The following is a 72,089-nucleotide window of genomic DNA, read 5'->3' as shown; positions in this document are numbered from 1 at the left end:
CATTCAGGTCTACAATGGAGAGCTTTATGCAGGCTGCTGTTCAATGTCCTACCATCCTATAGCTGTACAATTGGACTTTGGATGCTAATATCACACATTGCTCCTTTAATAGGAACCAATTATTCTAGTCTATGATCCAAGCTTTGAGTCATACTTCTATCACCCAAATTAGGCCAGTAAATTCAATGGCAGGTTCAGATAGACTTCAAATGTCTTCTGCACATCAACATCTGTAATCATTCACGTCACTGGTGGAAATGCTGCCTAGCTCAATTGATCATACTGTAGGATTTATCAGTGCATGGCTCTCTGCTGCACAAAGCCAGGTATTCACATGAGTCATTCATTCTGAAAAAGTCTCTAGGTTTTGTTTTCCAGATTTTAGAAGAGAAGGTGAAGCCGGGAAGGAGAGTACAAATACACTAACAATATTTCCTTTACTTCACAATCTACAACCATATTCTCTCTTGCATTTAGCTCACAACATCAACGAAAGCAGCATTTCAGGAAGTCTTACTATGAGCCAGAGCACGGAAGTGCCCAGTTGTGCATCAACAACACAGGGCATTCAATGTTTCCAACTCTCCTCCTTTCAGATACACATCAGGGTAGCTCTATCCCAACCCTTCCAAAGATAGGCACAGCCATGCGGCTTGCATTAGCCAAAGCCATACAGGTGGGAGGATCAGTATTATACCCTCACAGAATCTTCAGATGCCAGCAGTGGGGCTGGTCACACTTCCTCATCAGCATTGTTCTTATCAGGAAAGCAGGTGTCAAGGTGAAGTTTTCATTAGCCTAAATTGCTCCTCCCACAGAATCTTACTGAACATGCAATGTGAGTGGCAGATTATGTCCATGAGACTTTGGACACTCTGCTACTGCTACTTTAAAACTGTGCCCACCCTGTTACTCTGAAGACCAGAAAAATTTTTAAAAGGCATATTCTCTCATTTGTAAAGAGTTTATAACATGGATGAATAGAGAAACCACATTCACAAAATAAAAGCAAGGATTAAATTGGCAGGATGGAAAATATTAAACTGAACACAGATTACAGAGAGGTACTCAGTCAAAACAGTGCATCTTAAGGGAACTGAGAAACAGACATTTTGTCTAGTAGTGAAGGCATGCACACTCCCCATCAGAGTACCTGGTTCAGGTCCTTGACTCCAGTCTCCTGGGAGGCAACGCTGATGGCTCAAGAGACTGAGCTGCTGTCACCCACACAGGACACTCAGTTCCAGGGTCCGACTTCAGTGCATCTAAGCTCCCGCTATTGCAGGCATCTGGGGAGTAAATCAACATATGGGGAAAATCTCTTCCCACATTCACCCTGTCTCTCACATGATTTCATTTATAAAAATTTTCAAAAGAATTAGTACAGGTGGGCTCAGTAGGTTCGTAGGCTCAGTATGTAAGCTCAAAGTTTGAAGAAAAACTCATTTCTGTGAAGCAAAAGAAAACTAAAAATTGTGAAACTTTTTGAAAAATATTATAGGAAACAGTTCTACAAATGTGTTGGCTCTTCTCTTTTAAAATGGCAATGAAAGTCTGTGAAGTTACAGAGCCGTTTGACATGCGTTTGACTTTAGCCTTCTCAACAGCCAGCACTAATAAAGCACTGAGGTTTTCTAAATGGATATATTATAGGTCTCTGTACTCAGAAATCAAATGGTTTAGTACAGAAGGGTCACCTCTTCCAGGCATTTTACAAGAACCTTGGCAACTTGAGGAATGCAGATAAAATACAGCCTATCTTAGCACCCACTTAAAACACAATTTACTCTGTTTCACAGAAAGTTTGTCACGGGTATTGTAACTATAAAGTAAATACTGGCCTGTATACCCACTGTTGATTTGGCTGACCTAGCAAAAAGGTAGGTTTTTAAAAACCATGTATATTCAGACATTCATTCTAGTACTTTTATAAGGATGGAGAGTTTAGTATTTATTGGACTCATGACTCACTCATTCAGTAGACATTTTCCAAAAACCCAAGCTCTGTCAGAGGTTGTGCAGGAGGTTGGCTTCCCATCAATGAGCAGAATGGAGAAGAATCTGTCCTCAAGGAAGTTGGAAAACAGACTAGATGCAGTAGGGAGGAACAGAGAAAGACTTCCTTAGAAGAGGAAACCGCAAGTGGATCCCACCTTGAGGCAGAAATGGCCTTGAAGGTTCTAGAAAACAAAGTCCAGCATGAATCAAAGACTGTGATTGAGAAAGTAGCTTTAGGAAAGTTAGCACTGCAGAGCACAGAGGATATACAAGTCTTATTAAGGAGTTTCCTTTTTCCATTTCCCGGGTGCCATAGAGTTTTGCCCAGGTCTGTGTGGCATGATGTCATTTCCACATTAAGACATCCATTCCGGATACCATGTGAGGAAGGGATAGGTAGGGTTCAGCAGACAGATGGGGGATTAGCCCTGGATCAGTGGTAGCAGCAGCAATAGCAGGAAACAAAACATGGAAGCACATTTGCAAGTAAACAATTCAGGAATAGGTAATGGCATAACTGTGAGGGTGATGGATGTGTCCAGAAAGCCCTCAGTTTCTGGCTTGGGCGATTTCCCCATTCCATGCAATGCAGTAGAGAGGGCAAGGAGCCAGACTGGCGAGGCAGAGGAAGGCCCTATTGCAGCCTATTCACTTAAAGCTGTTGAGTGGCAACTGGATATATTGATGTAGAGCTCAGCAGCGTGGAGTAAGGAGAGATGAGAGGAGTCATGTTTCCCACCCTGGTGTTGGGTGTGGAAGGCAGCCCAGGGTTGTACCAATGACTGTGGTCTCCTACAAAGGAGGGCAGGTGTAGGGTCCAAGACGACTATGGGAATGTGAGCTAGGAAAACGCAAGCAAGATCAGAAGACTGGAGCCAATAGGAAGTTGAATCAGAGGCCTAATGAGCTTAAAAAAATCAATGAATTTTTGTGTCGCCTAGCTCAACACAGACCTACCTGAGAATATGAAAATGTCTGTGCCTGTTCCCGCCCTTCCCCCAAGTTATAGGTTCAAAAAAGTAATTTCTCTATAACTATTATGTCTACATTACACGTAAATTTCCTTTTCAACTTCTACTGACAGTTCCACTTCTCATTAGGAGACTAGCTTCCCAAAAGCATGGTATCCTTGTCAGATTATACGCAATCCTGGATAGAGGGATACTTTCCAAATACCACAATGTGACAGAGTGCTCACAGGTCTATGGTAAAATGAGAAAACCAGAAACATGGAAAAGGTCATCATGAGGTGTCCAACCCTTATTTCCCCAGAAAGCTTTCATGCAATTCCGAAATAATGTCACACCCACTCTGGTAGTACGAAATAGTCCTTTCTCCTACAAAACAATGGTGTGGGATAGTTTTTAACACTGACTCAATGACTTTTTTTTAAATCATCAATCCTAAATAGCACTTGGTTTATTTTAGTTGGATTCAGTCTGTGTCATATGAAATTGGGACAAACACAGAGAGACACCCAGAGCGCGTCAGGGAGCACCAGTTCTCACCTAGGTACCCTCTGGAGGAACAGATCCCTCCCAGACAGCCTCCCCAAGGCCTAGGGTTTACATTTTTGTCACAGCAGACTTTGCTAAAGGCCACTGACATCTGGTGTCATTTCCAGATGATCAAAACCACAAACGCCAGGGAGCACTTTATTGGCAGTGTTAAGCAAAGAAATTCCTGAACTCCAAGAGCTATGACCAATGCTCCAGATAGCTGGTTTCTCTCCCTTTTACTTCCCTTCATGTTGAGATCTACATTAGAATAATCAACAGGTAGTTGAAGCTTCTCGAATATCATCTGGATATTTCTTTACTGTTAAGTTATTGTAAGACGTATTACTGCAATTGTATTTAGAAAATGTTTTCTTAGAAATACATACTAAAGTGTTTGGAGTAAAATTTGCATTTGTGATTGCTTTAAATTACTTTAGCAAGGGTAGAGCACTGGGGACTACATCCCATATTGTAGTACATGGATTCTCATCTTGGTCTAGGATTGAGTTTTGATTCAGCTGATTCTAGCTTCCTGCTGATGTGCACCCTGGATGGCTGTAGGCGATGGCTTGGTACTTGTGTTCCTGCTACTAATGTGGGAAACCTGGACTGAATTCTAGTGTTGGCAGAATCCAACCTTTGCTTTTGTAGGGGGTGAACCAGATGCAACATCTGTCTCTATCTCTCATTTCAAATAACATTTTAAAATTAAATACATACTTTCAGTAAAATAAGACAACCAAACACATCAAGCTAGCAAGCATTGTTAAGTCTTGGTAAGATAGCAAAGGTACTGTTACTTTTACATGTGTGTGTAAAATTTTTCACAAAACAAGTTGGCAAGGAGGAAGAGAGAGGAAAAGAGGAGGAAGCAGGACTACCTTCCAATATCCTGAGCATCCTTTTGTAGTGACTTTGCAATGGAGGAAGGTGGACTCGGGGAGGAGAGCAGTTTGCACTAACATTTGTAACTCCAACTTAAGGCTAGCCTCCACGATAGTGGCTGCCACCAGGGAGGTGTAACTACCACAGCTGTACGCATGATGATTAAGCCCACAATTCCACATGGAAACCTGAAAGAGAACAAAGTGGGAAATTAGAGCTATTTTGGCAGCTAAGGAAATTCATCTCTCAGCACAAAAAAACAGAATCAATTACAGTAGCCTCACCTTATCCTACATTTCACTTTCTCTGATTTTAGTTACCCAAGGTCCAAAAAAAATTGGAATTAAAAGATAACTTTATTTTGGTGCAAAAAACCTTTGAAACCTGTGCATATTTTTCATTATATGCATTTTTCATAAATTTTTTCGATATTGCTCACAGGCATGGATTTTAAGTTTCTGCAACCAAAACAAATTTATATTTTAATTGCATCTTTCCACAAACTCTTTGAAGTACCCTTGTAAACTGTCAAGGCTGTTCCATTTTACTATTACTTATTGTTCATCTTTTATTGTACTTAATGTACAAATTAAACTTTGTCTCTGCTAGAAGGGGTACAGGAGAAACTATACATACAGTGCCTGGCACCATGTTTGGTCTCATAAACTCACTGGGGGCTTTCGAAGTATGTCCTTGCACAAGAGGGCACTACTCTAAGTTAATACCCACCAGCCTGGTCTAAAACCTACCATTACCCCTCAACCACTCAGCAAAGCAGGTTTTGCTAGGACCTGGGTAGCCACTTATTCCAGATCCTTCTGCAAACTGCTGCTACAAAAGGCAACCTGCAGCCACCCCAACATAGGTCTTTCCCTTTTCTCTGCCGCTCAAAAGATCAAGAAACCTGACCTGGAGCATCTGAAAGGGAGAGACACCGGCCACTGTTACCCCTGCTGAAGGGCAGGGCAAGAAGCTTGCTGCAACGATGCAGGAAGCACAGGGAGCTGCAGGTTCCATCTACTCTTCCCCACATACCTTCTGTCCTGCCCTCCTGTGCCCTCCCTTTACCACTCCCTTCTTTAGGATGAACCCTGTTTCACAACACTCAATGGCTTCTGGAAGTCTGGGCTTGAGCATAGAACTATGGGTCTAGGGGAAGATTGGGAGCCAGACCACAGAAGCTGAAGCCCTGGCCACTTAGCAGTCAGGTGGCCTAGGACTACTTCTCACCCTGTCTGTGACACAGATTTTGCTCCTTTTACAAACCATGGTTGCTGGGGCTGGTGTTCTGCTGAATCAGGAGAAGCCACAGCTAATATCCAATATTAGAGTGCCAAAGTCAGTCCCAGCCAACCCTCTTCTGATCAATTTCCTGTTCATGTGCTTCCAGGGAAGGCAGCAGGAAGGGTCCAAATTCTTGTGGGAGATCACAGTAGTATTCTGGCTCCTGGCTTGGGCCTGCCCCAGAACTGGCTGCCATGGCTATTTGGGGAGTGAACCAACAAACAGAACCCCTTTCTGCATTTCAAATAAAGAAAACTTTTAAATAAAAATAAATAAATGATGACAATCACAGGGCTATTGGGGATGGATTAAGGGAGTTCAGGAAGTGCACAGAGAACAGCACTAACTCCTGCATATGAGCTGCACTGTTCCCTCATGCCCTCTGATCTGCTTCCATCCCAGCAACCTATTTTACCACTGGTCCCCAATTACAGGCATATCCAAAAGGCCATGTGAACACCTGCCATTGCTGATGCTCTCTGGGCATGTTCTTGCCTCACGATCCCTTAGGTCTTACCCTGCTGACCAGACCAGCTGAAGCCCTAACTCCTCCTGAAGGCCTCCCTGTTGAGACCTCCCAGGGCTTCTCCTGCTGTCAGTCTGTCTTACCACTTGCACCTGCACAGGGTATAAACTGGTGAGTTGTGTTCTCAGGAAACAGGCAGCACCTCAAAGGCAACCCAAGAGACCTTGTACAGAGGAGTGGGCTGGGTCTGAGGAACCGTGAGGTATGGAGGGGACTGGCCTCAAGGAAGCAGGTATCACTCAAGCCTGAAAAGACAAGGGGAGGGAACTGTTACAAAAAAAGCAGAGAGAGCTATAAGAGAAGCCACCTGGCTTAGGGCTTCCAAGTAGACAGACAGCCATAGCTGCTTCCAATGGGGATGGCAGGTGAATAGCTACCTGACTTTTATGTCTTCCATAGACCATGGTCTCCTACAGGTGCCTCACCAGACCCAACTGGAAGCCAGAGCCCAGACAAGCGGCCAGGCCCTTGGGAGATACAGGAAAAGGTAGGAAGAGTGAAAACAAATTAGCATGCCTGGGTTTGCCATGACCTCATCACCCCCTCAACTGGGTGCTACCTGGTATTCATCCTTGTGGTTTCTCTCACATGTGGACCCACACAAGAGCCAGGCTGGTAAAATGGAAGAGATATGGACTTGGAAATCAGAGACCTAAACTCAACTCTAAACCTTGTCATGTACCAGCCATATGACCTTCAGAAGATAATGTGATCTTGCTGGACCTCTGCTTCTTGGTTTCCTTAAGCATAAGATGAGAACCATCAGCTTTCTAGGGTTGTTATGAGTAAGAACATCTCTTCCCTGGATCCCTCTTCCAAGTTATTTACAATCTCCTCAAGACTGAGGCTCTGGCTTCACAGTCAGGCAGCAGGAAGGCACAAATGTGTAGAGGAGTGAAATACTTTCATGAACTCAAAGTTGTTCTGCAGGTTGTCAATATGTCATCAGCTAACTTATCCAGTGGGAAAAGTAATAAGATACCTAAGGACCTGGTTGGGAGGTGAGGTGATGTGAGAGAAGAAAAAGGAAGAGAGATCTTACATCTGTTGATTTATTCCCCCAGATGCCCAGGATATCCGGGGATAGGCAAGGTTAGGCCAAAACCAGAAGTCAAGAATTCCACCTGGGTCTCCTATGTGGTTGGCAGGAAACCAAGCATTTAGGCCATCATCATTGTCTTTCAAGCCTATTGGTAGAAAGCTGGATAGGATATAGAGTAAACATGACTGAAATCAGACATTCCAATATGGAATACCTACATCCAACATGGAGGCTTAACTTGCTGCACTACAACACCCACCCCTACTCAACTCTTACAAGGGGAGACCATGGAGAGGAACGGGTAGAGAGCAGACAGGTCTTCATTTTGCCAAATGACCATCTGTGTACCATGCAAAACTTAACATACAGATTTTGTAAACGTTAGGTACAACTGCTAGATACACATTGCTATGGCCAAATGTCATTTTGATTTGTCAATGTCTAAGAATTGTATTAATATGGATTTACTGAGGAACCTTGCTGGCCTGGGGACGGCTGGCTGCCCCCCAGGGCTAGGGGCAGCCCTGGGGGAGCGGCCCAGCCAGGCCGGACCCGAGAACGAGAACCCAGCATGCCAAGACCACTGCCGCAAGGCAGTGAGGGCTTCCTGGCTATTTCCCAGGCCCAAGAGCTACCGCCTCCCTCTGGGTAGAATTCATCACGTGCTCATGAAGCAGACGATGACATTATTTTTCCCAAAAGACTTTTGTGTTTCCTTTTAATTAAGCATGTGTTGGTTACTCAGAGGCGCATTATTTTATCAGGGTGCTATACTCTGTTGTTGATGTTGTTGTTGTTGTTGTGATTGGTGTGGCTGTTATGAACTGATGTCAATCCAGAAAACAGTATTATTATTTCAACCCCAAACCGCCTGTATCTCATGCAATAAGACATCATGAAGTAACCAATGAACCAACAATCGATATGAGTCAGATTGCTTATGATCTACATTAAGAAATGTAAAACCTAATAAACTTGTAAGGCCCTATGATACTTGGAAATGGGGAGGGAGAACAGAGAAATCTTACACCACCCCAGTAGGTGTGAGGAAGACGGGAGAAGGATAACCTAGCAGGATCATAACTGGTAACTCATAGACAACACACTCGTATCAGCATTAGACAATAGCAAAACTACAAAGACAGGTGGGGGGAATCAGGAGCAATCCTAACAACCTCTTAACAGGAGGTCATATGCATAGAGCAGGGGGGGACCCCAGAGTGGAGCAGGGGGACAGGAGGAGGCTTGTATCCCAACCCTGAAGACTCCCGGAGCCTCACCAAGGACTTTCAGTACGACCACCGAGGACTACATCCCTACTGCCAAGGAGACCACGGGGGAAAAGGAGTGCCTTCAGAGGCCAAGAACTCTGAGGTCACCCATCCCCATTTGGACCTACAATGTGGGATGGAAGAAGCCCAATTCCTGCCTTGCAGGATCCAGGGTCATCAGAACGACAACCAGGATCCCTGAGCAGTCCGCAGAAACAGAAGAACAGTAAACTTCCTTCGGAACGAGGGAGAGGAGCTTTCTCTGGCCCTTGCCTGCTTCCAACTTTGGGTCCCCACCCTCTTTTGTAAGGACCATCAGGATTGCTCCAGAAACCCCTCATAACAAACAAACATATGAACAAACAAACTAAAATAGATAGACAGAGAACAACTAGGAATGCTTAGAATCAGATAGGAAGCGGCCAGCCGGGATGCACTTATAACTCACTGGGTGGGACACAAAGATCAGTTACTCCTCTCTGGGGTGTTGAGGATTTCTCTGCACACCCCTCCCAAAAATGTTCACCTAAATTGTTGACATTGGTCCTGTTAAAGTTATAGAGCTAGACTACCCGGAAAACAACCAGGTTTAGCAAAATCATGCTTCAATGCTATAAAATGCTAAATACTAACATTGAAATAGACAAGAGACAGCTGAATAGCAATCTATAGCCATTTTAAGGTATATGGAACATGGTTGAATATAAACCAAAATTGAAATGTCTATGAGGAAGTCACAGGTTTCAGTCAAGAACCTGCATCTCCCTAGTAACATATTGGTTAATCAATACCACGTCAATTAATGCCATAATGTTGTAAATGGTTGTAAATATTATGTTAGGTTTTTTACTTGATTGGGATGATACTCTGCTGGTTCTACCTTCAGACCAGAGATGGTCTCTCCAAGAAGCCATGGAACTTACCAGGACAATAAGATGCTGGACTTTATGATTGGTCAAAACCTCCAATGAAAGAATCTCAACTGAATTTGAACTACGGAAATGCAACAAGGTGGAGCAATCCGCCGTGGGGGGGGGGAGGGTTTGGGGAGGGATGGGGGGAATTCCAGGACATAAAAAAAAATGTATCACATAATGCAATGGAATTAATAAATAAATAAATTTAAAAAAATAAAAAAATATGGATTTACTGAGTTAGAAAAAAAATGCATGTTTGTCTAATCAAAGGTAACTGTTCCTAAACACTCTAAAACAACAACAAAACACATCAGCTAGAATTCCAAGTCAGAGAAATCACAGAAGTTGAAAGTAAAGGCACATCCAGAAACCAAAAGAGCTGCCCCTTCTAAAAGCTGAGAAGCCCACAGGAGGAAACACATGCCTCCTGAGCTCAGAGATGATGAACAGAGGGTTGGTGTAATGAGGCGGCCCCATCCCACTTTCCTGAACATAGAGCTTCTAGAAGAAGCTCCTGGTGCAGGCCCTGTGCAGACTCCTGTCTAAACCATCCTTTCACTTTTAAGTCGAATGAGTTGTCAGACACTGATAATAATGTTTGTGGAAACTGCTACATTTACAAAGCAATTTGTGAATTTTCTGGTAGCCTTGCCAGACTGGCTCTGTCTCCCATTTTACAGATGAGTGAGGAAACCTAAGATCAGATTCCACCAAGTGGGAAGGAAACAAGCACAAAAACCCATGCAGGATCCCACCCTGCTCCTCTCCGTTCACTGTGCCTCCCCTCTGAGGCTTGCTGGTGCCAGCTACCCTGACTGAGCCCCAACACACTTTTTTTTTTTTAAAGATTTATTCATTTTATTACAGCCAGATATACACAGAGGAGGAGAGACAGAGAGGAAGAGCTTCAGTCCGATGATTCACTCCCCAGGTGAGCCGCAACGGGCCGGTGCGCGCCGATCCGAAGCTGGGAACCTGGAACCTCTTCCGGGTCTCCCACGCGGGTGCAGTGTCCCAATGCATTGGGCCGTCCTCAACTGCCTTTCCAGGCCACAAGCAGGGAGCTGGATGGGAAGTGGAGCTGCCGGGATTAGAACCGGCGCCCATATGAGATCCCGGGGCTTTCAAGGCGAGGACTTTAGCCACTAGGCCACACCGCCGGGCCCCCAACACTTTTATCTCATCTCCATTCTTACCTCTTCTGGTCTCACTTTAAAAGTTTCTAGTTTAGGAAACAGCACCATGGTATAACAGTATAAGCCTCCATCTGTGGTGTCAGCATTCCATGTGGGTGTTGGTTCAAGCTCTAGCTGCTCCACTTTCAATACAGGTACCTGCTAACAGCCTGGAAAAGCAGTGGAGGTTGGCCAAGTTCTTGGACCCCTGTGCCCACCTGGGGAGACTCTAAAGCAGCTCCTGGGTTAGGACTGGTCTGGCTTCAGCCATTTGAGAAGTGAATCAGCAGATGTGTCTCTCCTCCTCTCTCTACAAGTCTGCCTTTCAAATAAAAATACATAAATAAATATTTTTAAGTTTCTCATTTAAAGGATCTTTGCCTCATGCCCTACTGCAGATAAGAAATCTTTTTATGAGCTCCTCTAAACACTTAAAATATATACATGGATTGGATTAGGTAACCACTTGTTTACTTCCTGACATTGGCACCAAGAGACACTGTCAGAGAGGGGAAGCACCCTGGCCCACCCAACAATCTGTGTCAGCTCTTCCTTCCCATGACACCCCAAAGAAACAATCACTTCCAAGACAACCTTGTGCGACTCTTTGTCTCGAAATACTAGATGGCAGTCACCAGCCATTGACATGCAGAAACTGCAGACCCTCTCACTGCTGTCTTGCTTACTCTTAAATCCCAGCCCCTCACCCAACGCTCAGGGAACTTGGTGATGCAGGACTCCCAGGCTAGTGCTTTTCAAGCCACCATATCATGGACATTCTCTTCTAGAGAGTTGGTGTACAGGCTTGGGGTTGGGGCTTCAATAAGCCACAACCACACAATTCTCAGCTATGGGATTAGTCTAAATGTCACACCCCTCCCTCTTGACCCATTCAGAGGATGTTTGTCCTGGCCTATAGAGAACTGCTGAATTGTTGGAGATGGAAGAGCCTGGCAGGAGGTGCTGATTCTGGAGGGCACCACAGCAGCAAGCCCCAGGTCATCCTGGTCCCTGCACCACATCTCAGGGGAGGTGGTGAGGCCTCTTGGGAAGAGACTCCAGGCCCAACAAAACTAACGCACGAAAGACAGGAGATTTGCAACCCTCCTGTCCTTCCTCTTATTCAAGCAGGCCCTTTGCAGGTCCTCTCTCATATGTACCTAGAGATGTTGGCTTCAAAAAGCCAAGCTCAGGATTTTGCCCCGACCCCACTGACTCCAAGTCTCTGCGTGTGATTCAAGGAATCTGTATTTGGAGCAGACTCTCCAACAAATCCTGATGTTTGCTAAACTCCAAGGCATTCTTGATTCCTCAGGTCATCTCTTAGGCCAGGATTTTCAAAGGCTGAACATCAACTCAGGGCTGACCAGAACTGGGAGGCCAGGAATTCCATGCAACTTGATAAGAATCCCTCCAACCTGGCCTTTGAAACATTTTCAGAGTGTTAACAGTCGCCTCCTATAGCAGGTGGCCTGGTCATCTGCCCTGTAACCCGTCCCATTTCCCATTTTGTCCTTATCACCTCCAGGGTATCTCTGGGCTCTGCCAGAGGGAGAGGCAAACTGAAGGACTGAGACCTGGTTTCTGTCACAAAGTTCGAAGTGCCAGATCAAACTATGATGGCACAAGAATGTGATGCCTTTTGTTTGTTTATTTTCAGGAAGAGTGGGGACATTTTAAAAGCAGCCAGATCCCCAAACCAAGACAGAATAATAAAGCCCTTCCCCAGTGTCTTGTTACTCTTGGGTCTGTCATTGTCCCTGGGTCTAGTCCTAGCCTATTGCTAGGGGAAAAAAAATCCTCACTCACAGTGCCCATGATTGGGCAGGGACCAGTCACAGGACTCAAGGGGACTCGAAATGATTTGTTTTGACACTTCAGCTTCTGTAAAAACCTGAGTCCCTCTCTCAAAAAATGTACATGACTCAAGATTTTTCCTATAATTTCAGGGGTGCTTGGGCTTTAGCAGCCCAGCCTTGGGAGCCCACCCATGAGGCTCAGACTCAAAACAACCAAACACAAGATGGAGAATCACAAACCTGAGACACCTGGAATCTGTCATCCTAGGGTGGGATGGACAATGAAACCTGTGTGTGTGTGTGCGTGTATAAAATATTCTGTTTAACAGACATTTGGTATAAATATAGATTTGTGCATTATTTAATTTTCTGGTGCTTTTATTAAGCAGAAGTAACCATTATTTTAGGGGCATTAATCATTGATTATGTAGAATTTAATATACTCATGAAAAATCATGTTTTGAAAATTTAAAGGAGTAATCTTGAAGACAATTAAATATTTACTCGCTGGATTTAAAGCATTTCTTGGGGGAGAAAAAAAATGAAACTAGTAGGCTTTGAAATAATACACACAAGTACTTCCAAAAGTTCATGGAAATGCAATTAAAACATAAGTTCATTTTTGGTGGAAAGACCAATTTGAAATCCACACATGCTAAGGGTCTTCAAAAACCTCATAGAAATGCCTATTATGAAAAATCTATGCATGAATTTCAAACAATGTTTGCCCCAAAACAAATTTATCTTTTAATTGCATTTTCCATGAACTCTTTGAAGTATTCTTTTAAGTTGAGTTTCTGCTGTTTTTGTAAAAATCACCCTAGACTGATGATTCTGACTCTAAGGGAATAACGGTACAATTACTTCCTCCTCGAATCCTTTGTCTCAAGATTAGAAATATAACCAAAAGAACAGGTACTACCCCAGCCCGCCCCCCACTTCAAGAATCATTCTGTGTCTGCTTGACCAATTCAACTGGGCAAGTAGCATCACAGGCATGGGAACTGCCTACTTGCCCTGTGCCTGTACTGACTTCCCAAGAGGGGTGTCCTAGTCACAGAGGCGCTGGATTTGCTCACATTTGTGCCATTGTCCATTGGTTCTGTGGCAAACTTTATCCTATATGGTGCAAAAAAAGCTAACACCATCCTTCAAACCAGAAGTCTTCAAAAATTTGTAATTTATTCCATGAAAAAACTATGCATGAATTTCAAATATTTTTTCATGAAAGTAATTTTTAAAGATTTTCTAAAATATTTGCCAATATGCAGTATATTTTATGTACTTTACAGCTACATTCTAAGATGCCCCTACTTCCCTTCCTTCCCCCCTTCCTCAAATCCTTTCCTTTCTTCCTGTTTTTTTTTCTTTGATTTTTATAAGGACATGCTTTCAATCTACTCTATAATCACAGGCCTGAGTCACCACCAAACACAATATTCAACAAGGGAAAGCAGGAAGCCCACAGTTCCAGAGGAATATAAAGAGCTAAAAACAATTCACAAGTTCTTCATTTCATTCCTATACATTTGTGTGTATGTGTTTGTGTGTGTGTATGTGTTTGTGCGTGTGTATGTGTTTGTGTGTGTGTGTGTGTCCTATGTTCTGCATTAACTCCCAGATAGCAAAGAAAACAAATGCTATTTGTCTTTCTAGGACTGAGTTATTTCACTAAGCATAATAATTTTCAGTCAGATCCATTTTGTTACAAAAGACATATTTCTTTCTTTTTTATGGCTGAGTAGTATTCCACAGTTTGGTTGTTCATACCACCTTTTCTTTATCCATTCATCAGCTGAAAAAATTTGGGTTGATCACATATCTTAGCTATTGTGACTAGAGCTGTTAGAAACATGTGGGTAGGGCCCGGCGGATGGCCTAGTCCATCTAAAGTCCTCGCCTTGAATGCACCGGGATCCCATTTGGGCGCCAGTTCTAATCCCGGCAGCTCCACTTCCCATCCAGCTCCCTGCTTGTGACCTGGGAAGGCAGTCGAGGATGGCCCAATGCCTTGGGACCCTGCACCCGCGTGGGAGACCCGGAAGAGGTTCCAGGTTCCCGGCTTCAGATCAGTGCAGCACCAGCCATTGCGCTCACTTGGGGAGTGAATCATCGGATGGAAGATCTTCCTCTCTGTCTCTCCTCCTCTCTGTATATCTGACTTTGTAATAAAATAAATCAATCTTAAAAAAAAAAAACATGGGTACAGCAACTCTTCCTTATGTTTATTTCATTTTGTTATGACCCATTTTCCAAAAACTTTTCTGAAAGTTCCATAGTACAAGCCTTCACCATAATCCTCCCCAGTCGGGCAAACTTGTGGTTGCTGGGTATTTCCTGCAGGTGTCCACGATGCACCAGCAGTTTCAGCTGCCAGGAGCTGGGCATGCAGTACCCAACCCTTTTGTGGATGCATTCCTCACTTAGACACCCGTAAAGCACTTTGGTATTGCTTTGCAAAAGCTAGGCACCTCTGTGTTCACCCCTGTGAACGCATATCTCCTGTACTAAAAAGTCCAGCTGCCTTCTATCTCCATCTTTGAGCACATGTGGCAATATTTCATTTCAGTGTCAAAACCTAGTGTATTCTTTGAGGACCTTTCAAATGGCAATTGAATTTAACATCTGTAGTGCTACCAATGCACTTAACCGAAGTGATGACAGTAGGAACTGCCATGACAAACTTCTGATGTTATTAACAGGTGCATCTCCAGTGACCAATGTCCTCAATTGATCCCCAGAGGCATTGTGATGTGCAACCATGTGCTCTGGATCAATTCAATGTAGTTCTTACTTCCTCTCCTGTCCTCTGTTTTAAATCCCTTAGCAGATCACTGATCATAAGTAAAATAAAGAGGGAAAAAAGTCCAGCTAATAGGATACTGGTAAAATTTATAACAGTCTTTTCATGTCCTGGAATGCTGTGACTCATATTATTACTGTCTTAAAGTAAGAAACTAAAATAAGCAGTTTTTTTTTCATTCAAGTGAATGGCATTGTGACACAATGGGTTAAGCCACTGCCTGTGACAACTGGTATCCTATATGGGCACTCCACCTCCCATATGGGTTTGCATCCCCGTTGCTCCACCACTGAAACAGCTCCTTGCTCATGCCATGGGAAAAGCAGCAGAGGATGGCCCAGGTGACTTTGCTACCCATGTGGGCAACCCAGAAGAAGCTAATGGCTCCTGGGTTTGGCCTGGCCCAACCCTGGCAATTGAGGCGATCTGGAGGAATGAAGGACTAGATGGAGATCTCTCCCTTCTCTCTCTTACATCCTGACTTTCAAATAAATTGATTTAAATTTTGCTGTTGTTGTTGTTGTTGTTGACAGAAAAGTTTATTTGTGAAGGGACCAGGTGAGCAGGGAAGAGAGGGGGAAAAGGGAAGCACCTCCGAAAAGCCAGGAGGTGGGGTGCCTCTCGAGAGGGGAGGGAGAGACAGACACCCTAATTTTAAATTTTTTTAAAAAAATGATTCAAAACCATCATTTTTAGATACTCATGTCTCCTCCTTGTGCACATCAGCCCTCTGTTCTTCCCCACTTCACCTCTCTCCTTTAATACTCTGGAAATGGAAGCAAGTGACTGACTCCTACCTCACGCAGCAAAGAAAGCCTCACCATGACTGAGTTTATGATCCAATTCCTTCCTCTCATTTTCGTCAGGATTCCTTAGGACAATTTCATGGAATAGCACAGAGGCGAAGAAATGACAGGGGCACTTGGACAAAGTGGAATTGACAGATAAGTTAATTTGTACACATTTAAAAACCCATGCACATGTTTTTACAATATGGATTTTTTCAGAAACTTTGAAGACCCCAAGAATGCATACCTTCCACAATTTTTTTTTGGTACTGGAATAAGCTTATCTTTTAATCCCAGTTTACTGCACCTTTTTGAAGTGCCCTTGTATTTTACAGAGGATGAAACACGAAAAAGAAAACAGCTGGGGAAACCAGTACCAGCATGGAGCCTCCCAGAGTGACATTTAATCTCCTCTGATATCAAGACGTCTACAGGGAGAGCCACAGAAGCCACCACCGAGACACTAAAGATCTCCCATCACCGGCCAGCCTTCAGCTAGGAGTTCCTTTGCATTCCTAGAAGCTGCTGCCTGCTCACACAGCCTCAGTTCAGTAAATACCTGTGAAGTCAGACTGTGCCCAGAGCACCCCGGGCAGGGTTCTGTGGGAGACTCAAGACCAAAGGCTGCAGTCTTGCCCTCAGTGACTTCTAGAGTGCTTAATCGGGGTAGGAAGGAAGAGCCTGGGAGGGGACCCTTCATTTGGTGAATCAGGTGACACTGAAAGGTACCTGAAGACCATTCTAGACTCCCAGGTGGACACACAGGATTCTGTGAACAATTTTTTTGGGCACTTTTCTGATTCCTGGATATTAGAGGGGAATGTGTTTGCACTTCATGACCTGGACCACAAAAGTCACACACAGACTCAATTGGGGTGGTCCCATGGAAGCACCTAGAGACCAAGCCAGTCAGACTGACTTTGGAGGAAGCACCATGCTGCCCTTGGAATTCAGGTTTTCTTACCTAGCAGCAGCTAAAGGAACAGTGAATGACTTCTCTTGCCAAGCCAAGGGGCTTCCCAGGGTCTTCACCAGAACACTCAGCTAGTCAGGGGCCCTGCAGGAGCTCCAAGTCCCTCCCCGCTGGACTGGCCTGCCGCATTTCCTTACCTTCCAGCCCATCCTGTGCTCTCCCCACCAGACAAGACCCCCTGGAGCCTCATTTGACAATCCCCCCTCACACACACACACACCATTCCCTGGCTCCTGGGAAAGGAGGACTCCTCTTGAAAGGGTGAATGAACCCTGCCCTGCCCAGCCCAATCTTTGACCAGGGCTGGGGCCTACAGGAGTTTCTGGTCCTGACAAGATGGCTGGTAGTTGTCCATTTTCCAGTCTTCTATTCTAGAAAAGCAGTCTGATGCTTCACTTTCAGACAAGACACTAAACTGTCAGAGTCCCTGGAGACTGACAAGCCTTGTCTTCCTGGAGCCACAGTCTGTACTGCTCAAGGACAGTGACTTCCAGCTGTGTCTCCAGAGTAACCTGTGGGTAAGCAACAAGGGGATTTTGTCACATTCCCCACATCCTCTCTTAGGAGAAGGAATGCCATGTCTGTCTTGGCTTTTCACTCTGACCTGCAGGCCAAGAGCCCAAGCGGTCTGTTGGGATTCCTCAGCTCGGGACATGGGCACTTCAAGGCCACTGCCACGGAGGCTCAGAGATGGCCTCATTTGAGAGCTGGAAAGTAACCATAAATAACACACTGGGCTTCGGCAGCAACCAGATGGCATAGAATGCTCAGTTAACGATCCGGTGAAAGAAGACACTATTTACCCATAGAGTCCAATCAGGAAGACAGAAACCACACCGGTGAGTTGAGTAAGTGGGTTGGATATAAACAATGAGCTAGAAAGTGTTGGTGATCTTCAATCAGGAGTCCAAAGTCAAAGACATAGACAAAAAGTAAAGTGGTGGTGACTGGGGGGTGGAGAGGTGTACAGTAGGGAATGGAGAGGTGTTTAATGGGTACAAACCTGCGGTTTTATAAGAAGAAACAGCTCTGGAGATTAACTGCTCCCGAATGGTGTACTTAGACATGCTTGGAATGGTATGTTTTATGTCATGTGGTTTTTACCACAATAAAAACGGAAGGAAGAATTAGAGATCTAAGTATGTGAAAAGTAACCCAGAAAAGTAACTGGGACTGGGGACCACATGAAGAGCTGGGGAGGGTTAAACTCGGCAGCTGAGCGGGGCACGGGTCTGCTGCTGGGAGCAGGCATCCCAGGAAGGTACTGGGTGTGCTGGGCCAGACCTGTTGCCACCCGCAGGGCTCCATACGAACAGGCAAGGCCAAGAACTGCCCTCTTTTTGTGTCAAGAAAAGGGCTCCTTGTGGCATCCAGGGAGGTCCGGTGAAGCGGAGCACATCCGACAGGGAGCTGCTAGGAGGAGGGTGTCACAGGCTAAGGCCCAACCCTGGTACCAAAATCCAGGATGGAAAAGGGTGAGTCAGGACTGAGCATCCCCAGCTTAACAGTGGACAGGCAAAGTAAAGCAACCAGCAGGAAACGGAAGAGAAGGACATCAGAGCATGAAGGCATCCCCACGCTCCCAGATGCACTGCAGCACAATCCACATTAGCCATGCTGGGGGACCACACTGGGTGTCCGTCAGCAGGTGAGAGTAAGGAAACTGTGACTGACAGATACAGTGAATACCTTCAGCCATAAAAAAGGATGAAGTCCTGACATCCACAGTGAAATGGATGAAACTGGAGGTTACTGCACTTCATGAAACAAAGCAGACAAACAGCACGTGACTTCCTCACACAGATAGGTGCTCCCACCTGCATTCAACGCAATGACTGTGAGAGGCTGGGAGGATGTGGAAAGGGGACAGCGGAAGATGCATAATGGGTACCATGATGGGTGAAGGTGACAGGTTATGGAGTTGAGCAGTATTGGTATAATGACCACAGTTCACAACAGCATTCTATTCTGCATAAGGAACTGGAAGAGAGAAGCCCGTAGGCTCCAAAGACAAGGGAAGAATGACAAACTGTAAATGCTTATTACCTAGTATGCTCAGTTAATGCTGTATATGTGTGAAACTTTGCATTATATCCCATACAAATATGCAGGGATTACATATTAACCCGAAAATTCAAAAATACTGTAACTTCTGAAAGTGAAGCAAGAGGAAGTAATAATGATGGAACAAAAATCTGGCGAGGGTCATCAGGACTGGGGCTGGAGAAGAGGGGCTGCTTACACCACGGCCAAACTGGGGAGATCTGGGTAGGAGTGGGGGATAAAGCCCCTGGCCCTTCTCTCTTTCCACCTGCTAACCTGACACTGCCATAGCTTGGCCAAGCCAAACCAGAGCCAGAGCACAACACAAGTACCATTCATATAACAAAACTAGAGCCCAAGTACTTGTGTCCTTATACCCATGCAGGAGACCAAGAAGAAGCTCCCAGCTCCCAGCTTCAAACTGGCCTAACTCTGGCCATTGTGGCCCTTTGGGGAATAAACCAGTGGATAGAAGATTCTCTCCCTCTCTCTCTTTATCACTATCTCTCTGACCATTGTGGCTATGTGAATAGTGAACCAGTGGGTGGAAGATATTCTCTCTCTCCCCATCTATGTAGCTTTGACTTTCAAGTAGAATAAATAAATATTAAAAAGAATACACTAAGTAAAAGAAAGGAGATATAAAGCCACACCTTGGAGACGATAGTATCATTTGTGTGTAGTTCCTGCTCAGGCAGGAAGCAGAACAATGACTGCCTGGGGATGAACTGGAAGGGGAGGTGGGTCACAGTGAAGTAGGGAACTCTAGTGATGCAAATATTTCTCTTGATTGTAGTTGAGGTAAAATTTTCATACGTTTGTACAAAACTCAACTACATCGACAAGTGCCTGGACCTAAATGGGTACAATTTATGATATGTGAAATCATACCTAAACAAAATTGATTTTAAAAAATACTAGGGTAGAGCTGGCACTGTGACGTAGCTGCCTACAACACCAGCATCCCTTATGGATACCAGTTTGAGTCCTGACTACTTCCAAGTCAGCTCCCTGTCAATGTGCCAGGAAAAGCAGCAAAACATGGCCCAGGTACTCAGAATCCTTAAGCCAAGTGGGAGATCCAGATGGAGTTTCAGGTTCCTGGTTTTAGCCTGGTCCAGCCCTGGCCCTGGCAGCTATTTGGGGAATTAGCAAATGGAAGATTTTCTCTCTTTCTCTTCTTCTCCCTCTAATTCTGCCATTCAAATAAAGACATAAATATTTTAAAATATTTCTGGCATAATGTAAATGAAAGATATCTAACACAGGATCCTAACTGTGCTTTAATATAAACCTATACCACCTAGTGAGCACACTAGGACCCGAAGGTGATGTGGACTGATGAATGCAGGAGCATGGCTCATGCATTTTGTAAGCAACAAATAGAAGAGAAATGAGCTGGAGAAGGGTTCTGAAGACAGGGCTGAGCCAGTAAGGCCCAATTCACTGATGAGGTGGCTCTAAATAAAAACGAAGCTTAGAAGAATTGAGAGTCATAAGAAGACACATGGAAAACCACCTACAGGATCCTGATGTGAGTCTTATTTTAAAATAAGAAGAAAATTATAAAAAGGACCACTGAATTGTAACAAAGTTTGAAGGGCAGGGAGAGATAGTGATAAACTCATGTCAGTGTGGCCACATTTCAATTTCTTATGTACAAACTAAAAACAATACCTGCCTTCAAATGTCAACGTTTTAAGACCCTCAATTGACATTAAGAAGTATTTCTAAAGACATGAAAGGTCACAGCTATTGACTCATCCATTAAACATATTTTTTCACCAGCCCTGTGCTAATGGTTTGGGAAATTTAAATGCCCTAATTAGCTTCCTGAGTTTATGGAACAAAGAAGAGTCCAGCTTGTTTATGCCAATCCAGTGACTCTCTCTCTGGTATGCCCCAGATAGAAGTGCAGAACTTTTAAAAGGTATGGATTCCTGGACACAAGCCCAGGAGTTGGTGACTCAGTGGACCCGGGCTACAGCCAGAGAGATGTGTACATTCTGCAGGTGACTCAGACATAAGCTGATACTGGGGGCCACCATGCTGGGCACCTGTCTTGGTCCTTCCAAGCGGCCAAGCATTCTAGCAGGGCCCTGAGGGTCTCAAGATTTTTTTTAAAGATTTATTTATTATTTTTATTGGAAAGGCGGATATACAGAAAGGAGGAGAGACAGGGAGGAAGATCTTCCATCCGATGATTCACTCCCCAAGCTGCTGCAACAGCTGGAACTGAGCCAATCTGAAGCCAGAAGCCAGGAGCTCTTCTGGGTCTCCCACGTGGGTGTAGGGGCCGTCCTCGACTGCTTTCCCAGGCCACAAGCAGGGAGCTGGATGGGAAGCAGGGCTGCCAGGATTAGAACCGGTGCCCATTTGGGATCCCGGCGCGTGCAAGGCAAGGACTTTAACCACTAAGATATCGTGCCGGCCCTGGTCTCAAGTTTTTAAAGGAACACAAAGCAGCTTCCAGTTCTGGCTGATCCTGGTCATACTACAAGCAGGTGGAGACAGAAGGGTTGGGATGAACATTTGCAATAAAGGCACTTAATCTGCAACAGCAAATATTTCGCATCTTTCCCATTTCCAAAATAACTGGTGACTGACTCAGCTGACAAACAGTTTATATGCAAAGTTTGGTATAAAAATACAAGACAATATCCTGATCTTACAGCGACACTGCCCCTCCGACACCCCGCCAGTCACCTGCCTTGAGATGCAGTCTTCCCAGGAGCAAGAACAATCATCTCTTCATTCCCTCCTTCTAAAAATACGTGTTATCTGCCAACTCTGTACAAGCTTGTTCCCAGGAGCTGGGGACACAACCAAGTGAAGGCGACAAGGCTCCTTCCCTCCTGGGCTCACAGGCCGGTTACAGGAGACCTGTAAACAGCAACAAAGCTGGTGTCAGATTGTTACAACTATGATATGAGAAATTAAAAATATGCTTTTATAAGGAATAAAGGGCAGAACCACAGAACAGACACAGCAGGAGTCCCTCAGTGTTGAAGTATCTGCAAGAGTCAAACACACAAAAGCAGAGAGGAGAGTGGGGAATGGTGAAGGGGAAAGGGGGAGACACTATTCCAATAGAGATGAAGTTACAGTTACACAAGACAGGTACCTAGCATGGTGCATATCATAAATGCTGGATTTTATACTTAAAACTATTCTTTAAAGAGGAGATTTCATGTTAGCTGTTCTTAGCGAAATAATAAAATCTAAAAATTTATTTATTTATTCTCCACGCTCTGCAGGAAGCAGGATGCAGGAGAGTCAGGGGTGGCCGCCATCCCCAAGGAGGAGACTTCTGGGCTGAGACTCCAGAATATGCAGCTGACCCGCAGAGAGCCTGAGAGCAGCCTGCAAGAGGGGCGATGTGATAGGTGATGTCTGGCAGGAACCAGAAGTCATTCCACAGGGACTGTGAGTGAAAGCACAGAAATGAACGAAACTAGCTACCTGGAGCAGCCCCAGGCGTGGCCTGTGGAGCGGGTGAGGCAGTAGTCACCAAGACATGGAAAGGGTCCCCAGGGAGCAGTGGCTTTCAGGAAAGGGATGTCAAGATTCCAGACAGCCAGGAAAGGAGCAGGGGAAGCAAGATCCAAAACATGGATCTCTTCCTCTCCATTCTCTCCGCCTCCTGTTACTTTCCTTACTGGCCAATTCCAACCAGGAGGCAAGAGCAGCTACTGATGCAGTTCAGACTATGAATGCAGAACAAGGTGACAGAGGGTAGAAAGTGGGTCTGCAAAGGTAGAGGCTAGAGACAAAAATAATGTGGCTCATTCAAGGAACAACGGAGCTGCTGTCGCTGGCGCTCCACTGCAGCATCCTGGACACCCTTGCCATGAGCCTTCCATGGTGGAGCACCCAGCTATGTGCACTGCAGCTTCCTAAGGGTTTCTGCCACCCCTCATCCCAACAGACCCAAACAGATTCCAAACCCTGCAGTCACACCTTGGGGAAACACAGGGAAGGCTTGAAGATACATGTAAGCCCACCACTCGCTTACACCTCTACAATTCCTTCATGTGGTCACATTCCAGGTTAGCCAAGAAAGTCCCTGAGAGAGCTTCCAGACGACTCCTTCCAGAAGACTCCTTCCCTGAATCCCAAAACTGAGAGCCAGGAAGAACCCTTCTGCCCTTTGTCTTCCTGCTGGTGTTTCCCTGGCTCTCCTCTCTCCAGGTTACGCCAGAGGAAGATCAGACACCAACCAGCTCCCTCCTGGCCAAGCTGGAAGGCAACCTTCACTACCTCGGTCCTCATCTGCTCATCTCAAGCCTTGTCTCAGGGCACTGACAGAACACAGTAAACATCCCACCTGTCATAGAAGAGACTTACCATCTTACCTGACAGGCCTACTACTTGCTAAGTATATGGGAATTAAAAAGATACAAAATCCTTTCTCTCCCTACAAACTTTAACTTCCAACTTTTGAGTATTAGAAGCCAAACCCGACCTCCTCCGGTCTGCATTCTTTTTTCCTCTCTTAGAGGTAGATACATTCAGGGAAAAAGGAAGAGCCCAGATATTTTCGAACCATGCCCAGCATTTCACTGTTGGTGCAGTCACACCTATAGCTTGCTGTCTGCTGGAAGTGGAGTTGAGAAGCAATAGCAAAAAAGAAAACTAAGTAAGTTTAGGAAACACATATTCTGAAGGTAAGACTGACAGGCTTGGCTGATGCATTAAACATCAGAAAGTGAAGAAAACAGGGAAACCAAGAATGGCTGAGAAGCAAAGACTGTGCTCTGTTCAACCAGAATGGAGAATCCTGGGAAGATGCGGGTTGTGGGGACAGTGATCTAAAATTCTATTTTGAGTTTCTAAATTTGAAATGCCAATCAGCTATATAGTCAGCTATAAGAGCAATTAGGGTACTCCAAAGGCAGGTTAAAGACAAACATTAAAAATGCAGCAGTTGGGAGGCTGTTCACCGTGGGTCACCAGACTAATCCTCCACCTACAAGACCAGCATCCCATATGGGCACTGCTTCATGTTCCAGCTGCTCCATTGCTTATCAATCTCCCTACTTATGGCCTGGGAAAGCAGCAGCAGATGACTCAAGTCCTTGGAACCCTGTATCCCACCCACATGGGAGACCCGAAAGAAGCTCCTGGCTTCAGACAAACTCAGCTCTGGCCATTGCAGCCATTTGAGGAGCAAACCAGCACATGAAATATCTTTCCCTCTCTGTCTCTTTTTCTCTCTGCAAATCTGCCTTTCCAATAAAAATGAATACATCTTCAGAAAAAAATTACAGCAGTCAGCAGCCCATGGATAGTGCCTAAAGCCCAACCACAGATTCCCTGGGGTTAAACAGCTCCAAAGGTGGACCCACACGAGGGCAAAAGAGGGACAGCCTCAAAACAATCTTAAACTACCTCGTGGTAGAGGACAATTCCAGTCTTAAACATACCTCAAGGTAAGCCCTTTGATTTACCACAACAGTCAAGATCTAAGCTCAGGCCCCATAAACTTGTAGCAAACTGAGCAGTCACACAGTGAACAGAGGAAATGTGTACGTTAAAATGAGGTTATCATTATTTAGATAGTGAGTTCAGAAGATTTGCAAATATTTATTCTAAGCATCATGAGAAAAACTCCTGGTTAAGCAGGAGACCGGCATGGGACAAAGCCTTCTCTTAAGGCTTTGACTTAGCTATGGACAAAGGACACCATGGTATACCAGTTGTTCAGCCTACCTGGAGTATGTGAACCCTACTGTAAAAAACGACCTGTGCTTAAAGCTTTGGGCTATGCATTCTTAATACTCTGTTGTTGAGTAGGAATAAGACTCACAGCTCTCTCTCCCTTAATGGGTGGGGCTAAGACCATATCCAAGGAAACAGCTCCACCTGCTGAATTAAATTTCCATTAAGTTGAAGAAAAGGAGATGATGATGATGATGGTGTGTGTGTTTTCAGGAATTACTACTCACAAGTATAACCCTTTGGCTCCCTCTAGAGGTTAACACCCTGAATAGCATGACTATCACAGGAAAAATACAACACAACATAGGCACAGAAGCCACAACTTCATTTTTCAGTGCATTTTTGTTCGCCACTACAAAAATGCCATTACTAAAATACAGAAACAAAATAAGGCAGAAAATTCAAACTCCACAAGCACTGTCCACACACTCTGAAATTAGAATCCTAACAATCAGGGGTTCTTTTTAAGTGAAACCAGATGTGCAACAACTTAGCAATTTCCTCCTACAATGGGGAAAGGCAGGAGCTGCATTGGCCTTCATTAGCCTATTGTTTCAAGTGACTAATGTTTGCTCTGAGAGGAGGAGGATTGTTTAGGCTGGTGTTCCTCCTCACATCAGAGTAAAGTCATTCCAGAACAATAGTGTCTAGACTGATTCGGGTTTCCTGAATTTTAAAGAGAATATCACTGTTGCCAAGAACAATGATGTAGGTGCACAGGAAAGTTAAATTGCCTCGTAATTCTTATGAATCTACTCTGGCAGGAATCACAATATTGTAAGTCATCTACGCGGATCCAGCAGCTGAGTTGTAGAAACATAGTCAGAAGCCACAGCCAACCAAGCCTGAGGAAACCTCCACAGCTTCTATGCAATGCCTTAAAGGTAGCATGGAGACTAAACTTTAGAAAGCTTCATTTCAGGTCCCGGTGTGGTAGACTAGAGGTTAAAGTGCTAACTTGCACACACCAAGACCCTTTATGGGCACCGGTTCTAATCTCGGAAGCCCTGCTTCCCATCCAGTTCCCTGCTTGTGGCCTGGGAAAGCAGTTGAGGACGGCCCAAAGCCTTGGGACCCTGCACCTGTGTGGGAGACCTGGAAGAGGCTCCTGGCTCCTGACCCTTGGCTTCAGATTGGCTCAGCTCTGACCATTGCAGCCCCTTGCGGAGTGAATCAACAGATGGAAGATCTTCCTGTCTCTCCTCATCTCTATATATCTGCCTTTCCAATAAAAATAAAATAAATCTTTTTTTTTTAAAAGAAAGGAAGCTTCATTTCAGTCTAATGATTGTACAGCAGAACAGACTCCGATAACATCTGGACAGGAGCAGCGATGTCTCAGATCTGTGCCTCCATTTGGTAATAGTGTTTTTTTTTTAAAGATTTATTTATTTTTATTACAAAGTCAGATATACAGAGAAGAGAGACAGAGAGGAAGATCTTCCGTCCGATGATTCACTCCCCAAGTGAGCCGCAACGGCCGGAGCGCGCCGATCCGATGCTGGGAACCAGGAACCTCTTCCAGGTCTCCTACACAGGTGCAGGGTCCCAGTGCTCTGGGCCGTCCTCGACTGCTTTCCCAGGCCACAAGCAGGGAGCTGGAGGGAAAGTGGAGCTGCTGGGATTAGAACCGGCGCCCATATGGGATCCCGGGGCATTCAAGGCAAGGACTTTAGCCGCTAGGCCACGCCGCCGGGCCCGGTAATAGTGTTTTATAACTGCTTTGAAGATTACTGCTACAACAATTACCTATTCTTTCAAAAGAACAAATACCAACCCAAAACCAAGCGTCAGGGTCACAGGCAGTGCAGTGACAGGGGGCAGAATTCCTCTGGCACTGACCACACACTCTGAAAAAGTATACCGGAAAGAGACAGAGAGATCTGAAAGGAAGTTTTGCAGGTGAATCCAGGTGAGTTGTATTTGATCAAAGTGTCTTCTCAAGTCACTGGAGCAGACAGATTTCTTACAGTTCTCAGGGCATGAAGACAAGCTCACTATCATCCGGGAAAAGATACAATTTAAACCATAGTCACCTAATACAAAAGAATTACGGCAGATATCAGTGGTGTGGGTGTAAAAAATAAAATCCAAGAGGACCCACAGAGAACAGGAGCCAATTTCTCTTTGGCCTCAGTGTAGAGAAGTCTGAAATACAGAAGTAAATATTCATAATTAGGTCACAGAAAAAAATCAAATGTGCATATCAGCAATGCAGAAGATAACAGACACCCTGGGAGAAAATATCTGTAATCCATAAAGAACTCCAGATTATCAAGGTAGAAGGGACCAAAACCCTGATAAGAATAGGTCATTCAAAAATATGTGACAGCCCTTAAATACATGACAAAGCTACTTAGAAAAAATGTAAATTAAGTGAACATAGAGATACCATTTCTTTGTCTATCACATTGAGAGAAATTGCAGGGTATGATAGCACATTCATAGCAAGGCCATGGGAAAGCACTGCGCACTGCCTATGGGAACTGAGGCTGATTCAACTCACGTGGAAGAAAACCTTACAACACTTACCAAACTTCAGAGATGCACTTTGCTTTTGCCCCCACTACCCTACTTCCAAGACTACTCTGAAGGTAAATCTCCAGACACAAATACCATAAAATTACCATGCACAAGGCTTTTCATTGTGTAATCGCAGAAGGTTGGAAACAATCTAGATGCTCCAATGTCCACAGACATTATGATTCAACCACTCAACAGAATATTGTATAGCTAGAAAACAGAATGAAGGAAGTCTCCATGAATTATATGGAAGGATTTCTACAATGTGCTAAACTTAAAATGCAAAATGTAAGAATATCATAGTATACCACCTTTCATGTAAGACAGAATATAAGCACATTTTCTTTAAATCATACATTTCTATGTATACACACCTTTTTATTCATTTGTGCAAAATAAATACCTAAAGAATGAATTATAAATTAATGAAACTGTCTGCAGACATTTAACAGGCACACAGTCTATATTAACAAGAAGCTGGAATTGAGAGAGGTGTAAATCAAACCCAAGGACTTGGCTATGGGGTAAAGAAACCTTAATTGGCATCCTACCCACTTGATCAAATGCCCCTCTTCCTGTAACGTTTAAAATCTATTTAAATTCATGGCATGCATTTCAGAAACTTCTCAGAGGCCAAAAATGAATCCAACGAAGTATTGAATCCAGGAGCAATCAGCTGCCCCAGAGTTGCTGCTGCCCCCTGGCGGGCTGGGTCCTCTGGTTCACTGTGCTTCACACCAACAGCCCTGGAGAAAATGCCTCAGACCCGGAAAGGCCATAACAGCAGAACAGCACTACCTCCACCTCAGTGATGAAAACCTGCAAAGAGCCTTCACAGAAAGAGCTAGCTGGAAAACATGCCTGTCTCACTCCAGCTCTAGGAGAAGGCGGGGCGGACTTCTACCCAAAGCTGAGTCTGCAACCAACTTCCTACTGCTGTGGGTAGAAAAACCTCCCATTAGGGATTTAAAACACCCTAAAGAAAATCATGTAAATAAGTGCAGGTCCTAAAAGAACAGATCGTCAAGTCAGGCCTCCAACAATTTCTTTGGAAGCTATGAAGTGAAGGTCAAAACTCTTTACACACAAGAGCAAACAAGTCAAAACAACTGACAACAGAACACAAAAAACCATATCAGACTCAAATATATTACTTAAATGTGTTTAGGGCTAAGTACAAAAATAAATGTATAAATTTTTAAAAATATAGTAGGTATGGAGAATCAAGATGGCGGAATAGGGTAAAGACATGTTTAAACGGACAGAAAAATATTTAAGCAGGATGAAGCAGACAGGATACATTCCAGGAAATAGAAGAGAACAGAACAACAGCAGAGGCGTATCTGGAGACTGACAGACACAGGAAAGCAGCGGACACACAGTGTGGTGTTGCAGTGACTGATACTCCAGTGGCATTCAGCTGACAGCGATCTGAACTCCACCAGCAGCCAGAATTCCACCAGCAATCAGGTGGGAAGGGACTTTCACTGGGAGCTTAGGAGGCAAACCCAAACAAAGAACTGCCCATCCTGCTGGTCCATTTGATTTAAACAGAAGCAGAGACAGAGCAGCAGATCCCAGATGGACAGTGCAAGTACAGGGTGGATTTCACAGCCCAGTCAGCCCCCTAGAGCCGAATTGGGCGCCATTTTGCATAAGGAGGCAAAGGCAAGGGAAAGGATGGAGCATGCGCTGAGCTGGGAGTGAACTCATTTCTGACTCAATGAACTGCAGCAACGTGGCATTCTACAGGCTCCACCCAAGACAGGTCTGGTTAGACCTCAGATCTGACGGCCAGCAGATCAAGAATTCTAGTAGTAGTATGTCAGGCGCCATTTTGCACACTGTGGCAATAGCTTTAGGATTGCAGGAGACAACAATGAACTGCACATGTGCTGAGCTCGCAAGAACACACTGTGTTCCGTGGATTGCACTGGTCCCACAGGAAAATAATACCAACTGTGGCATATTACGGGTCAAAATAGGTCCATGTGGCCTTCAGACCTAATGGCCAACAGGTTCCAACAAGATCAGCACCACCAACAACCTAACTGTAATAGAACACCTGTTGTCTCTCTAATCCTGAGACCAGTTCCAATTGGAGGTGGGAGAAAGGTTGCAGAGACAATGGTACAGCCTCAGCACAATATCACAGGATGTAGAGAGTGGTGAGCCAGGAGCTGGGGCTGTGGAGACCACAGTGGAAATCTAACATAAGAACCCAGACCTGGAACTTACTGGAGGTTGTGGCACAACTGGCTGCAAGCAAAGAGTTGTGTACCAACTGCAATAAGTAAAATCAAACTATAGCCCTGTGGGTGACACAGCTTAGAAACCTGCCCCAAGGAGAAGACTCTGCTAACCAGAAGTACAATGACCAAGAGCAAAAGAAGAGACAAAGGCACAATCATATTACTGAAAACTCCCCTGCAAAGGAGCAAAACCCTATGCCAACCTCAGAGTTAACTGAGGAAGACATCGAAAAAATGGGGGACACAGAATCCATAAAACTCATTTTAAAGCTTCTGATCAGCAATGAGAAGCATATACAAGAGTTCAAAGAATTTAAGGAAGCAATAAAGCAAATCAAGGCTGGTATATCAGAAATTAAGAACACAGTAGAGCAAATTAAAAGTACAGTGGAGAGTCTCCAAAATAGAATGAAGCAAGCAGAAGAAAGAATCTCAGAATTGGAAGTATTTCCTGTCATCGGGGGAAGCAAACAAAAAACTGGAAGCAGAGCTGGATCAGGCCAAAAAAAGTATTCAAGAATTGAAAGACACTATTAAGGGGCCAAATATAAGAGTTATGGGAGTCCCAGAAGGTGCAGAAAAAGAAGCTGAGTTTGCAAATGTATTTAATGAATAATAAAGGAAAATTTCCCTAATCTGGAGAAAGAATTGGGAAACAAGATCCAGGAGGGGCACAGAACTCCCAACAGGCTTATCAAAAGCGATCTTCACCAAGACACATGATTTTCAAGCTCTCTTCAATTGGACATAAGGAAAAGATCCTTAAATGTGCACGTGAAAAAAATCAATTGACATATAAAGGAATGCCAATTAAACTCACAGGAGATCTCTCATAGGAAACTCTACAGGCAAGAAGAGAATGGAGTGACATACTCCAGATTCTAAAAGAAAAAAATTGTCAGCCTAGGAGAACATATCCAGCAAAGCTTTGTTTTGTCTTTGAAAATGAAATACAATTCTTCCACAGTAAAGAAAAGTTAAAAGAATTTGTCTCTTCCAAACCTGCCCTACAAAGGATACTTTAAGATGTTCTCTTAACAGAGAAGAGGAATAGCACTTACCAAAACCAAAGGCAAATGGGAAGAAGATCCCAGTAAAATGACAACAGAAGACTAAACCAATGAACAACCCATTCCTAAAATGACAGGACCAAAGTACCACCCATACATATTAAACTCTGAATGTAAATGGATTAAGCTCAATCAAACATCATAGATTAGTAGACTGGATTAAAAAACAAAACCCATCTATTTATTGTCTAGAAGAGACGCACTTCACCAACAAAAATCAATGGAAACCATATCGCATGGGTTTCGTTGTTTTCTGTTAGTTTCATCTCTTCAAAACACTTTCTTCTGATTAAATCATTCAATGACTCGTAGATCATAAAAAAATAAAAATAAAAATATAGTAGCTATAAACAGGCAGAATTTCATAAGCAGAGTGTCTAAAATTTATATTACTGAATTTAGCAACTGAATGAAAAGATTAGACATGGTTGAAGGAAGAAAGAATAAATTTGAAGGAAGAAATAATAAAGAGAAGAAAAATATAAGACAGGATGCTTAAGGGATCTCTAACAAGACCATCGGGTGGAGATGACAGGGAATACAGAGAGAGCAATATTCAAAGAGACAGGGGCCAGGTTTGTGGCACTGCCTGTTAAACCACCACCTGCAATGCCTGCAACCTGTAGAGAGCTGGTTCAAGCCCAGTCTACTCTACTGCCGATCTAACTCCCTCCTGATGTGCCTGGAAAACAGCAGAAGATGGCTCAAGTACTCTAGTCCTAGTGACCCCTGTTGGAGACCTGGATGGGTTTCATAGCTCCTGGCTTTAGCCATTTGGGGAACCAACAGAGTTTCTCTTTGTCTTATCCTCCCCTGTGTCTTGCCTTTCAAATACAAAATAAATGTATATTTTTAAATAGTCAAAGAAATAACAGCTGAAAACTTTCAAAAACTGGTGAGAGGCAAAATTATTCAGATTCATAGATCCTCATAAATCCCAAAAAGCTTAACTGAAGAGATTTACATGTAGACTGCAATACAAGAAGAAGATCCTAAGAGCGGCCAGTGCAAAAAAAGACAGATGGTTGGTAAAGAAATGAGTGGAATGAATGACTTCTGAATTTCAGAGAACCTGCTCCAGGAAGATGTAAAGTGAACCCAAACAGAAGGCTCACGATACAAGAACCAGTGGTAAAAAAAACAAATGGAAATGGATAGAATAAACTAAATATGGATTATGTAAGCTAACAGTCATAGTATTATCATCATTTATTTGGTAATATTTCCCTCAACAATAAATCAAAAATACAGTAGTGGCCCCAATAAGATTACAATGGAGCTAAAAAAATATCCTCCTATCTCGGGAACACACAGCTGAAAAGGCAAAAGGGAAGGAAACTATAGAACAGTGAAACACTAAGAAGCCCACAGTAAAGCATTCAGCAGCTTTAGCAGACATTACATGCAGTATAGAAAGTTTAAAAATATGGCTCCCACACTGAAAGGTTTCTACCAGGAGGAATGTCCGCCATACATCAGTTACCTACAAGCAAACCTATCATAAGACAAAAATAAAATCGAACCAGCAAACCACTATGGATAGATTTCTGAAGACAACGGTGTCTCCTTAAGAAGAGGTTCCCGAAAAAGACACGGTTCTCAAAAATCTCAGCCCTGTGAGCGCGGATGCTCCTGAAGACTTCAGTGGGACTAGTTGTGTAACTGTGGAACAATGATGATGATGACTGTAACCACACAGGCCAAAACTAATGTGTGTGTTTGCATCTTAACCATTTTACAGAGTGAAGCTGATGCTTGCAACATTTCATATGGGTGCTGGTTCAAATCCTAGCTCCCTCCACTTTTGATTCAGCTTCCAGCAAATATACTTGGGAAAGCAGCACAAAAGTCTGTAAATTCCTGGGCTCCTGTCACCCACGGGAGATCTGGATGGAGTTGCAGGCCGCTTGTTTCAGCCTGACCAAGTTCTGGCTGTTGTGGCCATATGGGGAGTAAAATAGTGCCTCTATTGCTATAATTTTGCCTCTCAAATAAATAAATCTTTAAAAACGTGTTTAAATTAAAAATTAAATTTCTCGGTCCTAGCATAGTGGCATAGCAGCTAAAGTCCTCGCCTTGCACGCGCTCGAATCTAATATGGGTGCTGGTTCTAATCCCCACAGCCCTGCTTCTCATCCAGCTCCCTGCTTGTGGCCTAGGAAATCAGTCCAGGACAGCCCAAAGCCTTGGGAACCTGCATCCGTGTGGGAGACCTGGAAGAAGCTCCTGGCTTTGGATCAGCACAGCACAGGCTGTTGCGAACACTCAGGGAGTGAACCATCGTCGGATGGAAGATCTTTCTCTCTGTATCTCCTCCTCTCTGTATATCTGCCTTTCCAATAAAAATAAGTAAATCTTTTAAAAAATTAAATTTCTCCATTAAATAAGAAGGGAAAAAATATAGAGAAAAAGCAGAAAACTTTAAAAAATCTTTGTAGTAGAAGTAACTCCAAATGACTATAAACATTAAGAATTAAATTCTTCAGTAAAAGAAAACACCTGTCATCCATTCTAAGGCCCATGTCCAGCCACCTGTTACACAAATAAAGTGTTACCAGATCATAGCTATACTCATTCATTGACATATTGCCATAGCTGATTTTGTAATACAACTGCAAAGTCAAAATCTTCAACGTCTCATTCTGGTTTTTCTTAACGATCCTAAATCCTTCTGTCTATTTGCTAAAGAATGATTGGAACATGTTCACGGTGTAACTCAACTTCAGGGAATCAACAAAGACCAGTGGCTTTCCATAGCATCTCTCTACCAATAGCAAAATCTTTGACTTTGTAGGGCAACGGATCTGACAACTGAAATTATTCTGCAGTCCTGGTGTTAAGGTCATCTTTAAACTGGATGGTGTCTTATTCTGCACAATCTTTATTGACTGCTGGAAATAAACATTCCTCACAAATGGGCTTATACCCCAGGAAATTATATCACTTATTACTTTCACATATTTCTATTCATTATTGCAATGCTTCTTTTTTATATTTATTTATTTTAAAGGCAGAGTTGCAGAAAGAGAAGAAAAGACATAAAGAGATCTTCCATCTATTGATTCACTCCCCAGATGGCCAGAGCAGCCAGGGTTGAGCCAGACTAAAGGCAGAACCTTCTTTCTGGTGTCCCACATGAGTGCAGGAGCCCAAATCTTCAGCTGCTTTCCCAGCATATTAATAGGGAGCTGAGTTAGAAGTGGTGCAGCCAGAACTTGAACTGCTGCCCATATGGACTGTCAGCATTGTAGGTGGCAGGCTTACCCACTAAGGCACAATGACAGCCCCTGCTTTTATATTTTAAATGCTATTCTTCTCCCACCACCTGGAGAAAGAGAAACTCAAGATTATTTAGCCTCTGCTCATAAATGAACTGTATTCAAACTGTTCACTAGAAAATCCAAACTGAAACTTTCTTGTTGACTGGTCAAATCTTAAGACCAAAATGGAGGGATCTACTGCAATATGTCTTAACTAGTTTTAAAGGTGACATGAAATAACACTCATCCAGCTAGCAGAATTCACCAGATTGCAACACATACACTTATGGCAGATATGCTTTTACAGTAGCCTATAAATCTTAGAATATTTTAGTTACAATAAGCACTGGTGACCTCAGCAGGAAATCCAATTAAGATCATTCAGCATGGTCCCAGCACAATAACCTAATAGCTAAATCCTCCCCTTGGCATGGACCAGGATCCCACTTAGGCACCAGTTCATATCCTGGCTGCTCCATTTCCCATCCAGCTCCTTGCTGGTGGCCTGGGAAAGCAGCGGAGGATGAAAGCAGCCTTGGAACCCTGCACCCATGTGGGAGACCCAGAAGAAACTCCTACCTCCTGGCTCTGGATCTGCTCAGCTCCAATCATCGCAGCAACTTGGGGAGTGAACCAGCGGACGGACAATCTTTCTGTCTCTCTCTCCTTCTATTTGTATATCTGCCTTTCCAATAAAATATTTTTTTTAAAAAAAAGATCATCTAGCACATTAAAAACAAACAAACATTCAGGGGCTCTAACACTGCCTGAGGTGTTGGTTATTTATAGACAAAACTCATCCCAAACAGTGTGAGCACAAATATTCAATAAAACAGCCTGGCACATTAACTGTGTGAGGCAGGGATCCCTGACTTGTAAGTAACAGGCCTGCACATGAATCTCGGAATATTACATCTGATTCTAGACTCCCTACACAAGCAGGAAGCAAACAAGAACAAACACTGCAAGGAAAACTGTATCTATGCCTCACAACAGACAAGAGCAGCTTTCCCCTCCAAATCCTTACAAACGAACCTTGTGTACAAATGAAAATCAAAAGAGCTAACTCCCTCATGAACTGAGGAGAGCACACAGAAACTGACTTCGGGCTTCTGCACATGTTCTAGCTTCTGTCAGTTCACTCCATTATGGTGCAATCAGGTCATTTTCTGGGTAATGGACTCAGTTATGCTCTTAGGTGACTTTGACATTGGCAAACAACATAAACACTGCCAGAATCGCAAAATGACCCATCACAGCTAGACAAGAAGGCTCCTATGTCTGCCCATGCTTGGGATCCTCAGTGGGAATTAGCTTTAGTACCTGAGCTTTTACTGAGAGCTTGAAAAAACAAAACAGGGCCAGGTGTGACAACTTAATGACTCAATCTTCACCTTACACATTCACCAGGATCCCATATGTGCACCAGTTCATATCCCAGTGCTCCACTTCAATCCAGCTCCTTGCTGGTGGCCTGGGAAAGCAGTTGAAGATGACTCAGGACTGTGGCTCTTGGCTTCAGATCAGCTCAACTCCGGCTGTTGTGGCCACGTGGGGACTGAAATCAGCAGACAGAAAATCTTTCTCTCTGTATCTCCTTTTCTCTGTATATCTACATTTTCAATAAACAAATAAGTAATTAAAAATAAAATTTATAAAAAGAAAGACAACAAGTGAACAGGTATCTGGCAGCTTGTCTTTCTTATTAGATTCAAACTGACAGATAAACCACACTATATCCCCTCCACTTTAGGGTAACCTAAGTAATGATCTTAACATTATACATTTCATTGCCAGAAGTAGACCACTCTTCATTAATACCCTAACCCCAGCACAAATCATAGCATAGCAGAAGTATTTGATAACTCCTTCAGGATGTGTTGATCCAGATCAGATGAGTAGGTGGCCACCAGTGATTAGCTTTTTCACAGAAAATTCTGTTGGTCACTACCTGCAAACGGGACAGAGGTTTGTTCTCTGCCCTAAGGATAATTCCTGATATCAACCGGGTTTTGGTTTATTCACTGATTTCCTCTCTTTGGAGAGAAAAAAAATCATCTATTTTAACAAAAGCAGAAAAAGTGGACCTTGATTTGGAAACTCAAAGGGAATTATTCAGGGCTGCTTTCTTTCCTCTGCAAGTTTCCTCACCTCATGTTGCAAGAGGCCTGAAGGCAGGGAGCCTTCTTGAACGTTATGGACAGAGAAAAGCAGAACTGGACAATGTCACAAAGGCCAGAATGCCTGCCTCACAGACTTCAGGCACTGACTGAGAAAGGTCCCATTTGTTACGATTTTAGTGTCTTCAGAGGGAGTATGTGTTGTTCTGGGATACCTTGTTCTTATATTGCTAAAGACTTCTCTTACATCTTTAATATTATGAGACTTCCAGTAGGTGAATTAAAAAAAATGATAAAATGAGGCTGTTAATCATCTCAAGATTGGGACATGCCCACTAATCAGACTAGAAATGAAATCTGTGCTCCTAGATTAACATGGACTTTGTTGGCTTGTAGTTTAGAAGACCACAAAATCTTCATCCTACTGCTTCTGTTAGTATTTGTCTGTGACATGTGCTCAGATGGTCATTACCAGCTTTATATCACACTCTGCAACAAATGGCAATCTAACAGTAAGAACAGAAAAAAGCCTGCAAACACTTACAGATGTTGAAGATGTTACATGATGGTTTTCCCATGAACAGTGATGAAGAGCAGCCCTGACCCCGTCCTCAGCAATGACTCCTTCAGCTCAGGTCTAAGAATGACAGAAAGAAAAGCGGAAAACAAACAACTCTCCTGATACCAAACATCAGAGTTCCCCACACCAAGAATGTCTCCAGTTCCCTGTGCACACCAAGTAAGTATCCTATAATTTAGTCTGGACACTATTCTGAGTTAGTGCAGATCTCAGCAATAAAATATCAGCCCCCAAGACTTGCCACCCCCCTCTTCCACACTTTATAAATCAATCACAAATCCAGGCCTCCTGTATAAATGAAGGGTTTCTGAGACCTCATCCTTGAGTCTGACTATTGGAAAGGCTTACAAAACTTTGGAAAATATATGTTCACAGCATCACAATCAGTAATTGCAAAAACATGGAAGCAACCAAAATGCCCATCAGCAGAAGATTGGATAAGAAAGCTATGGTTCATCTACTCCATGGAATACTACTCAGCTATTAAAAAAAAAAAATGCAGTTCTTTGTGGCCAAATGGGCCAAACTGGAAACCATAATGCTAAGGGAAATAAGCCAATCCCAAAAGGTTAGATACCACATGTTTGCCTTAATTTGATATGATGTTATGTAAAACATTTTATGTATGTTATCTGTTTTGTGTAAACAAAAATTGAAATGTCAATGAGGTGACCACAGAATGTGGTTAAGAAATCGCATTTGTTTTTAACATATTGGTTACTCAATACTATATCAATTAATTCCACAACGAAGTTAATTGTTGCTGATGGTATGTTGGAGCTTTTAATTGATTAGGATGATACTCTGCTGGTTCTGCCCTCAGACCAGACAGGGTCTCCCTAAGAAGCCGAGGAACTTGACTGAACTATAAAATGCTGGACTCTATGTTCAGTATATGCTGGCAAAGAGGGAATCTCAACTGAACTTGAACTGTGGTTATGCAACAAGGTGGAGTAATCCACCATGGGGGAAGGGTTTGAGGAGGGGAGGGGACAATCCCAGTACCTATGAAACTGTGTCACATAATACAATGTAATTAATGAATAAAAAAAAAAACTTTGGAAAATACTCAAACTACTGCTCCTGGTTTATTATACAGCACATAACCCAAGAACAGCTGAATAGAAGGGAGATATGGGGCAGGGCAAGGGTGAAAAACATTGTCCTTGCCCTCTCTGACCAAGCCACCTCCATGTGTAGACTAACCAGCTTTCCAAATCTTTTTAGGGTTTTAACAGCAGCCTCATTATATAGGGAAGATTGATCAAACAATTAGTATTGGTGATTAACTTGATCTCTAGCCCTTCTCCTGTCTTACAAAGTTATACAGGGCTGACTGTTCAGTCTGGTCATCATTTGATTTCTGACAACTAGCCCAAACACACAGCTAACTGAGTTTTCAGCCATTACATGTCATTGACACATAAAACAATCTTACCCAGAGATTATACAATCACTCCAGAGTCCAGCCCTTGGATGGAAAACCTAAACAGTCCAATAAAAGATGGTCCTCATTCACTAAGGAAATGACGAGGATTTCAGAACTCTGTTGTCAGGGAACCAAAACCAAATATCTACTTCATCTTAGATTCCATGGGGATACCTGAAACCTTCAGTACCTATACAAGTTACTGCCAATATTAACAATGTTTATTATTTAGCTGTCTTCATTCACATAACATTAATACTCTAGGAAATGTGCTCAAGAAGCTAATACTAACCTTCATTCTATTCCAGAACTTCCTCAAAGCAGTTGAGGATGGTTCAAAACCTTGGGACCCAGCATCCATGTGAGACCTGGAAGCAGTTCCTTGCTTCAGACTGGCTCAACTCTGGCGATTGTGGCCACTTGGGGAAACGAACCAGTGGACAGAAGATCCTTCTTTCTTTATCTCCTTCTCTATGTGTATCTGCCTTTCCAATAAATTTTTAAGATAAAGTCCTTTCATAAACTCCATTCCCTGAACAGTGGACACCATTGTATGACTACTTCAAGATTCACTTAAAACCCTTAACTTCACATTTGTCTACTCATAAAGAAACCTGCAAATCGAATACTTACCTTAAGCCAGGTACCAAAAGGATCCAAAATGCCCGACTTCTCACTCTGAGATGCTTCGAAGTCTATCAGCATAGTGTTTACCCCAGGCACAGGCAGCAATAAATATAGCTTTTCCTGACCAGAATTATTTCCATATGTTTTCAGGAAGCTAGCATTTGACAACAGGATGCTTACGTTACAAGATATTATACCAAAAAAGTTCCATATAGGGCAGGCATTGTGGTAAGGTAAGCCAACGTTAAGGATATCCACCTCCCATTTGGGAGTGTCTGGGAGGCAGCAGATGAAGTCCAAGTTCTTTGGCTTCTGCCCTCCACATGCAGGGCTCTGGTAGTTTCTAGATCCTAGCTTCAGTCTGGCCCAGCCCAGGCTGTGGTAATCATTGTGGACAGAACCAGCAGACTGACGAACTCTCTATGTTGTCCTGCACCCCTCCCCTCATCACACTGCCTTCCAATGTGAGGAAAAAACTCTTTAAGGTCTCAAGCAAGAGGAATGCAGCATGGTCCCTCACTAACATTCTACCAAAGCATACTACAACATCTCTGGAAACGTCTAAAGGGTGCCATTTTGAAAAGAGTACAAGATTGAAATGTTCAGGAGCTATCAGCTTGAGCAAAGGTAAATGATCTTGTTTCTTGAGGGAAACACTCTGTAAACATCCACCTGAATCACATTACAGAAATGCTTTCCCAAACTCACTTGACTATGAGGATCTTACTCATTAGTATGAGATTAATGTTTGATACTAGATAATTTGAGAAACACTGTTCTCTACCAAAACCAGTAATCCTAGGTTTAAGTCTTCACTCCAACACTTACTTGTGATTTAACCTCAAGCAGTTCTCCTAGATTCAGTTTCCTTATCTGCAAAACAGTAATAAAAAAATCACTTACCCTTCCTGTTTAGGCTGTTAGAGTCAATTCAAACCGTAAAAACCCTCTTTAAATAAGATATTCATATACATGATAACTATCACATTACCTAACATTAAACATAAGGAAAATCAATAAAGACGAGTGTCACCAGTGAAATTAAGTAGAAAATACTCTACTAAAAGTCTTTTTTTTTTCTTCAAATCTGGATAACCAGGACATAAGGGCTTTCTTTGGTGATCTATCAGTGATAAAGGTGAGTGAAAAAAACTTTCAGCCAAAGTTCATTAAGTTGCCACTGTGGCACAACACTGGTACAGACGTGGGCATTTTTTATTACTACACATTGAGAGACAATATTTCTATAGGAGAAAAAAAAGGCTGTAGAACCTGAGAATTTTAATACACTCAATAGGTCCTTCAATTTCGTAAAGTGTTAAGCATTAGATTCCATCACACTTCATGTTATACAAGGGGAAACAGCAAGGTGTAACAAGATCAATGATAATCTCACACCTTGGTGATTCTATCTTAATCAAGAAGAATGTTACTGAAAGAAGGCCCTGCGCAGTAGCCTAGCAGCTAAAGTCCTCACCTTGCATGCGCCTGGATCCCATATGGGTGCTGGTGCTAATCCTGGCAGCCCCATTTCCCAACCAGCTCCCTGCTTGTGGCCTGGGAAAGTAGTTGAGGATGGGACCCTTGGGACTCTGCACCTGTGTGGAGACCAAGAGCCTCCGGACTCCTGGCTTCAGATTCGCTCAGTTCCAGCTGTCGCGGCTGCTTGTGGAGTGAATCATCAGACGTTAGATCTTCCTCTCTGTCTCTCTTCCTTTCTGTATATCTCACTTTCCAACAAAAATAAAAAAATAAATCTTAAAAAAATATATTTCTAACAAAGTGATACAGGCATGCAAGCTTTCTCTTGACAAACCTCTTATGCCATAGCCATTTGGGACCTTTCTTTCTGCCTCCCCAAAAGTAATTTTTGAGGTTTCTGTTTATACCACATGAACCAATTCAACTTCAAGGCTATAGAACAGCGTGGACACTAACGAAAGACATGAGTAACAGAAAGAGAACAATCTATCAGAAGGAGCCCAGAATCCTCAGCTTTTGCTTTTCCCAAGCAGCCTCATTAGGAAACCGTGCATCCGTAACCACATGAATGGCTCCCAAATGTCACCATTTTATGGTCTACCAAATTCTCCAAGCCCAGATACAAGAGGTTGCCAATTTTAAACTTTATTGAGGACATTTTAAAAAAAGCTACTAGCATTTTTCACTTCAAAACTATTAAGTAGCAGGCTACAAGACTAAAGGACAGCCTAAAGATGAATGGTAAACACAGCAGATGGTCCCATCTGCGTGCGCTGTAAACTCTCCACAAGCTCATATTCAAGCATGACATTAAGGCATCATTTTATGTGGTTTACATATTCTTTGATTAAAAATCAACCAGTAAGCTGAGGCTATTTAGCAAACTTACCTCACATATAAACACTGAACAAAACTTTAGAGTTACTAACATTTTTACCTAGGCATCTGGCTTCACCAACACTGTGTGTAAGTGGAGGGTAGGGAGGTCCAAAGCATACAGATGAGTAGCATGAAAATCAAAGCGAAAAAAAACAATCATGTTCTTGACAAGTTTGCAAAACAACCCTTCAAAAATTGTAACTTGTTATATTGCAAGTTACAGCCTATTAAGCAACAGGTTTATTCAATGAGAACTCAAGTTCATAAACACTGGACTAAGAAAAATGCCAGACTACATAAACACCTCATCCTGTACTTTTTTTCAGAGACAAAATTGCAAAACAATCCCTTCTTACCACCTCCAAACTTAGACTCCTCCTATTCTCAGAACTCAAGTTACTGTCTAAAATGCTACAAAAATTTGCTCACTCAACACAAAACCTAAATATGAAAGGATTAAAAAAGCCCAACAAGATTCTTTTAGGCTCAAGAACTGATTTCAAACTCAATAGCTATACTTGCATTTAACACCTGCTACTCTCACCTTCCAGAATCTTGTCTCTAATACATACAGAACATATTAGTGTAATAAACTATGAGTGAAAAAAGTTCCTGAGAACTTGATTCATTTAACCTCTCTTACTGCCCAGTATGTTTGTAAGAAAGAACCGATCTGGGTTATGAATTAGTTTCATCTACACATATAAACTCCTTTTCACATGACTTGAAATCTCATAGGGAGAAAAGTAACCCACAGCTTGAATGCAACAGATGTGAACTAAGCTAAATCACACCATCGGTTCACAACGCAACCTCCTACTTCAGGCTTCAACTAAAAGTCTTACTCAAAACAGGTAAGGAAAACGATTTCCAATAAGATGTCGGGAGGGGCATCTGCATGGAAGACACAGCGGAGGCTTCTGATCAGCTCAGCTCCAGCCACTGTGCCATTTGGGGAGTAAACTGGTAGGTGGAAGATCTTTCTCTCTGCCTCTCCTTGTCTCTGTAAATCTGACTTTCCAATAAAAATAAATCTTAAAAGAAATGTTTCCAAAAGCATCATTTACTGTAATGATTTCAGGTTGAAATCACATCCAAATCTGCAAATACTGTTCATGGTTTACAGCATTCATTGCTAGATTCTGATAACAGGGAAATCTCAAAGCCCAGAGACTGCTGAATCTTCAGTACTCATACTGAAGAGACAAGATTAGGAAGCACAAGATTGATAATACAGCTACTTTTGCCATAGCTCCTAGCCTGTTCACCTGAGTTTCTTCTCTGTCATAGTTCAAAGTAAATAAATTAAGACTTAGCTGTCAAATCTCCAAGTTACTCAGTGAGTTGTATCTATTAGATAAACTCAAGAACCTTTAAAAAAAACATTTTGCAGACTTACTAATAAATCAAGTATTCACAAAACATCATAAAACACTGTATTTTCAATACGGCATTTGCTATTACATACCAGATTTTTTTAAATCTTTAAGAGAACTTATCAATTACATAGAGAGTATACAAGAATTCACCAGCATTTAACTCACTGCGTCTCACTCCTTAACCATATGTAAATGATGTGCTGATGGTATGAAGAGGAAATTATTCAGATATCTACATTAACAATCTTTCAAATCTAAGACATTTTCTGAAACATAAACACCCTAATATAGCCTGCCTTTAATTTTCTGTAACACATTACTTTCTAAGCAAAACCCTGAAAATACATACATAACACACCTAGGAAACAGAACAGTTGAGAGTATTATTTCTTCCACCATGGTAAGCAACAACAAGACTCTAAGTCTTTGATTACACACATGAAGTATACATAACAAGGGTCAGGAAATTCATGGAAAACTGAACTGAAAGTTAACATGATTTCAGTGTATAAACTTTTCAATCCAGGCATAGTTTTTCCATAATACGCACTTTCCATGTACTTCTTGAAGATCCTTAGTATGCAAGATTTCAAAAAAATTTCACACTGTAATAATTTTTTTGGTTCCGTATTCTATGAACTTTCTGAAATACTCCCATATACTACTTTGTTTAACTGAACATTGCTAATAAATACAAAGAAATCAAGTCTACTTTCAAATATATAACAAGCAATCATACCGGTCCTATCACTGAAATGTTTACAAAAGTATACTTCACGCTTACAGTATTTTTCTAAGGCATTGCAATTACACATCCAAACTCCTATATGGTAAATATTTAATATTCTAAAGGAGAGACCTCTAAAAAGAAACTTGTACATTATACGGCATAACAGTCTGGTGATTCACCCTGAGTATTTATGTTTGCCCCCTCTTCTAGTGGCAGTCCACCACACTCCTTCTAAACTGTACAGTGCAAACAATGTGGTAACTCATTAGTAGTGAAAATAAATTGCACTGCAACCTGCTGACAGCCAAATGTGAAGAGCCATGCAATATCAGTAGCAGAGTAAGAGGTCTGTCTTTTTAACACAAGTTACAACTTTAAAACATCAAACATAAACTAGGTATTACATCAATGATCACATCTGCACATAAGGACTAAGATACACTGAAAACATGTATTAAAAGATGCTTTTTCCTGAGCAGAATGCAAACTTTATTTTATATCAAATGAAACTGTGAATTTTCAAAATGTAAGATACCAAGGCTCTTCCACACACACACACATACAAAAGGAATGTTTACTTTACACAACCATAAAACAGAAAATGAAAATAGGTGTTTTCAACAAAAAAGATATCAAAGTGAAATTAACAGCCAAAATTTTAAAGTATCAACAAATCAATTTGGTGGCGCCCTCAGTCAATCTTAGTTTGAAACATCAGGGTTATGGATCCCATAGTAAAAACAGTGATATTGTTCATATCATTCAGTTTGAAAGAGGTTACCCGTGGCAACCAAGAAGGTACATACAACAGGGGAACAAGCTGTGAGAACTGAGGCCTCCAGGGACTTCCAATGACTTCCCTGATCAACAGGTAGTAGCATCTCTTCTATTATCATGTGTAGAAAGTCATAATTAAGATAAGGTAGTTATTACTAGGTACATCATCTAAAAATAAGAAACTGTGTCTCTGGAACCACCACAATTGTTATTGAAATACTCATCTCTTGAGACAATGGGAAAAGTTCCCATGCATGGGAAATACGTTCTTTGTTTTCACACAGTGAAACAGAAAAAATTACATCAAATGAGAAATCTTTTTCTCTAACCTAAGTTTCTTAAATACCCCATAATATAATACTTGACAAATGTAATTTTTTTCAACTCAGACTTCAAACAAGTTATTAGAAAACACACAAATCTTATTGCTTGGCACTAGATTTCTCCAAAATTTGAGAACTGCTAAAACCACCAAGCTGTCCTTAAATCAAACTTTTATAACTAGTGCTTTTATTTCCCAAAGACTGTTCAAAGAATGATAACCCAGACTGGACCCTGACTATACACAAGTCATAGTTCACTTCAAACCAACTGAAATGGTCCTTTTTTGTTTGTTTCTGTCAAAATTACAGCACTCAGGTGTATAAAAATGAACTAGGACTGATCTGGGGCCTGTGATGGGTCAACAACACGCTGTCTCAGGGCATTCGGCTGTACAAAGTCTTTCTCAGCTTTTCCATTTTTGGCTTCCTCTTCTGAAACGTTTTCATCAGCTTCGTGTTCTTCTGTGTTTTTTAAAGGCTGAGAAAATCCTGGCAATGATTTCTCTTAAAAACAAAAAACAAACAACAACATAAAAACCAAACATGTTTTTGTATTAGATTTCTTTTTTTATAAGACCAATATACTATAATGAATTATTTTGAATTATAATGAATATATTTTAAATTGTTTTGGCATTTAATTACATTTGGATTTGCAGAAAGAAATTCTAAAATTTTTCCAGTTTCACTTAAGAATGTTTCTGATGAAGTAGTATTCTCTAAAGATGTAATTACCAATAATATGTAAAAATGTTAACTATTAATTTGAAAGGTGCAGGAACAGACCGAGGTTTCCCGCCTGCTCATTCATTCCCCAGCTGCCTCCAACAGCCAGGCCAGGGAAGCCAAAGGCAGTAGCTAAGAACTCAATCCAGTCTCCTAGAAAGGTGGCAGGGATCCAAGTATTTGAGTCACCAGTTGCTGCCCCTTGTGTGTGCATAAGCAGGAAGCTGGAATCTAGACTGGAATCCAGGTGTGCCAAAACAGGACTCCTGTGCTCCAATGGGCATCTTGACAACTAGGAGAAGCACCTGCTTCAAACACACACCTCAAGTGTGCAGAATAAGAAATAACTAGCTACATACACATAGTTTTTTTTTTAATAAGTCTGTCAGTAACATAAGCTTAGAACACATTATGTTACTGAGACACAAAAGACAGAATTGGGCTAAAGAATTTTTCTGTTTTCAGTGATCTAATGCTGTCCCTAACCTGGCAAACTAGAATGAGAAGGATGAAGGGGATGTGCATTTACAAGTGATAGACAGTCCTTTTGGCTGGGTTATCAGCTCCTCCCAATACCATATCTTATGTGGTTCTGGTAAAGGCCACACTTCACGGTAGTGGTTCCTCATCAAGCGTTATATCCCCCAAGGAACAACTTAGTGACATCTACAGGTTATTTTCAGCTGTCACAGCTGAGGAGGACAGTGCAACTGTCAACTAGAGAGATAATGTAAACACCCAAATATGTACACATAACCACTGTGAAGAATTATCAAACTCATAATATCAATAGTAGGGAGGTTGGAAATTCTTATTTACATTAGTATTTGTATAAAAGATAGATGGGTATAGGATAGGAGGAAATAGATTTCTTACTCCTAGACTACTATCTATACCTTTTCATAACTATACAACTGACTCTATAAGAGCCAAGCTTAACAATCTATAAAGATAACTGAGCAATTCAGGAACACAGAGCATCTCAACATTTGAATCCCAAAGATCCCGTCAACTCTGCCCTTACTGTTCCTTTGCTACCAAGAACCAATAAATTCCCTTTGTGTCTTAAGGCAGATAGAGTTGGGTTTCTATCCCTTGAAACTTAAAGCCTAAGTAAGCCAAACAATAACACTGGAAAAGAAACCAAGTGGCCCGTTATAAAAACAGCAGTATCACATCAAAATCTGGATTAGGGACAGGTGCTGGCTCAGTGGTTATGATACCACCTGGAAAACTCAACCCATATCAAAGTGACTGGGTTCAAGTCCTAGAGATCTAGATGGAGTTCCAGGCTCTTGGCTTTCACCTGGCCAAATCACCCTCAGATGTTGCAAGGATGTGGACAGCCAGCAGACAAACGGCAATGTGTCCTTTCAAATTAAATTTGAACAGTTTTACATATATAAAATATACTTACTTGAAGGGTAGGGCTGTGGTCTACGTCGTTTTGAAGGACAAAGGCAATCTGCCAAAAATATCATGCACTGCAAAAAAAAAAAAGTAAGAATACACGATAGAGCAATTGTATTATATTTAAAAATATTTCCCTTTATAGTACTCTGAAAACAAAGTACTCACGAGTCCTAACAGTAGTCCTGAAAGCAGAGTTGCCACTGCAAAAACTGTGTATGATCCCCAAACAGGTAATCCAAGGTCATCAATGAAATAGTTATGACAAGTCTAAAATCGTGAGAAGGGTGAAAAAAATGAAAACCTGCTTTTGTTTTTAAAGTTAGTGTTAAAAATATTTAATATAGAAAGAATATTTCAGTCCATACCCTGATGTACATAGACAGCTGAAAGAGTGCTGACATACTACTCATCCTAAAATAAATGATTGAAAAACTGATTAAGACACAGATTATCTACAGTGACACATTCTATCCTCTACCCTATAATTTCCCCAACAAGATGGCATTTTTCACTGGTGTTAATCAAGTAGTGACACATCACTGATTTCATGCCTGCAATAAAGTTGATTCTTTCAAAGGTCCTGAATTGTTGCCAGCATTTGTTATCCTCATAAAATATTTGATATTCCTCTCTTCTTTCTTTCTATTGTTCTGGCAGTAATTTTCCATGCAATCCTTTCTCAATGCAATTGAGTAACAGGTTATAAGCCCTATGAAACCAGTTGGAAATGACAATTCTTATTCCATCTTAAAAGCCTCTAAAGACTGAACAGAAAAGGGAACCTGGGAACACATGCTGAATTCTTTCTTCCCTCTCAATTCGAAAATTTACAAAAGCAATAGCTGGACATATTATGACATGATAATTACATAGGATATAAATGCTGCCATATAACGAAAACATCCTCAAAATGCAGGTAGGTTTAGATTGCTAGTTTTAAAAAAAGCACTTTTGCTCCACTTTGGGGACCTTGGGATGACATTGGATGAGTGCTCCCCATTACTAGTCCTGGCACCAAGGTGGTTGGGAGGCTGGGTACCCCAGTCCTGTGTCTCACCCTTTCCCCCAGACACAGGAAGAAGAAAAAAATTGGAAACGATGGTCTCACCCACCTTCCCCTAAACCTTGACCCTTTCCACCCTAATCAACTATGAAAACATCATCAAAAATCAAATGTTTTTTTTTTAAAAAAAAAGCATGCTTCAAAAACAATATTGGCTGTGGGTTCCCATCCACTTTATCTAGCAAACCAAGTACTGCTAGCATTGCCAACTAGCCAAAAGATGGTCCAATCCAACTACCAGTGGGGAAATGTGCTGAGGAATCAAAGGGGTTCTCCCGACCAAACTGCCAATGAAAAAGACATGCCCTACTGCCCCAAGATTCAACAAAAATTTATAAGCAAATACTTCCTTGTCCCAGAAGAGAGCAAGATTTATTTATAAAATTTCAAAGATAAAAAATCAGTTACATTTTAAATTCAGCATAAAAAGGTACTTTAGTCATATGGCCTCTGGTTGAAAAAGGCTGGGTGGGAATAGCAACAGGGAACTGTAATCATTGTGTTGCTTGATATTATTCTGCACTAATTAACCCATACTGGAATAACAGGTTCCTTAACCTGGTTAGGCATGGGGTTCAACAGGTGAGTCCCAACAATTCAAAGACAACTCAAAGGCTATCAGAAAAAGAGGTGTGTAAGAGACACCAATCTGCTTCTCCCATACCAAGAGTCCACAGTATATTTCCATTATACTGTTGGGGCTCCAACTCCCCATCTTCCAAGTGCAACTGTGGATGAGGGGACAGGAAGAGACTGCTTAGCTAAATGAGGATGAGTTCACAGTGACCACAGCAAGAGTCCTGACCAGTTTAGTCTCCTACCTCAACAACAGAGCTGGACACATGCTTGCCATTTCGCATCCTTACCACTCCACAATAAACTGCTAAGGAGAAATGTTATGTACCATGAAGCCACCCACCAAGCTCAGTGGTCCATGATGCTGTCAGGGTCACGCTTATCCCCACTATGCACAGAAGTTCTCAGACAAGGAAATAATAATTTCCTAGCTAAACATAATTTAATAACTTATGTTAAGAACTGATAACTCTAAAGGTAACAAGAACAGGTTTCATCTTTCAAATTATTATTTCATTCACTACATTGTTCATATTTTTAGAGGATTTTAGTTGCCTGATAATTATGATCAAAGCTGCAAAGTGAAAAAAATTCCTAAACTAATTCAACTGAATTCTATAGAACAGTTTCTTCTAGCTTAATAAGCTTGATCTGTTTTTAACAATAAGGACAAACCAAAAACATCAAGCACATAAAAAAACCTGAATGTACATTAAAAGCATAAGAAAACAAATTGAGTATAAATGCTTCATTGACATGGAGTCATTATTTGCTCCAATTAATCCTGAAATAGTTAAGAAAAAAAAAATCTCTCCTACTTACAGAACAGAACCAGGACCAAACCATGATGAAACAGGCTCAATACTCTTCCATTCTTTGTCACTTATGAAGTTTATGAAGTCCTTCTTCGTCCTTGGACCCTGATAGCGCCTAAATTCACCATCTTTGCAACTAAAGAAGGTCAAAACCAAATTAACCAGCACTGAGTGGTAAATTCTGTATTTGTTTTATTTCTCTAACTTATTTTACAATCAATGCTAATATTTGAAAGCATGAGCAATGAATAAGTAAACAGATGATAGCAATTACCTATCCATGACACCTCAAAGTTACATCACTGAAGTTAAACACTCATAAGCCTTAATATCTTACTGTACTTTTCCAAATAAAACTACTAAGCAGAATAGATACATCTTAGAAAATCTCTTTGAAGTCTGATCTTTAATGAACAACTAAATGTGCTATTTAGAAGGTATCAGAATAGGGCCCAGCACATATTTATTAGCTGCTAAACTGTAAGCTCTTTTTCTGGAATGGCAGTCCCCTAGTGTCTACTGCTGTTGGTTCCAACAAAAGCTGCCAATGTTCAGGTCCCTCACAGATGGCACAATATTTGCTATAACAGATGCATATTCTCCCATATACATCTAAATCATCTCTAGTTTACTTATGACATCCAATACAAGGTAAAAGCCTACACAGTCTCAATGACAAGAAAGGTCCATACAGTTCTAGTGCTTTTTTTTTTTTTTTTTTTTTTACAAATACTACAGTGCAGATAAGGAACCTGTTACTAACTCCTCCTTAGAATCGCTAGAGATGTCTGCTACGTGGCCTGCCTCCCTATTTCAGTGATTCTATTTACAGTCATCCTTGTATTCTTCCCTTAACTTCTTCCTTTGCATTTCCAATGTTTGGAGTTCCATCACTGGGTAATAAATGTTCCCTTAAGATCCCACAGCATGAGGGGATCCTAAACTGACTCAGCTAGCTGAAAACAAGGACGATCCCAATCAAAAATCAAAACTGAGAACTGCCATTGTAGCAGACAGGATTAAGGTACCATCTATGATAGGCATCACATAAGAGTACCACTTCCAAATATCAACACAGGTAATTCTAACCCAGGCATCTGATAATGCACTTGGGGATGCAGCCAAAGAGGACACAGTGTTGGAAGACCTGGATGGAGTTCCAGCCTCCTGGCTTTAGCCTGGCCCAGCCCTGGTTGCTATGGCTATAGGGGAAGTAAATCAGCAGATGGAAGATAACCCTCACTGTTTCTACCTCTCTCTCATTCTACAACTTGGCCTTTTTTCTCCTTATTTTGCTCTTTAAAAGATTTATTCTTATTGGAAAGGAAGATGTAGACAGAGGGGTAGAAACAGAGAGAAAGATCTTCCATCCACTGGTTCACTATCCAAGTGGCTACAACGGCAAGAGCTGAGTTGAGCTGAGCTGAAGCAAGGAGCTTTTTCTAAATTTTGTACACAGGGGCAGGATCCCAAAGCTTTGGGCCATCCTCCACCTCTTTCCCAGGCTATAAGCAGCAGCTGGATGGGAAGCGGGCCGCCAGGACACGAACTGGAGCCCATATGGGATCCTGGCGTGTGCCAGACCTGAAAATAAATCTTTTTAAAAATAGCATTTTAGCTATTTCTTGAAGGACAAGTAAAATTTTAACAAGGAAGAATTACGAAAAAGAGTAACTGTAACTGAAAGTAAAAGAGCAAAAAAATTGTAGATCAACTTAGGGGGTGTTAAGGGGTACACTGACCATAGCCATTTAAGGGGTCTGTGGGGAAGGAACCAACATGGCAAATAAAAAAAGCACTTAAGAGACAGAACAGAACTGAAAATAGAGGCTCGTATAAGAGCAGGTTAAGTCAGAGCCCTACACTGCTGGCATCCCCAGTGGGTGCCAGTTCAATACCAGGCTGCTCTAGTTTTCTAATGTGCTTAGGAAAGCAACAGTAGATGGGCTCAGATGCTTTGGCGCCTGCATCCACGAGAGACTCAGAAGAAGCTCCTGGCTTCAGCCTGGTCGAGCCCCAGTCGTGGCAGCCATTTGAGGAGTGGATCAGCAGATGGAAGACATCCCCCACCGCCACCACCATCCTCTTTCTCTAACTGTGCTTTTCAAATAAAACTTCTTTTAAAAGAGATGTAAATAGATATAAAGGAAAATAGGAGGAATTTTAAATAAATATATAAATTAAGACAAAGGATAACAAGATACACCCAACATGCCTGACCAACTTGTGCTCATACTTTAAGTGAGAGCAATATCTCCCGATACTTTCACTCCCCAGGTAAATTGTGTTAGGTATCTGCTGGGCAAACACACTGGAGATTTCCTTTTCCCAGTTAAAAGTTCAATGAAAAGACACGATACTAAAGTTTATACAATCTTGCACATTCTGATTTCACTCTAACATCCACTAGTCTCCCTAACATAGCACAGGATACTTGTTTTTTTAAAAAAAGACTTGAACTCTATCCTGGTCTCGTACACACATGGCAGAGGCCCAAATTACTTGAACCATCACCCACTGCTTTCACAGGCACATTAGCTGTGAAGTGAATATAAACTAGAGCAGCTGGGACTCAACACTGCCGCTGATATGAGCTGCTGGTAAAAGCAGCAGTTTATCCTGCCACGGCACACCACCAAACCCAACTTAGCTCCTTTCCAAACTTGTCTGCTAGATGTGTTATCACAGTCCTCAATGGAGTATTTTTTCACATCCTTAAAAATTCTACGCTCGGGCTCAGCAGCGTGGCCTAGTGGCTAAGGTCCTCGCCTTGATCCCATATGGCCGCTGGTTCTAATCCCGGCAGCTCCACTTCCTCTCTAGCTCTCCTCCTCTCAATATATCTGACTTTGTAATAAAAATAAAATAAAAATCTTTAAAAAAAAAAAAAAAAAAATTCTACGCTCAAGACTTCATTTAAACCCTGCATTCTCTAGGAACCACTTCAGCTAACACTGATTTCTCCTTTACCAGCTCTTCACAGGAATCACCATGACTGAGAACTCATCAGAATGCTTCCTTCTCTGGAACTGAGAATCTTCAAATACTTACTGATAAATGGTCGGAAGAGCTGTTATGATAAATCGTCCACTCAGTCCTACAAATAGTAAAGAACAATCACCAGATTTCTTATGGGTCAATCACTGCTTAAAATGTTCACTTTTTATTATTTAAATACAAATGGAATATTATATTAAACTATACTTAAGAAATAGCTAAACTTGGTATAAGCAATGAAAAAACACAAATTATTTTCTTAAGACCATTAGTGGAAACATCACACTGTGGCCTATTATCTCAACTAAAATTGAGGGTGAATATTTAAAACACTCATGAACATAAACAAACACACTTCAGTTATAAAGACTACTAGTGATGAGTCAGCTGTGGACAGCAAAACAGTTGGCCTGCTGATAAAAAATCTGAGGATGCTCAAATCCCCTTTATAAAATCGCACAGTATTTGCCTATGACTTTCTTTATACTTTAAATCATTTCTGTAATACTTCCAATTCCTAATACAAGAGTTACATAGACCATCATTCCAGGCCCCTCCCGCCCCCAATACTGTCCACACTTGATGCGCTGACTCCATCCTCAGATGTAAAACCCTTGGATATAGAAGTCTGACTGCAATAAGAACTCAGAAAGATTTAAAATCAACCAAACCGGGCCCGGCAGCGTGGCCTAGCAGCTAAAGTCCTCGCCTTGAATGCCCGAGGATCCCATATGGGCGCCGGTTCTAATCCCAGCAGCTCCGCTTTCCATCCAGCTCCCTGCTTGTGGCCTGGGAAAGCAATCGAGGACAGCCTAGAGCCTTGAGACCCTGCACCCGTGTGGGAGACCCGGAGGAGGTTCCAGGTTCCTGGCTTCGGATCGGCACAGCACCGGCCGTTGTGTTGTGCTCAGTTGGGGAGTGAATCTTCGGATGGAAGATCTTCCTCTCTGTCTCTCCTCTTCTCTGTATGTCTGACTTTGTAACAAAAATAAATAACTCTTTACAAAAAAAATAAAATCAAACAAACTGCCTATTATACACTTAAGCAACAAGTGCAGTTTATGGTGTCAAAAACAGAAAAGACTGTGACAGAAAAGACAGGTAACAGGGACAGGAGCCAACATTTATTATATACTACACGTCAAGCACTATCAAACTAAGGGTGAACCTGTGCGTCCTTCAGTTTTCTGAGAGCATCACGCATCTCAGAGTTGTGTAGGTGCTAAATAATATCTGTCAAAACACTTGGAGGAGGACTGTGATTAGAATATGTCTAAGAAATCTTACCAATTATCACTGTTTAGGATGGGCAGCTGGGAATTTAGGTTTACTGGGACTACCAAAAAGATGTGGCTGGTCTCAGAAAGCAGCACCATAAAAAGCTACATGGCCACTTGTACAGGGGAGCAAATATACTCGACCCTACAACCAAGAGGGCTTTGTAATTAAGAGCCCTCATCCCCAAATTATAGGTAAGCATGGAACCCAATTGCAGACACTCAGCTTTTCTCTGTTCAGAGAAAGTGACTTGCATTCTACAAAGAAAATTCAGCCACATGCTCCGGACTCTCAAATGTGATGTGCATGCAAATCATGCTTTGGCCACTATCCACCTGGACGGCAGCATTCTAGAACTTTTTCAAAGACAGCTCAAATGCTAGTCTGTGGCCTGGGCCACAAACGAAAAAAAGACCAGACATAGTTATGAGGGCCAGGATGCAGATGTCTCCAATGTCCACGGGACCAACACGTACAAAAACTGAGTTGCTTTTCGCAGTCACTGCAAGCAGAGCTTCATAAGAGAAGTGGGTTACTGGGCTCAGCTAGCTGCAAAGCACCATGTTTTCAAAACCATGTAATGCAGAAAGCAGGATGAACAAATGTATCAACCCAAGGCACACCAAGAAACAAAACCACACACCCTCAGTACCTGTCTGCTCGGTGACATCTACTTTTCCAACATTCACTTCAAGATCCTCTCCCCATTCAGCGAAACTCTCCCATTCTGGTTGAAGATTTTGACAAGCAGGACACCATGGAGCATAGCTAAGAAATAAAATTTCAAGAACAACAAAAAAAAGAAAGGTTAGATAAGCCAAAGAAGATCACTCATTTTGGAATGAAAACTCTAAAATGTAATTGGTGAAGATTATTTATAGGAGGAACACTGAAGACAGCAAAGTGATAAATTTCAGATGAAAAAGTTCCAAGTGTGGGTCTGACCATCTGGAAATCAAGAGGCACAAATTGATGATGCTAACTGCACAAAAGTAATTCCGAAACCAAGTTCCTAGAACACAGGGTCTTTTACACAGGCAAACCAGGTCTTCAACAACCTTTGGATGTTTCCACTAAAATGTAGCCACTAGAAGCCCAACAAACTTGGAAGGTACCAATTCTAATGATTTTATACTGCAAAGTCACAAACAAGCAAGGTGTTGGAAAAACAAGAAGTGCCCGGGGCTGTGGTAAGGAAGTCCTCACTTCATCTGAAGCCTGTAACCACAATCTGCAGGCCAGCCCCATGGACACCAGAGCAAAAACGCAGGCTGCCCATTTTATATGAAGCCAGAGCTCTGCACTTCTTTGTAAAAGTGTTATTTCAAATCTTAACTCACATTGAAAAACTAAAAAGGACATTGTTTTTGGCTAGTTTCTAAGACGATGGGTACGGCCTACAAACTTTATGGCCAAACACAATAGCAATTTAACTACTGCTCTGGTATTACCTTCTCTAGCTTCAATCTTTCCCAGGACTTTTTTCTTTAATTGTTTAAAACTTTGTAATTTGTCCTTCTCGCCCTTTTTAAAATGAAGAATAAAGTCTACCCCTGTCACACACAAAAAATACACATTCTGCTCTGCACATTTTCTTGACTGGTTTTAGGAAGAAACCAACTCCCCAAACAGCACTACAAAACAAAACCAAATACTACAAATTCCTCCTCATTAATAAATTGTGTTTCAACAAAATTAGCTTGGCAATACAATTCTGACCAGAAATATATCTACTGAAGATGAAGGACTTGAAACCAAGGGTAGACTCAAAGGATGATCAAATTCCTTCTTTTTTTAAACTTCATTCGCTTCTTTAAGACTGATCCTCAGAATTTTTAGCAAAGGAAAAACAAAAAAAATCCACGAACGATCATTTCTGATAAATGTACCAATTTGAGTTGAGCTTGTATTCTGCATTTGCTAGTTCTCTTCCCTTAACACCTCTGCCCCATGTATATAGTCTAGCCAAATGACTTAAAATCTACCCTGGATATTTCATTGTATTTTGCGTATCTATTTATAATCACTACTACTTAATATATTGCTTACAACACTAAGCATTTTATGGACATAATTTAACCCAAGTCACTGAAGATGAGAACATGCCTAAAAAATCTAGCAGTTCTCACAGAACTCACAATTCTTTTGTACTGGCTGTATTTCCTTCCCCCTCTACCTTAAATGGTGCCTGACAGCTCAAAGGGCAGATGACAGGCATCCTGTAGACATTTTTCCCCCGTCTTGCCCTTCTGTAAGTTTGTAGGGCTCCGTGTTTTTAAGTATCTGAGTTACTCACTTTTTTTCGGGGGGTGGGGTACAACTGGGGATGTCCATTTCCACCTGCTCCACAGATATCCATGGATCTAAAACACTCACTTGATCTCTGTTAAAGAAGGGGTGTTCCACTAATGACTACTCCAGGTCTCCTCCACACTCAAGTACGTGGAAAAGCTAACTAAGGTTTTTAAGCATCTGTAAATTGCAGGAAATAACATTCATCACACAGAAAGCGCAGAGAATTTGACTTGGCAACACATGTAAAGTACTTAGTAGCATTCTGTCACTGACATGGTCTTATCAACACTATCACCACAACCAACCTGAAATGCTTCGAAAGTTGCAGAACAGACATTAACATGGAACCACCACACAAGACACCAGATTTTGAAAAGACAAATAGCCTAGCACTCCTGCAAGTGTACAGTCACCCTAATGTATGGATTTTATTTCATCGCAGTAACAAAGGCCTAGAAATTGCAAACTAAGGAATTCTCTATACTGCAAAAGCATAATGAAAGAAAAGAAAAAAGTCGGGGGCTGGGAGTTGCCCAGAAAGGAGGAAATGAAGACTTAAGAAATAACCCAGCTTGGATTTTACTCAGCATTCAAAATGCTTAAGATGTGATCTTAATTAAAATAGAATCGTCTAGGCCAACACTCCAAGTGGACTATCTTTTTTAAGGACAGCCAAGCAGCTGGTGCGCGGCAAACATCAGGTAAAGCATCCACCAGGGATCACCATATCCCATATGGGCGCTGGTTCAGGTCCCAGCTGCTCCACTTCCAATGCAGTTTCCTGCTGATGTGCCTGGGAAAGCAGCAGAAGATGGACCAGCTGTTTGAGGCCCTGCACCCACATGGTGCTCTCCGAGAATGAAGTTTCTGGCTCTGGTCTGCCCCAGACCTGGGCGTTGCAGCCATTTGGGAAGTGAACCAACAGATGGAAGATTTCTCTTTCTGTCCCTTTCTCTCTGTAGCTCTAACTTTCAAATAAATAAAAAAGAAGAAACAAGAAAGGGCAGACAAAAGGCGAGCAGAGATCTGCTCAACATTTCTGAGGGTAAAGGCAGCCTGGACATCTAGAAGCAGCGTTCTGAAATAACTGAACGGGAACTCTGTCAGGAACACCTCCCGCCCATCGTCCCCACCCCACGCTCAAAGCCACCAAGAAAAGTTGAACAGAATTTCGAATCCTTCGGGTGCACCACAGCCATATAAAGGACTCCAGGCCGCAAGGTTCAGCAGTGACTTTACGTTCCCAGGGAAGCACTGAGGAGGCGGGGGACCACGCCGGCGGCCGACCACGCCGGCGGCCGATCCCAAGACTTCTCGGGGTGGCGGAGAGTCGCAGGCGCCGTCCCCGGGAACCAAGAGCCCGCCGCAGGCACGCGGGCGCTAACCCGCCATCCAGAAAGGAATGAGAGCCTTCGGCCAGGCAGGAGAGTCAGGGACCCGGGACTACCGCCCCCAACTCACAATTCTATCATCCATTCTCCCTCCAGCAGCTCTCTCCAGTTCTCGTCTGTGATGACGCGCACGTCGCTCCGCCGCGCGGAGGTGCAGGGAGCGCCGCAAAGCCATAGCACCAGGACCGTCACGGCCAGCACGGGACTCCCGGAGGGCGCCATGTCCGCCGCTCGCCCACCCCCACAGAAAGCGCGGCAGCCCCACCTCCCCGCGGCGCCTGCCACTTCCGCCCTTGCGCGCCGCTCCGCTCATGCGCACTGCGGCGCAGCGAAGGCCGCGTACCTAGGGCGCTCTGAATGCGCATGACCGCGCCCTAGGCGCGCGCCTGTCCGTAGTGCGCGTGACAAAAAGCGGCCTCTGCCCGCCTTCCGGGGTTCCCGGAAGTGAGAGCTCAAAGGGGCGTGGTGTAGGGAGGGGGCGGAGCCATGGATTTTGACTCTAGTCCACTGATAAATTAACGCCACAGCAGTTGCCAGATCAATGATCTTCAGAGATTTCATTTGTTTCCTTTGGAAATTTTTGTTGTTAAGCCTAATGCATGCACATAGAAGTCAGAATGGTACTGAGGAAGCCTTGATATTCCATACCCTGGTGTGAACAGAGGTCATACAGGCGGGCACATACGTATAAAACAAACTTGTACCTTTACAGATCAGCAGCACACGTGGTGCACTTTCAGACGTGTGGTATCCCTTATTTTCAATGGGAAAGTTGATGTAGGTTGAAACTTCAGGAGCACAGAGAAGCATGTCCTATGTGGGGTAGGAAAACAGTTGCCAAGACACTTTCTCACTTCTTTTTCTCCCCTAACTCCGTCTGGCCTGGTCACCACCCTGCCAATGAATGGCACCCAGCCCTCTGCATCCTAACTTGACTGCCAACAGGAATTTTGCCTCTTTGGGGAGAGGGAGGGTCACTGGTTTGTTGACTCTGTCACAAGCTGTTCCTTCTCACACTTCTTCACTTTGTCCTCCACTACTGAGTGGCATGCTTCAGGATATACTGCTAGTTCCTTGTTTCTCTTCTCTTCATTAGGACACACTCCACAGGATCTCATCCTGGCTTTAAAAGCCTTCAGTAATGTCTGTCATCCTAGACCTGCCCTTTCTGGGAACTACAGACATTACACATTGACCTCCTTGCTGGGCGGCTCTTGAATATTTAATAGGCAGCTCACAATCGCAAGATAAATACATACATATACACATTGAATGTTAAAATCCCAGAGCCTCCCCCTGCCAATGTTCCATCTCAGTAAAAAGCCCTAAGCTCTATCTGGCTGTTCCAGTGAGACATTTACATGTCAATTCTTCATTGCACCCTCCTTTTATGGCTTCCTCCAGCACTCCATCATAAAGTTCAATAAATACTACCTCCAAATTGTAATTTGCATCATGCCACCGATTTCTGTCTCCACAGCCAGCATTCTAGCCAAGGTTCAGTCAATTCTTTACTTGACAATGAGAGCTTCCTAACTAAGCTGGCATCTCCTCTCAAATCATCTCTTTTCATTTTTAAAACTTTTGTTTGTTTATTTGGAAGGTAGAGAGACACAGAGAGATCTCTCATCTTGTGTTTACCCTATAAATGCCCACAAAAGCCGGGGCTAAGCCTGGGCAAAATCAGAAATTCAGTTCAAGCATCCCACACAGGTAGCAAGGACCTAACTGCTTAAACCTGTACCAGCTACCTTGCAAGGTGCAGAAGAGCAGAGAGCTGGAATCAGGATCCAGGAGTGAAAACCAGACATTCTAATATGGGATGTGATTCATAGCCAGTGTTTTATCTGCTAGACAAAACCACTGACCTGACAATATGTTTTAAGAATCAGATACATGTCTGTATACCCTCATTCCAGGTACTTTGTACTAAGGCATGTTTGTGAAAAGAGTCTTATGCATTTCACAATTACTGATAAGAGGAAAGATGTCATCTCACAATAATAAAAATACAGTATCACTGAAACAGTCTGAAGATTTTCTAAACTGGAGTTTGCAAGATGAAGCTTTGGACATGGTTGAGGCAGTGACAGCAGGAAACTGTCACTAAATTAGAAGCAAAACACAGCTGTAGAAACACAGGGCTATGTGTCACTCATGAGCACTTGATTCTGCAGACAACCTCCTGGTCCTGACGCCGAGACTAGAAAGATTAATTACTCTCCTCTCCCTTCTCAGTGTAGAAAGTAAAAGTAAGGGTCATTCTAAATTTATGAGATTGGTTTTAATTTTTAACTTTAAAGAAGCTTATTAAATATTTTATATAGTTCTTATCCATGTGTAATATATTCAAATCTAGATACAGAAAATCCTAAGTGTTCAAAGGAGGACTATCATGTGAAATCTTAAGTTAAAATTAATAAACAAAGGTCTAGCCATGTGAAAGTATAAAGTAATCGCAAATAAAACTAAACACAATACAGACTAAAGCCATAGACAAGCAGACTTAAATTCTGGATTTTGACAAATATAAGAAGCAAAAAGAAGTGTGTGCCCCCAGCATTCAAATCTCTTACATAAGCTGTGGCTTACCCCTATACAAATGGTCAAGAAGGCTTGCATAAAAGATGTAGAGTCAGGGTAATGAGATGCTTGAACTAGACCAGAACAGATGGGATTATCTGAGCACACAATGTCTCTTCCATACAAGTTTGATAGTTAGTGAAAAACAATGTAGCATATTAATTAATATTTACATATAATAATAATAAATTAAATTTTAGATACACAAGTTTTTTTAAAACTGGCTTTAAAACCCTTATTTTAAGAGGGATTCCTCCCATCTGCTGGTTCAACCTTCAACAACTCATTGAAAAACAATGTAGCATATTAATTAATATTTACATATAATATTAATAACAATAAATATTAAATTTTAGATACACAGGTTTTTTTTAAACTGGCTTTAAAACCTTTATTTTAAGAGGGATTCCTCCCATTTGCTGGTTCAACCTCCAACAACTCATAAATGCAGAAAGTGGGAGTTCATCTTGGGCCTCGGAAGGGGGTCTAGGACAGGTTGGGGGTGGGTAGGCTGTTTGGGGGTAGATAGGGAGAGAGGGAGTGGGGGGAGGGGAGAAAGCAGTAGCTGGAAGCTGGGACTAGCACTGCAGAGATGCCTCCCGTCAAAGACCCATGCCAGGACTCTCACTTAGCTTAAGGTTGCTGTGCAATGCCATCAAGTGAACCCCATTCAAAAATTGGCTCACTCCAATAAGGGAGTTCTAGGAGGAGAGCGGCTGACCACCCACTGAGTCAGACCCAAGCTTCCCAAGATCCCAACACACGCACTGGGGCGAGGTAGGATTGCAGGTAACTTTAACACCTCCACATGGCTCAAAAAGGGCCCAGAAACAGCCATCCTGCTCTCAGCACTCCATGACCAGGTACATGCTGAGCTGTGGAACTAAGGGGCCTGATGGCCTGGGAGGCTTGGTGGGCAGGTGGGGAACATGGCCAGGAAATGCCAAGGAGCCTCTCTCAACAGCATAGATATATGGATTTTTTTTAACCATTGTTACACATAATTAGCTCTTTGAATTTTGATAATTATAGAAAATATCCACTAGCTTTCAAAATTAAAGGCTAAAATCAATATATTGTAGGTATTTTAAAATTTATTAGGCATAAAATTGTGTGTGTGTATATATATATATATATAAACTGTATATTTTATAGATATTATGGGATGTTTCCGTGTATACATTCTGTAATGTCCAGAGTAAATATATTCATTTTTGCAAGAATTTAGTAATTTTTCATATTTTAAAATTATTTGTATTATTTGCCATGATGCATTTTTGTAGGTACAGGGATTTTCCCCTTGCCCTCCTCTTTCTCCTTTCTCATTTTCCCCTCTCCCTATTTTCCTCTATATTATTACAGTAGTATAGTCCTTTAGTAACTTACAAGCTTCACATTTTGCTACATAAGTACATTATTAAATTGTAGGTACAGAAAACATAGAAAATCTTGTATCATATTGCCAAGGTATATTTAGCTGTTTCACTGAGAGTCCTCCTTTATTTGGGAATAGAGATGCCTACCATGACATATCTTCACTTCCCAGTACACTAGTTTTATACAGTTCATCTATGAGAATGTATATATATACTAATTATATACCTATATATCTACTTGTCTTGTATTATGCATGAATGTTGCCTTACATCAAAGAGAACATATGATATTTGTTCTTTGGGATTGGCTTATTTCACTGAGCATAATGGTCTTGGGACCATTTTGTTACAAATGATAGGATTTTATTCTTTTTAATGGTTGTGCATTATTCCATGGAATAGATGTTCCATAGTTTTTTTATCCATTCCTCTTTAGATGGGCATCTGGGTTGTTTCTGTGTCTTTGCTATTCAGTATTATACTGCTAGAAGTATAGGGTAGCATGTTGCTTTCTCATCTGTGAATTTCATTTCCTTTGGATATATCCCCAGAAGTGGGATAACTGGATCACACTGTACAGAAGCTTTTTAGTTTGGTGTACTTCCATTTGTTTATTGTGGCTTTGAATAAATCTAACCAAAGATGTGTAGGACTTCTCTGCTGAAAATTACAAAACATTAAGAAGAGAAATAGGAGACATTAAAGGATGGAAAAATTTATTATGTTCCTGGATAGGTAGGATCAAATCATCAAACTATCCATACTACCGAATTAATATACAGATTCAGTGCAAGCCCAATCAAAATCCCAACAACATTCTTCGCCGAGCTAGAAAAAAAATGATACAGAAATTCATCTGAAAATACAAGAGACCACGAACAGCCAAAGTTATCTTGAAGAATAAAAATAAAGCTAGAGAAATCACAATTCCACATTGCAAGATATATTACATGGCAGTCTTGAACTAATACAGAAATAGAAAAGATCAATGGAACAGAATAGAAACCCCAGAAGTGAGCCCACTAATAGCATAGAAACTCCAGAAGTACAGGCAATTAATCATTGACAAGAGAACTGAAAATAACCCAAGGAAATAGGATGGTTTCTTCAACAAATGCTGTTGGGGCAATTTAATATTTAATATTTATTTATACTGAAAATATTTTTAAAATCCTAACTTCCAGAGTTTGTGTGTGTGTGTGTGTGTGTGTTTTTAGCATATGTAATAAGCAAAGGAATTAGCACACATGCTGTGATTCTTTCAGTCTCCTCACATTATTTCACAACTCAAAATTCTCTAGTAGCTTTCTTTTTTAAAAAAAAAAAAAAAAGATTTATTCATTTTATTACAGCCAGATATACACAGAGGAGGAGAGACAGAGAGGAAGATCTTCAGTCCGATGATTCACTCCCCAAGTGAGCTGCAACGGCCGGTGCGTGCCGATCCAATGCTGGGAACCAGGAACCTCTTCCAGGTCTCCCACACAGGTGCAGGGTCCCAAGGCTTTGGGCCGTCCTCAACTGCTTTCCCAGGCCACAAGCAGGGAGCTGGATGGGAAGTGGAGCTGCCGGGATTAGAACCAGCGCCCATATGGGATCCCGGGGCTTTCAAGGCGAGGACTTTAGCCGCTAGGCCACGCTGCCAGGCCCTCTAGTAGCTTTCTATCAGATTTAGAAATTTAGTGGCTTGCCAGAACCTGATGGCTTAGGTTTGGATGCCAGTGTACGGTAATCTGATCGAATTATTGTTTCACAAGGTAGGGTGTGTGGGATGTGATTAAATTGGATCAGGCTGTTAGAGCTGACCCTGGGATCCAATCAAGGTGGCTTTAGAAGGAGAGGGGCTGGTAGTTGTGCATGCGCTCTCCTGCCACTTGCTGCTCTGTGCTGTCTCAGGGCTTTGCCAGCAAGAATGTAAACACCTGATGATGATGAGCTGGTCTAAGACTGTCAACCTCCAAAACCATGAACCAAACCAAACAAAACAAAACAAAAAACCTCTTTCCGTCATTAGTAATTTTAGGTATTTTGTCATAGTAATGAAAAGCTAATACACTATTCTAAAAACTGACTTCTGTTCTGATTTTTCTTTTATTCATTTCACTCCTCTGCTACCATTGGCCTCTTGGTTATTTAAACATTCCATACTCCCTCACTTCTGAAACGTGCTGTTTCCCCCTCTCTAAATTCACGTATCAGGGGTGCACTTCATTTATATCTCTACATAACTGTTATCTCCTCAGAGACACTGGATTTCTTATGTTCATTTTTCCATTTTTGCTTTACTTATTCACAGTGCACATGCTACTTGAGCTTGTATTATGTATCCATTTGATGACTTGGGTTGTTGCGGCTGTCCTCTGTGATGTCAGTTCTATGAGAGTTTAGTTTCATTCATCATGATAGCCTCAGTAATAGATATGTAGATAGACAAATACATAGATACAAAATACACAGACAAGCCTCCTGGCTATGTGGACATTGAAAGGGTCCCTTTTGCTATCTGGAAATAAAACACTCAAGCAAGCAGCTTGGGTAATTAAGATTTTTCTCTCCTGTTAATTGAACTGGGTAATAAGAATTCTATGAGTCTTGGGGGGAAAGTTTCATGTGTTTTCTTTTGGATTTGGATTGCAACTTTTATCCATATAACCAAGGAAGAACTGTCTCTTTCCTAGCTCAATCATGAATATAGCCCCCTTTTCAGTCTATAAAACCCTACACAATCAGCCTTCACCATAGCTCCCTCCTTTAGGGACCCATTTTGGTTTTGCTGGGAATTTATTTCTTTAACCTTTGCTTTCTTTAGGCATCCTGTTACAGTTGTTGAGTTTTGCTTTTCCCTCACTCACTTTTGTTTTCTTCAAATAAAGTCCCTCTGCTTTTCACAGGCTTGCTTGTCCATGCTGCTGATTTTACCAGAGATACAGAATGATTTTCCATCTGTTAGTTAAAATCTCAAATGGTCCCCAAATGGGACTGGGCCAGGCAAAAGCAGGAGCCAGGAGCTTCTTCTGGGTCTCCCATGTGGGTACAGGGGCCCAAGCACATCTTTCTCAGGCCATTAGCAGAGAGCTGGGATAGGAAGTGGAACAGACAAGTCTTGAACAGGTGCTCATGTGGATGCTGGCACTGTACCATGTTACTTAACTCCTTGCACCAAACCCCAGCCCCTATGTAATTATTTTAAGTCATGATTGTAACCACAAGATGATTAACTGTTTTGCTTTCTCATCTCATAAACACTCAATATCTATCAGAGGTACACATCTAATATCTAATATACAATACAGGAATGGACCATTTTGAAAAATTGCAATGTTAAACAATAACAGTGGTTTTGCAAAAAAAAAAAAACCATGGTGAACAATGTTTCTTTCAAATTAAGGAGTACTCATATAATTCATACATTAGAAATGATATTCTAGGGTTCAGTGTGGTGGGCTAGTGGCTAAAGTCCTCGCCTTGAACGTGCCGGGATCCCATATGGGCGCTGGTTCTAATCCTGGCAGCCCAGCTTCCCACTCAGCTACCTGTTTGTGGCCTGGGAGCAGTTGAGGATGGCCCAAAGCCTTGGACCCTGAATCTGCGTGGGAGACCCGGAAGAAGCTCTGGGCTCCTGGCTTCTGACTGGCTCTGCTCCGGCTATTGCGGTCACTTGGGGAGAGAATCATCGGATGGAAGATCTTCTTCTCTGTCTCTCCTCTTCTCATATATTTGATTTTCAAATAAAAAATAAATCTTAAAAAAAAAAGAAATGATATTCTAAGTTCACTTCTACCTATGTGGTAGCTATGACTATTTGTATTTTCAGATCACTTGGCTATTTATTATCACAACTCATTAGATAAGAGATCCTCAGGGAAAAGCATGGATTAGAAAACGTTTTTTAAATTTATGGAAGAATTGACTCTTGAAAAAGTCTAGAGGTTAAACAGAGGCTTGGATCTTTCTAATCCAAATTAAAACAGAGGGTGTATTTTAAGTTTCTCTGACACTGGAGAGTGCCTATATAAGGTGACTAATTTCCTCTCCACCTCCCTGTTCCTCTGTCTTTACCCAATCAGAGCCCCATGCAAGGTTGTTTGCCCACATGGCACCTTCATGTAAATTACTAGGAAAGGGCATTTTTTTCCTCAGCAGAGGCAGCCCTGCAGGCAACCTGAGCAGGTAGGGACAGGGACAGTGGCCAAGGCACCTTCCTTGATTCACCACCTCTTGGCTGGGAGGGCAGAGCACAGCAACAGTGGAAGTCTCTGCTCCCTACAGGCTGTTCCTGGCTGCCCATGTTTCCACGAGCATCCTAGAGGATGACCTTGCAAAACCACATCAAGGAGAACAAGTTTTCATTGCAAAGCCATCCAGCCCAAGGGGACTGCATAGCAATGTCCTTCAGAGTGGGCTTCTAAGGTCAGACATGGTGACTCTGAACCCTGTTTCTGCCAAGGAATAGCTTTCAGCCTTGGACAAATTATCCCATGTTTCTGTGCTTTAGTCTTGGCTTATTTGAGGTTTACATGGATTTGTATGTGTAACACGTACTCAACATGTGCTATTCTGGGCTATAAGGCAGCCCAAAAAGCATAGTAATAGACTTGTTCAGAAATTGATTCAGGTGCAATTAGGAGCAACTAGATGGAAAAATGCTTAACTATCATGCCTTCCATTCATCATTTCTGGGGCCGGATTGGCAGAAAGTATTGGATCATGTAACAAGGATTTGAATACCTGCCATGCACCCTGGTACACAAACACTATCGAGAACTAAACCTCACTCTCTAAGGTGCATTCCCTAGTTCTCAAAGCGTCAATCAAAATAAGAAAATAATTTTTATTTTCCTAAAACTAATGTGGCAAGATCATAAAAGACTTCTAGTTTACTGGATTAAATGTATTCTCACCTTGGAAATTTCTCTTTGTTACTAGCTATGTGACTTCACACAAATTACTTAGCTTCCCTATGTCTCAGTTTCCTAATAGGAAAAATAGGTTAAAACAGAACAAGTTTCAAGGATTAGTGTTAGAAGTGGGACAATATCTAGAAATAAAGATATTGTGGTACATGTAAGACATTTAATCTATGATAGCTCTTGTCCTCATTCATGTTTTTTTTTAAATAAAGCAAACATTTATTAAACTGTAATAAAAACATTCCATCAAATTACAAAACCTGAGCAAGAAAAACAAATGGCACATGCTTAACTGTAGTTGACATTCAAATAAAATTTGCATTCCCAAAATATTATACAGTAATTAGAAAATACCAGCCAAAGTAATATTAGGATACTTTTACGTGCGATCTCAACAAATTTGAACAGAAGCAAATTTTAACAAAGGTAAATTTTACAGTGAAACATAGCAGCAGATTAAGGATCTTCACATGTTTATTTTACTGCTATTTGACACTATGATACAAAAATAAGAGGATTTACTTGACATTTTTAATAAATATCTCATGGGCTGTTGAGTGCCTTACTGGTGAAAAGATTTAACTGGCTAATCTCATCAATCCATTTTGTACATTTTAGTAAGCATCATCTCTGCCTTACATAACTCTTAATGCAATTCACAGCACACAAATGGTTATCATATTAAATACATAATCCGAGAGAAGTCCGAGTTGATTATGTATTTAATATGATAACCATTCATGTTTTCCAACTCTATTGTCTTATTTCCTTTAAAAAGACCTACGGTGGTTCTCAGTATCCCATAGGTTAAAGACCAGATCTTTCACATTTAAGGCCCCTGTTGAATTTGGTCCCCACCTACTTTTCTGTTCATTCCCCTCATAAATTCTACAGCTTGAACCCATGGAGCAGTTTTCATGTTTCAGAATCTGTAATTCCACATCCTGTACTGTGAAGGTTAATTTTATGAGTCAACGTGACTAGAGTATGACATGCCCAGATATCTGGTCAAGCATTCTGACTGTCTCTGGCAGGACTTATTTGAATGATATCCACATTTAACTCAGGAGACTAAAAAAAGCAAACAGGGTTTGAAAGAACTCTCTACACTCCAGGGTTTCTGAGCTCAACATACACATCTGCCCCATCCTTGGACCTGAACTGAAATATTAACTCATTCTGAGTTGCAGGTCTTCTAACTCTATGCTTTCAATTCCCACTGAAACTCAACTGTTAGTTCTCTGGGACTCCAGCTTTCCAGCTCACCCAGCAGATCTGGAATCTGCTAGCTTTCATAAGATGTGAGCCAATTCCTTATAATAAAAATATCGTATCTATTTAAGATGAGGCTTCAAAGAGTTCATGAAAAATAGATGTAAAGAATAATGTGTGGACTAGTGATTAGCTAACTGGCAAACAATGGCAGTTAGGATGCATGTATCCCACACTAGAGTACTTGGGTTCTATTTCTGAATGTGGTTCCTGACCCCAGCTGCCTGATAGTGCAGACTCTGGGAAGCAGTAGTGATGGATCCAGGGGGTGGGCTTCTGTTACTCATAAAAGAAACCTGAATGGAGTCCCAGGTCCTAAGTTGGGTTTGGTCTGGCATACCATTGGGAATAAATAATAGGGGCTCTAGGTCTGCCTGTCTGTATCCACTTTGCAAATTAATAAAATTACATGTATATAACATAAATTATATATATGTATGTGTATCTATATGTGTAACATAAATTATATATACATATATATATATGCTTAGGTTTTGGGGTTTGGTATTTTGTCCCGTTTTTCTTGACTTCGTCTTAAAGAGCCACTAGGTGGCAGACGTTTTCTTTTGATTACAATGAGAAACGAAAAAATTCAGTAGGAAACAGGTTTCAGGATTAAAAAAAATAGTTTTGGTAGCAATATAGATTTTACAGATTATATTTCTGTTTTCTGCCATCACAAATTTGCTCTGCAGATAACATGTGGGGCAAAGGACAGATCCCTTGCATCCTGCCACTGTGGGAGTAATAGTGGTTTAGCCCCAGAGCTATGCTTGATTGTTCTACATGAGTAAAGGGGATTCATTTTAGGTACTGGTAATGACCCCCACTATACCCTGCAACATCAGGACTGTAGCAATTTGTTCCAAATTTCTCAGTGCTACTGGAACCTATCAGGTAGACATAGGAAAGAACCTACATGCATTTCAGCTCTCTGGACACATATCCCCCAGAATAAAATCTACTTTATGCCTTGTAGTCATCCTGCAGGACTTGAACAGGGTTCAGTTCACACCCCCTAGTCTTAGGACTAGGGCTGTTGAAATTAAAAACCTCAGTACCCATTAGATTCTTCTAGCAGGACCAGAGGAAGGGTCTATCCTTATAACACAGTCCTAGAGCCACAGCAATCAGTGCCACAAGTCGTGGCATCACTCAGGCTTGCCAGAAGAAGAAGGGGCAGGCACCCTTGTCTTCCTCAGAACCAAGAACAGGGCCCTGACTATCATATTCACCAGAGAGACTGATACTGAGCTCTCTGTGGTCCAAAAAAAAAACACTTAAGGAAACCTTAGTCATCCCAAAGCCCCATTTCCATCCCTATGGAATCAGCACTCTAGTCCACTGTGCCTGTAGACAAAATTAACATTGATTAATACAAAAGAAACCATTCAGGGACAATAATCCTGGCCTCCGAGAACCAGAGCCAAAGCAACAAGCCAAATGATGCCCTGTATACCAACTAAAAATGATCAATCTCATGAATTGAAGAACCTGGATGTTTTCTGCCTTTTGTGATCCTGCCTTAATGGCTTGGCTGGGGGCTGTGTGAACTCCAGGCCTGATAGTCTATGTGACACCCAGCAGGACACCTGACAGGTCAGGTAGGCAGACCACTCCCCAGGAAGGAGGTATCTGGTGTTAGGTAAGATCCCCCCCCCCCCCCCCGCATAGCTCATCGATTTGTACTTTTTGAAAATGGCTTGTTTCAAACCCACCAATAAAAGCCTGCTAAATCATGACTGTATAATTAATAGCCTGAAATGTATAAGAACTGGGGGGCTTGGGCTCTCGGGCTCTCTCTTTCTCTGGCTCACGCGCTAGCTTTTTGCCTTCCCTGTGGCTCCAGCAGTGGCTGCCCCTCCCCTGCCCAGCCATGCTGGGCTGGGGGAGGTGGCTGAGAGACCTTAATTAACCTGAATAAACCACCTTTATGCCTTAGCTCCGACCTCAGACTTGATGATTATCTGGGGATTTCAAAATCTGGCACAACAGAATCATCAGGGAAATACAAATTAAACCACAAGAAAATATCAACTCATGCCTGTTAGAATGACTACAAACAAAAGAAAGAGAGAGCAACAAAGGATAGAGAGAAAGCAGACAAAGGAGGACTTTTGTCTGCTACCTGAGGGAATGTAAACTAGTGCAGACTGTCAAGAGCAATATGGATATTTCTTCTTTAAAAAAGACATAAATTCATTTTGTCAAAGTAACACCTGCTTTGTCATTTTATCATTTTTATTGTAGCACTCTTCACAATAGCCAAAATATGGAATCAACCCAGGTGTGTGTTATCACACGAATGAAGAAAGAAAGGGGAATATTATTCGGTCATTAAAAAGAATGGAATTGTTTAATCTGTACCCTAACGGGTGTTACTGGAGGATACCATGTTGATTAAAATAAGCCAAATACCGGAAGACAAATGCCATAAGCTCTTCATACGTGGGAGCTCAGATCAAAACAGAAGGATTTCTTAAAAATCAAATTAACCATATTGATTATATTACAATCATAATGATATCAGCGGCAATAATAAGCAAACCACAAACATCTATTTATTGCTTCTTGTGTTCTAGGCACCAGACAAAGCTTTCTTCCTCACAGCTGCCAGAGGGGGCAAGCACCATCAATTTCCATTCTGCAGAGGACATAACTGGGTCTTGAAGAGGTTCTGCATGGTGCACAGATCACAAATGAGTAGCAGGGGCTGGATTTGAACCTGGCCTATTGGACACAGAGTTGAGTGGCTCATAACCTCACTCCACAGACTCAGAACAAGAATCTTCCCGTTCCTTTCTGGAAGCCAACACATTTTGTGATGGACTTAATTGTAAGAGTGTTTTGGTTTTAGATATATCCTCATATTTTCAGTGTCACATTAATATCAGTGAGCTTAATCCTTAAAAACTATAAGAAATGAGTAAGACCAATCTCTCATCTCTTTGCAACTCTTTCTCTGTCTCTTTCAAAAGGGAGATCTTTCACTGGAGGAGTCACTCCCTGAATGCCTACTACAACCAGTGCAGGGCCAGGCCTAAGCTAGGAGCCTGTAGCTCCAACTGGATCTCCCAGGTGGGTCAGAGGGCCAAGAAACTTGGCATTTTCCTCTGATTTCTTAGGTGTTTTAGCACGAAGCTGGGTTTGAAGCAGAGCAGCTGGGCCTGGAACTGTCGCTCTAATAAAGATACAGGCATTATGGATGGTAACTTAGTTTGCTGTGCTACATTTTTTTTTGTTCTGATCATCATTTTAACTCATTCCTTCAGAATCTCCTTTCCATTATGCCTGTGTGCTTGCAGGAAATAATTCACTAGCAAAAGTTAATTTGTCATACATTTGACTCTCTAGCTCAATATGTTAAGTCTCCTGTAACAGTGTAATTGTCAAAGACAGTGATGTGGATGTACTCTTGTATAAATAAAATGAAACAAAATGACAGAGCTCTTAACTATTTTTGAGCCAAACGTGCTCATCTTCAGAAAAGTATACTTTTGAGCTTATATATAGCATTCATGATAGCCAAACAACATTTCTCTTTGCTAAATAACACTTAATAGCTATCATCAAGATATAGTGGGAAAAGTTATGTGATTGCTTCATAAGTATGAGGTAGCACAGTGAACATGTGGGAATGTCATAATTTCAGCATGTTTCTCTCCCTAATTCCTTATTAAGTCAAGAACTTTCACCTTTTACTTAAACAAAGCACTTCAAAGATTCTCTCAGGCTTATTCAAATGGCCAGCATTGTTACTGCATTTTGCACCCATTACTAAGTCAAGTAAGAGTCACCTGAACAGCAGCACGGTGACACCACACAGTGGATCATAATTGCAAGGACTACTATGTGTCTCATGCGTAGTTAGCACATACAGCATGGATACACTGGACAAAGGAATAGTTCAGGTACCAGGGATGAAGGTATGAATAGCATGAATTCTCATCAGGCTACTCAATGGTGTGTGATTTAACACAAACTATTTGTGGAAATTTTCACTTGAAGTTTCAGACTACAGTTGCCCATGGGTAATTAAGAACGCAGAAAGCCAAAACCCTGGGGACTTTTAGTGTGAAGACTTAAACTGAAATGTAGTAAATGTGAAGTGTCTGGAAAGCTTCAGGGCCAAAGCGTTACGGGCATCAGAGAGGGAAAAATGGACGTGAAATAGCCAAAGCAAGTGCAAAGTCACCAGGCTCTGCTGGCGCTGCTGTCGAAATCCCATAATGATAGCTCAAGCATCATCTCTTCATCTCTACCTGGAGTCCCATTTTCCACTACCGTTAGCACCACCCAGGCTCCACCTCTGGCAGTGAGTGAGTTCATGATTAAGGTAGCTAATACTCACTAGCAGAACTGACTCCAGGGAAAATTAAATAAGAAAATGAGGTTGTTCATCAAGCAAATGTCTTATGCAATGTTTTCTCAATAACTGAAGTATATTTAAAATGTGTTTTTATCCATCTGTTGTGTTTTTCTAAGATTTATTTATTTTTACTTGAAAGGTAGATTTATAGAGAGAAGGACAAAGATCTTCCATCTGATGGTTTACTCCTTAGATGGCTGCAATGGCTAGAGCTAAGTCAATTAAAAAAGCCAGGAGCCAGGAACCTCCTTCAGGTCTCCCATGAGGGTGCAGGGTCCCAAGACTCTGGGCTGTCCTTGCTGCTTTTCAAGGCCAGTGCAGGGAGGAAGTGGAGCATTCAGGACACAAACTTGCATCTATATGGGATGCTAGTGTTTGCAGATGGAGGATTAGTGTGTTGAGCCACAGAGCCAGTCCCTGTTTTTATCCATATGTTGCAAAAGACTCTGTCCTTACACTAATTTAAGAACTAGCTTGTTCGGTTGTTCTGAACTATTTTCTACTGTATCAATCACCTTTTTAATCTCTTAAAGTGACTGAATGTAAATTTCATTTGATGACTTAAGTGTGAGTAAGGGCTTTAACCCCTTTTATGAAGATTAAGAGAAGCTTCTTCTCTTACCCTGTTTTATGGCAGTTACCATGGAGACCACAGGAGGCATAATCTTTGGTAAATTCATTAATCTAAATGCATCAACTTCCAAGCAATTAATATTTTTGTACATTTATTCACTTCAGATAATTTTTGAAACATCTTTTAATGAAAATGAATATGGAGATTTTTTTACTTGCTTCCATCTCATAGATTTGCAGCCCAGGACTATAGGTTATAAATATAAAATTAAATCACTGAAATATTCATTTAAGAGT

General features: G+C 41.9%; 1 protein-coding gene across 1 annotated transcript; it reads right to left on the bottom strand.

The window, feature by feature from the left end:
- Positions 1-42,305: 42,305 nt before the first annotated feature.
- TMX1 (thioredoxin related transmembrane protein 1) lies at positions 42,306-57,025 on the bottom strand. Its single transcript, XM_004584817.3, has 8 exons — positions 56,780-57,025; positions 53,676-53,791; positions 51,800-51,845; positions 48,756-48,884; positions 46,660-46,705; positions 46,460-46,561; positions 46,299-46,365; positions 42,306-44,659 (listed from the first exon to the last, which is right to left on the bottom strand). Exons 1-8 carry the CDS (start codon positions 56,929-56,931, stop codon positions 44,487-44,489), a joined length of 831 nt encoding a protein of 276 aa, XP_004584874.1. The 5' UTR covers positions 56,932-57,025; the 3' UTR covers positions 42,306-44,486.
- Between the last annotated feature and the right edge of the window lie 15,064 nt (positions 57,026-72,089).

Source organism: Ochotona princeps, chromosome 6 (assembly GCF_030435755.1).
Source record: "Ochotona princeps isolate mOchPri1 chromosome 6, mOchPri1.hap1, whole genome shotgun sequence".
Classification (NCBI taxonomy): domain Eukaryota; kingdom Metazoa; phylum Chordata; class Mammalia; order Lagomorpha; family Ochotonidae; genus Ochotona; species Ochotona princeps.
This window is presented reverse-complemented; position numbering and strand designations above follow the sequence as displayed.

What these genes read in the sequence shown, in the direction of transcription:
- TMX1 (XM_004584817.3), bottom strand. Translation starts at nt 56,931, where the DNA reads ATGGCGCCCTCCGGGAGTCCCGTGCTGGCCGTGACGGTCCTGGTGCTA. An exon ending in GCTCTTCCGACCATTTATCA is followed by an intron (nt 48,885 to 51,799) that starts GTAAGTATTTGA and finishes GACCTTCTTTAG; the next exon opens with TTGCAAAGATGGTGAATTTA. An exon ending in TTTGGTCCTGGTTCTGTTCT is followed by an intron (nt 46,706 to 48,755) that starts GTAAGTAGGAGA and finishes CATTTATTTTAG; the next exon opens with GATGAGTAGTATGTCAGCAC.